Below are 72089 nucleotides of genomic sequence, written 5' to 3'. Positions count from 1 at the left end.
GGCCAGCAAAGCTGGAAACAGAGCTTGCTGTGAGGCAGGACTGTTGCTGGGGCTTCAGAGGCAAAGATCGCAGCCTGCCAAGGGGTGAGGTTGGTGCCGTTGTCAGTGGCCAGCATCGGAGTCTGCCGTGAGGCAAGACCAGTGCCTGGGCCTCAATGCTGGGATCACAGCCTGCTGAAGGGGGAGTTCAGTGCTGGGGTCAGCAAGGAAGGGATTGGTGCCTGCCATTTGGTGAGGCAATAGGTGGAGCTAGCGAGGCCGAGATAGGATCTAGCCTAAAGACAAGGCTGATGCTGGGGCCCCCGAGCTGGGATCGGAGCCTGCCATAAGACAAATCCAGTACTGGAGTCAGCGAGGCCGGGAGCAGAGTCTACCGGGTGGCCAGGCTGGTGCTGGGGCCTTCAAGAGTGGGAATGGACCTTGCAAAGCAGCGTACACAAAGAAATATCACAGAAAAAAAAATCAGATGCTCTCCCTAATATGGAAAACTAGGAAGAAATGGATAACAGGAGGGAATCTATGGAAGAAGGGCCCCTATGGAGGAGAAATTAAGGTTTTCAGTCAAAGGGAATGGGATGGGGGAAGATGGATTCTCTTTAAAGCACATGATGTATGTAAACAAATATATTAATGTTAAACACTACATCAAGCATGAGATTGAGGGAGGGGCAGGGAGTGGGATGGGGATTGGATAAAGGTTGATTGAATGATGTGTACTTGGATATCCTAACAAGTCTTGTATTCCAATGTGATGTTTGACTAAATTGCACCAACAAAAATATATTTTAAAAAACAAAAATTACATATTTTTTCTTTATTTGATTATTATTTTCATCAGTGGGACATACATGCACACACTGCCCAGTCAGCCCCCACCCGATCCCCACCCCATTCTCTCCCCATCCCTCCCTCCCATGCTTGGCTTAGTGGTTGACATCTAGTATTATAGTAATTTATCCTAAATTAAAAAATGATAATCTCACATAACAGTTTCATTTGTCTGGTACCAAGCTTTTGATGACTTAAAGATAACATTTCAATATTTCTTTTTGCTTTCTTTCTTACCAGAGAATATTTTTTTCTTTTTTTTCTTAGGTGAAACTATCATATATTTATATATTTATTTTTCAGAAAAAAAATCTATCCTAATATGGAATATGGACTCTAGATACCCAAAATAATATTGAAAAAGAACAAAGCTAGAAGATGTATATTTTCTGATTTCAAACCATATAAAGCTAGAATAATTGAAACAGTGTAGTACTATTCTAAAGGCAGATATATAAACCATTGGAGTTAAATAAAAGCCTAGAGCTAAATTCTTCCCTATATTGTCAAGTTATTTTTGACAAGGTTTCCATGAACATTTGGTGGTGAAAATAATAATCTTTTAAATAAATATTGTTGAAACATAATAATTACATGGAAAAGAATAAAGTTGGACCCTTACCTAATCCCATATACAAATATTAACTCAAAATAGATTAAAGACCTAAATATAAATCTTAAGACTATAAACTTTCAGAAGAAAATCTGGGTCATAAAACCTCACAACACTGAAATTGGCAGTGATTTCATGGATATGATTTCAATGGCACAGGCAAAAGAAGGGTAAAAAAACTCCCTAAAAATAAAAAAAATATATATTGTTTATCCAAAGGCAATGTAAGCAGAGTTAAAAGTTACTAATAGAATGGGATAAAATATTTCCAAATGCTATATCTGAAGGTATATTAATATTTCAACCAGAAATTCTAAAAATTAGCAACAAGAAAAGCAAACAATACAATTTAGAAATAGGTAAAAACAAACATAAATAATGAATCTCCAGAGATAACCAAACTTAGTTCTCTGTTGGATGGAAACCCTTGTTTCTCCGATTCTGGCGTGTAGTACCTATTTCTTCTTTGTAGTTAATCACTTTGAATATTTTCTCTAGTGCTGGTTTTGAAGACATAAATTCCTTCAGTTTCTGTTTGTCGTGGAAGCTTCTTATTTCTCCATCTAAATTGATAGAAAGTTTTGCTGGGTAGGAAATTTTTGGCTGGAAGTTGTTTTCTTTCAGAGTTTGGAATATGTTACTCCAAGCCCTTCTGGCTCTCATGACTTGGTTTGGGAAGCCTGGAGTGATTCTAATTGGTTTGCCTTTGAATGTCACTTGACTCTTTGTTTTTGTTGCCTTTAAGATTATCTGCTTGTCTTCCACATTGGTCACTTTGATAATGATGTGGCGTGGGGATCCTCTTCTCTGATCCTGTCTAAAGGGAGTTCTATAAGTTTCCTTGACCTGTGTATCGACCTCTTGCTCTATGTTTAGAAAATTTTCTGCTATTACTTCCTTGAAGAGATTGTTGATCCCTTTGGTTTCACCTTCTTTTCCCTCCTCTATTTCAATTATTCTTAGGTTAGCTCTAACCCCCATATTTTTTCTTTTTCTTTTTTTTCTTGTGGTACTGGGGTTCCTGGAAGCCCTGCTACCTCTGGGCTACACTCCCAGACCTATTTTTACATTTTTATTTGGAAACAGGGTCTCTTAAGCCAGTGCGCGCAGCTGGCTTCGAACCTGCGCGATCCTCCTTTCTCTGCCTCTCAAGCACGGGGATTACAGGCGTGGGCCACCACGCCCGGCTAACCCCCATATTTTTTCAATGTCAGATTCCTACTGTCAAATATTTTTTTCTAGATCAGAAACTATGCGTTCATTTTTAGATTGATCATCTTCTAGGAGCGAGATTCTATTCTCCAATTTGTCTAATCGGTTGTTTGTGCTTTTAATTGAGGCCTTTACTTCATTAATTGCATCCTTTATCTCTTTTTGGCTCTCCCTGAATTCTTTTCGAAACACCTCTATTATTTCTACAGTTATTTTCCTGATTTGATCTTCTAGAAATCTCTGAATTTCTGTTTTATCAGGTTCTGATGTTGTGGGGTTGTTGGCATTCATTTCTCCATTGTTATTCCTCTTTCCCATGATTTCAGAACTTTGTGTCTTCTCTGGGTTCTTCCCTGGGTCACTACGGCTTTACTTAAGGTGCTCTGAATCCCGAGTCTGTGGTATCTCAGTCACCACTACTCCTTTACTGGGTTGTATCGCAAAGTCTCAGACCCTGGGAATCAATTGAGGCTGCTTTAGACCATGGGGGGGTGCCAGGTTGCGCGTTCTCCTATGGTGTGATATCTCTGCCACCACCACTCCCCCACTGTGTCAAGTCCCTGGGAGTCATTACGGGGATTTCTCCTCTAGGGGCCACAATTTGACTCACTGTTTTTGATTAAACAGATGGAGCTGTCGTGGACTCGGTGAATTCGCTTCTGCTGCCGCCGGTGACAATATGGCACTGCTGTTATGCCCTCGGCCTTGAGGCAGGCCTATTTCTTTTCTGTTTTTGAGCTCTGCTCTGAGTCCCTGCAGGGTGTGCTGAGCCCAGATACTGGGAGCTTTAGATGCTCCCTGCGCCGAGAAATCTGCCGAATTCCTCCCAGCTGATCCGCAGTGGCTCACCTCGGCTCGCTCTCTGCCTCTCCTATCTGGAGCCTTGTGGGCTGTTGTGTGCGTTGGTCCAGTGACGTCCGTTGAGCTCGCCGCTGCCGCCGGCAGTAAGGTGCTGCTGCCGCATCCTCAAGCGTGAGGCCGGCATATCTCCTCTGTGGCTCTGAGCTTCTTTATCAGTTCCACTCCTCTCTGGAGCCTGGTGCTGCAAGGGAAAATAGTGCCCACTGCTTCGCGCCATGGCTCTGGCTGCAGCACTGTGATCTGGTTTCTGGTGTCTCGTTTTCCAGCCCTCTTTTACTCTGTATCTTGAAATTACATTTTTTGTTTCTCTGCTGATGGTGTTTACTGGCTATGAAAGGCGCTGATTTTGTGGTAATAGAGATTTTTTTGTTAGCGGGGCTCATAAGCCCCGCTTTTCTCTGTCGTCATCTTCCTGGAAGTCCTATTTTTATTTTTTATTTACTTTTTGGTACTGGTGATGGAGCCCAGGAGTATTCTACCTCAGAGCTACATTCCATGTTCTATTTTTTTATTCTTTTTCTACTTTTTAAATTTAATTTAATATTATTCTATTGTTTTGAAGTACTATCTATCAAAATTAATGGGGAAATAAGAAGCTTCCATGACAAACATAAACTGAAGGAATTTATGTCTTCAAAACCAGCAATAGAGAAAATACTCAAGGAGATTAACTACAAAGAATAAATAGGTACTACATGCCAGAACCAAAGAAACAAGATTTTCCATCCAGCAGACAACAAAGCAAAAAAGAATAAACAGTATATCAAACAAAAATAAAGTCTTAGTATGTTAGGAATTCAAAAATATCTCTCTATAATCACATTGAATGTAAATGGTCTCAACTCCCCAATAAAAAGACAAAAAGTGGCAAAATGGATTAAAAACCAGAATCCATCCATCTGCTGCTTACAAGAAACACAGCTTACAAGTAAAGATAGGAACAAACTCAAGGTAAAGGGCTGGAGCAAGGTAACCGATGCTAATGGAACTCGAAGCCAAGCAGGAATAGCAACTATGGTATCAGACAACTTAGACTTCAAACCAAATTTTATTAGAAGAGACCAAGAAGGTCATATTTTACTGGTAAAAGGAATAATCCACCAAGAGGAAATAACAGTAATCAACATCTATGCCCCAAATATAGGTGCAGCTATATTCATAAATCAAATTCTTTGTGACATGAAGTCACACATAAATCCCAATAAAATAATAATGGGAGACTTTAACACACCTCTCACAACACTAGACTGATCTTCCAGACAAAGTGTCAGTAAAGTTGCCTCAGAACTAAAGAACACCATTAACCAGATAGACCTGTTGGACACATATCCAATATTTCACCCAACTACAGCAGAGGTCACATTTTTCTCAGCTGCTCACAGAACCTTCTCCAAAATAGATCACATCCTGGGACACAAAATGAGCACTAGCAAATTTTAAAAAAATGTTACATACTTTCCTGTGTCATTTCAGATCGTAATGGAATGAAACTAGAAATCAACTATAAGAAGAACCAGAGAAACAACATAAACATGTGGAGATTGAACACCACACTTCTGAATAAAGAATGGGTCATAGAAAATATAAGAGGTGAAATGAAGAAATTTCTAGAAACAAATGAAAATAAAGATGCAACATATCAAAACCTCTGGGACACTTTGAAGGCAGTATTAAAAGGAAAATTTATAGCACTGAGTGCTCACAAAAGAAAAACAGAAAATCTTCAAATGAATAACCTAATGATACACATCAAAGCCCTTGAAAAGCAGGGACAATTGAACCCCAAAGCCAGTAGAAGACAGAAAATTATTAAAATTAGAGCAGAAAGTAACAAAATAGAGAATAAAAAAAATACAAAAAATCAACAAAACCAAAAGCTGGTTTCTTGAAAAAATTAAAAAGATAGATAAAACACTAGCCAGCCTAACTAAAAAAAGAGAGATAATCAACACAAATTATGAAGATAAGGGATGAAAAAGGAGAAATTACTACTGACAATGTAGAAATCCAGAGGATTATAAGAAACTACTTTGAAAAACTATACTCCAAAAAAATGGAAAATCTGGAGGAAATTGACAAATTCCTAGATAAATATAACCTTCCTAAACTAATTCAAGAAGATATAGAACACTTAAACTAATGAGTAACAAAGAGATTGAAAGAGCAATAAAGAGCTTACCATGAAAGAAAAGCCCAAGACCAGATGTTTTCCCAAGTGAATTCTATAAAACCTTTATAGAAGAGCTAACCCCAATACTCCTCAAATTATTTCATAAAATAGAAAAATCTTGGACTCTCCCAAATACATTCTATGAAGCCAACATCACACTAATACCCAAACCGAATAAAGACAGTTCAAGGAAGGAAAACTGTCGCAGACTAAACTCAGTCGGGTCGCTATTGTCCGCTCCAGGTCAAATCCTCAGAAAGATGGGGCAAAAGGCAGGTGAAGTTCTGCAGCCTCTTGTCTGCAGCGATTCTTTCCCTTTAGGGACTGAATTTCCTTTAGGTCCCTAAATGACGACGCTTTGGAAAGAACCTGAGGTGGACAAAGGCTTTTTGAGCCAATGACACTTTATTACAAGAACCCCGAAAAATTTATACCCTTCACCAGTAAAGTTAATAATAAGAGAAAAGGAAGTGAATGCAATCACTGTGAAACAATAGTGAATGACACGTAAACAAAGGTAAAAAAAACTAGTCCGGTTTTCAGCTGGCTTTTGGCTTTCAAGAGATTAACTCCGGATCTTCTCCCTGATCTTGCAGACAAGCAGTTCCAAAGGGCAATCTTCCAGAGGAAATGGGCACGCCCAAGGCTTGAAGGCTTCTTGGGGAATCTTCTTTAATTTTCTTGGAACTTTCCATCTTTTGTGCTCAGTCCATATAGCAAGTGTGGGGAGATGTGGTGATTCAGATGGATGTGATAGGGTTTCTTCAGGTGTTGGCATTTACCTCCTAAATCTGAAAGCTTAAGCAAACTCACAACACAGTTTGGCAGACAAAACACCACAAACAACACCATGAAGTTCTTGGATTTAATTGTCAGATGTATTTCCTTAACTGCTGAGCACTCTTCTTTAGACAACAAGCCTATTAGAAGCCTACTCATCTTTAATAATCCATTTCCCTGTCACAAACCCTCTGCAACCTGCTTTTAGCCTTCTAATTCCTTTCTTTCCCAGTTGGGACTTTCTTATCATAAGCTCTTTTTCATGCAGAAATGCTTTTCTTACTCTTACGGTATTTCCTTTCTTTCATACATATATATTTAGAACATCTGTCCTTTATTTTGTTATATTCATTCCTAACCATGCGGCCAGTCTCTCTGTCTCCAGGGATGTTCACACTGAGGTAAAAGTCAACAATCTTTTTCCTTGGGTCTATTGTATTTGGGCAGCTAAGTTGTTTATCAACTAAATTGCTTTAAGGTCACACACAAGGTTTTATCTTCTCTGTCTCTAGGCAGGATCTCAAGGATAAACAGTTACCTTAAACTGAGCTACCGGTTACCGGAGTTAAAGGCTTAACCTAAGTTAGTGATAGGAGTGAGGGTCAGAGACCATTTGTGATTGCTGCAGCTGGAATGCTTATCACAGCATCTGAGTTCTGGCCAGTTTTTTCATTACTATTGAGCAAAGCCAAGGGCGTTTAGACAAATTATTAGAGAATTTATTTTCATGGACTCAATCTCTTTCATAGTCCTGGTCTCACATCACCGGAGCAATTCGAGTTAAAAGGAATCATTACCAAGAAAATAATAGTCATGAAGGGTATCTAAAAGTGGGGGGTACTTTGGCCAGAGACGACACCTCCTTCTCGGGGCTTGTTGCTGATTAACTATGTGGAGTGGGGTCTCAACACATAGATGCCGAGGCAGCAGGCAGTCTCGGCAGAAAACTACAGGCCTATATATCTGATGAATTTGGATGGAAAACTATTAAACAAAATACTAGCAACACGCATTCAAAACCACATCAAGAAAATCATACACTATGACCAGGTAGGCTTTATCCCAGGGTTGCAAGGCTGGTTCAACATATGAAAATCAATTCATGTAATTCATCATATAAACAGAACCAAGGACAAAAATCACATAATCATTTCAAGAGATGCTGAAAAAGCATTTGACAAAATTCAACATCAATTTATGATAAAATCTGCAGAAAATTGGAATAGAAGGAACATATCTCAACATGATTAAGGCAATCTACAATAAGCCCACTGCCAACATCATATTAAATGGGAAAAACTTCAAGAATTCCCCCTAAAAACAGGAATGAGACAAGGATATCCATTATCACCACTTCTCTTCAATATAGTACTAGAGACTCTAGCCAGAAGAATAAGGCAATAAAGGAAATTAGAGGAGTACAAATAGGAAAAGAAGAACTCACACTTTCAGTATTCACAGATGACATGATACTATATTTATAAAATCCAACAAACTCATCAACAAAAGGCTTATAGAACAGATCAGCAAATTCAGCAATGTGTCTGGACACAAAATCAATCTTAAAAAATCAGAAGCTTTCCTGTGCACAAACCATAAATCCACTGAAAAAGAAATTCAGAAAACACTTCCATTCTGGATCTCCCACAAAAAAAATACAATACTTAGTAATAAACTTGACCAAGGAGATAAAAGATCTCTACAAAGAAAATTATAAAACACTGATAAAAGAAATCAAAGAAGACCTTAGAAGATGGAAGAATCTTCCATGTTCATGGATTCGTAGAATAAATATCATTAAAATGTCCATCCTCCCATAAGTGATCTACGGATTCAATGCAGTGCCCATTAAACTACCAAGATCATGCCTCACAGATATAGAAAAATCAGTCCTTAAATTTATTTGGAATAACAAAAAGCCAAGAATAGCCAAAGTAGTTCTCAGCAACGAAAAACTTGCAGGAGGAATCACAACACCTGAGTTTAAAATATACTACAAAGCAACTGTAATAAAATCAGCATGGTACTGGCACGAAAACAGACACATTGACCAGGGGAACAAAATAGAAGACCCAGAAACAAGTCCACTCACTTTCAGCCAATTGATTTTTTACAAAGGGGCCAAAAACATACACTGGAAAAAAGATAGCCTGTTCAACTAATGGTGTTGGCAAAACTGGTTAACCATATGCAGAAAAAATGGAAATCAATCCCACTTTTTCACCTTGCACAAGAGTCAATTCAAGATAGATCAAAGACCTGGAAATCAAACCAGAGACCTTGAAGGTCCATGAAGAGGGCATAGGTCAAACACTGCAAAACATAGGCACAGATAAATACTTTCTCAACAAGACCCCAAAGGCACAGCAAATTAAAAGGTGAATAAACATGTGGAATTGCATGAAACTAAATAGCTTCTGTTCAGCAAAGGGAACTCTCAATAATCTCAACTGAGAACCAACAGGATGGGACAAGATTTTTGCCACCTACACCTCTGATAGAGGACTAATATCTAGAATATACATCAAACTCAAGAAATTCAACACTAAGAGAACAAAGCATCCAATAACAAAATGGGCAAAAGAACTAAATAGACACTTCACAAAAGAAAAAATTCAAATGGCCAATAAATGCATGAAAAAATACTCAACATCATTGGCAGTCAGAGAGATGCAAATCAAATCTACACTGAGATTTCACCTAACTTCAACTAGGATGGCAATCATTCAAAACACAAACAACAAATGCTGGCACGGATGTGAATTGGGAACTTTAAAACATTGTTGATGTGATTGTAAATTAGTGCAACCACTTTGGAAATCCTCAGAAGAATGGGAACAAATTTACCATTTGATCCAGCAATACCACATCTGGGTATCTACCCAAAAGAAAAGAAACCAAACTACCAAACTAATGCATGTGTATCTATGTTCATAGCTGCACAATTCACCATAGCCAAACTATGGAACCAGCCAAGATATCCATCAACAGATGAATGGATTACAAAACTGTGGGATATGTACACAATGGAATTTTACTCAGCCATTAAAATTACTCAATTACATCATTTTTAGGGAAATGGATGGAACTGAAGGACATTATCCTAAGTGAGATTAGTCAGTCACAAAAAATAAGAAAGCAGATACTTTCCCTTTATATGTGAAAGCTAAGGAGAAATGGATCATAGGAGGAACTCTAGATGAAAAAGGAAATCCTGTGGAGCAGCAAAAAAGACAACCTAAATGAAGGAATGGGAGGGGGAAAGAAGAAAATTCTCTAAAACACACAATGTAATTAAACATACGAAGTCAACCCCTAAGCCAAGCAAGGGAAGAAGGGATGGGAAGGAAATGGTGTTGGAATTGGGTAGGGGTTAAATTGGTTATGTGTACATGTATGTACATACACTTTTTACCCCAATATGATGTATGGATATAATGCACCAATAAAATTAAAAAATAAAGAAAATAACTGTCACAAAAATGGAAAAAAGAACTTGTTTTTCTATGTCTGTGAATAATTACCTTAGTATTTTAATGAGTATTTTGTTGAATCTGTAGATCACTTTTGGAAGAATGTTCATTTTTATTATATTTATTCCGCCTATCCAAGAACATGAAGGATCTTTTCATGTCCTGATTTCTTCTTTATTTCATTTTAATGTTTTATAATTATCTTCATAATGGCCTTTTACCTCCTTGGTTAGGTTGGTTAGATTAAAAATCTAAGTATTTTATTTTTTGTAGGATATCCTGAGTATAATTTTTTCTGGATTTATTTTTTAGTGAAATTATAATTGACATAAAGGAAAATTTCTGTTTTGTACCAGCCCAATGTTTTATTCTTTATTTTAATGCAGAGTCTCACTAAATTGTGGAGGGCCTCACTAAGAAGCTGAGGCTGGCCACAAACCTGGATTCTTCTGTCTCACCCTCCCATGTACTGGGATTACAGGCATGCACCACCATACCTGGCTTAGCTTCTAATTTTTTAAAATTGATTTTGTATTCAGACACTTTGCAAAAACACTTCAAGAAAACTGTACACAATTACCAGGTAGAATTTTTTCCCAGGGATGCAAGTCTGGTTCAATAAAAAACAATCCATGCAACCAGAACCAAAGACAAAACAGAACCAAAGACAAAATTCACATGATCAATTAAATAGAATCTGAAAAAGTATTCAACAAAATACAACACACATTTATGCTAAAAGCACTGCAGAGAGTCAATATATAAGGAACACACCTCAAAATATTAAAGATAATATACATTAGTCCCATGGCTACCATCATATTAAATGTAAAAAAAATTGCTAGAATTTTTTGTAAAAACAGAAACAAGACAAAGTTGTCCATTATCACCATTTCTTTACAATAGAGTATTTGAGCTCTAACCAGAGCAAAATGATGTGAAGAAAATAAAAATAGTACAAATAGAAAAAGAACTAAAATATACCTCTTTGTAGATGACATGATACTATAATTAGAACCAACAAACTCAATAAAAGACTTATAGAACTGATCAACAAATTCAGCAAAGTGTCTTGATATTTTTTATATATCATAGAAATTCGTTCTTTTTTCTTTTGTACAGTACTAGGGATTAAAAAAATGTAAAACAATCAAATGTAGTTCAGCATAAACACTATATATTTCTTCAAGAATTTTGATATTAATAAAAACTTCACTATATCTATTGTTTGCAAATCACCATTACAATTTTTTAATTATTAAATACATTTTCTCATTTTTTTGCTTGCCAGAGGTTTGTCCTTTACATTGTTTTGGTTTATTTTAGTTTCTTAAAGCCAGTTTCTAATTACTTACTATGTACCAAGTATTGTACCATGTAGATTAGATATATAGCATGCCCATAAATATTAGCTTATATCAAGATGAAAAGTTTAAAGCCTATAATCAGTATGACAAATTATAGAATAAATGCTAAATTGGATATTGTCAAAGGATAAATGAGGAAACTCAATATTAACTCTAAGATTAGGGGAGGCTCACGAAAAGATTGAGTGACATATTGGAAGCAAAATGATCTTAGATGTGACTAATGTGTAAGTGATAAAAATATTGTAGAAATTCTAAGAAAGGGCTTCTTCATATGATTAAAAATGACTTAGATTATGAACAGAGTTGTGAATGGTAAAGATATTTTAGGTGGAAAGAACTGCAGATATACAGAATTAAAATTAAAACTAAAAATAATGTCTTTATATTTGAAAGAAAAATGCTTTTGAATATCTCTAAAATGAGTGAAAAAATGTATGTGTGTGCTGGATGAAAATCAGAACACTAAAGTAGTTAGGGGTCAAAAATATCAAAGTCCACTTTCTATCATAGTTATTCATTATACTTCTGCATGTACTATGCACTTTCTGACTTTTCCTTTTATGACTTGTCCTTTTTTGAAGTCTTTTATTCATTTACATAACTGGAGGGATTTTGCTAGTGCCTGAAGAAATCTGCTTATAAAATAATAAAACAAACTATTCCACAACCTTTAGTATAAGTGTTATTGGACATTGTATATACATTCCCAAATTACTTTTATGAGAAACGGTAGGTTTCCCTTTGGGCCCATCTAGTAGGCAGAACACCAATCAGAGAAGGACTGAGTCAAGGTCAAGATCACTGAAAAGGAAAAAGTTCAAGTGATAATATATCATGAATCTGAACGAAGAGATGGGCTTTGATTTACCTTTTTAGCTATTAGAATTTCCAAGCTTATGAAGTGGAAATATTTTCATTGTTTTTCAATTCACCTTCTGTATTGTTGCTTCCAAAATTGTAATGTGACTGGTTAAATTCTTTCCTTGCATTCTAGTATCTTAATAAAATAGCTAAGTGTTTTTACATTTCCAAATGCAAGTGTACCAGTTTTGCTGGGGAATGTCAGGTGGCTTTAAAAAGGTAGGCCACAAACAATGGATATAATAAAATAAACTTATACAGCCAGGCATGGTAGAGCAGGCTTGTAATCCCAGTGCTTGGGAGGCTGAGACAGGAGGATTGCACAGGTTCAAAGCCAGGCTAAAGTACTTAGTGAGGCTCTCAGCTAATTAGTGAGACCCTGTTTCAAAAAAAATATATATATAAAAATATGTTTGGGAGTATAGCTAGCAGGTGGAGGGGTTCCACCCTCAGAACCGCAAAAACAATGAATTTATACTAGGGAAAATCTGTGATCCAAACCACATAAGTCATTAAAAAACTGAAAAGTGCTAAAAAGCACTTGGTATATCATGTGACTATTTTAAGAATGTGGCCTACATGATGTCAGTGTAGGGTGCAATAATTTTCTAATTTTCTAGCAGTTTTTTTGTATTTATGAAGGCATACTTATGTTATATTTCAGTGTCTGTTTTATCTTTCATGATTGTCTTCCCATAGGTATGTCACTGGGTCCTCACTCATTTTTCAGTAAACTACACTGGTTATTTATGTTGGGAGGCTGTCTGTGATTTATTTTTCTCCCAGGGAGAGTTTATCATTACTGTTTTAATTAATTAATTAATTAATTATTGGCACTAGTGATTGAACCCAGCTGTCTGTATTCTACCTTGGAGCTATACCCTCAGACGTATTTTATGTTTTATATTTTGAAATATGGTCTCAGTAAATTACCATATACTGCTGTTCTCAAGTTTATAATTATCCTGTCTTAGCCTCCCAAGTACTGAGATTACAGGTGTAATCTCACCTTTGGTGAGATTACTTGGTTACCAAGTAATCTTGGTAACCAAGATTACTTGGTTACCATTGACCTTTAGTGCCCCCACTGTGTCATGTGCATCCCTACCTCATTGAAATTATCATATTAAAGTGCATCATGTTTGTTTACTTAATTACCTTCCCCAGCAATTAGCACATTCTTTGAAGAAGGAAATTTTGATGTTAATCTTGAAAGTTATTTTTTTTATTTTTATTGGTGCATTATATTTATATATTATATTGTGGTAAAAAAACTTGTGTGCACAAACATGTACATATCACTGATTTAACCCCTACACAATTCCCACCTCATTCCCTCCCCATCCCTCCTTCCCTTGCTTGGCTTAGTGGTTGACTTCGATATGTTTAAGTACATTGTGTGTTTTAGAGATTTTCCTCTTCCCCCCTCCTTTCTCCTCCTTTAGGTTGCCTTGTTTGCTTTTCTAGAGGATTTCCTTTTTCATCTAGAGTTCCTCCTATGACCTGTTTCTCCCTAACTCTCACAGATTAGGGAAAGCATCTGATATCTTATTTTTTGTGACTGACTAATCTCACTTAGCATAATGTCCTCCATTTCCCTGAAAATGATGTAATTGAGTTTTTTTTTAATGGATGCGTAAAATTCCATTGTGTATATATCCCACAGTTTTATAACCTTTCATCTGTCGATGGACATCTTGGTTGATTCCATAGTTTGGCTATGGCCCAGAATAGTATTTATCAAACAGTTTAGATGTATTGGTACTCTCTGTTCATTGGTCTGACTTCTACATAACTCTCATGTTTCCTTGTTTTCAATGCTAATAGAAAATTTTTTCTTGGCTTGAGGTAAAGACTCAGGTGGCCTTCTGGAACATTTCACTGATTTCTCTCTAATATGACCTTTATTCTTGTATTATAATTTTATTTTCTATTGAGGGCTTAGGTTTTAGTGAAATTATCTATATTCAAGTCACTTCACTGTTGAACGGCTCAACTTCCTTAATTACATTGTAGAAACATAAATTATTATTCTTCTTACCATAAGATTTTGGTATAACTTATAAAATTTAATTAAAATAACTGTTATTAGGTTTAAAAATAAAACAATGTAAAGTTGTGTGTGCTTATAAAAGAAAAAAACAAGTCAAAATTACCTTTATTTCTATGCAAAGCTAGAATAGTTTTTTTACAAGATTGATTTTTTTTATAATGAGATACAACTCACTGACACTAAGAGAGATGGTAGGCAGAATATTTTGTTACTTATATCTCTAAATGAAAGAATGCTGCCAGGCTGGACCACACAGGTAGTTGCACCTGGAGCTAGAAAATAGCAACCTAAAGTGGTAGATGGCAGGGTTAGCATGGCATGTAGGTTTGGTTAGGTTACTTGGGCTTACTGTGAATTGTCTAATTTGAATAAGTTCTCCAACTGCGGACATAGGAGCTATCTATTTGTCTGGTGACTCTTCTGGGAAAATCAGAGAATGCATAATATTCTAGAGTGTATGAGGTTAATGATGGTGAGGTTGGACTTCAGCTGTCTGCTCAAAAAAACTCTACTTATTGGCCTTCAGACAAGATCTCAAAACCAGTTCATTACTATGAGTGTGTGTGAGTGTGTGTGTGTGTGTGTGTGTGTGTGTGCATGTGTGTGTTTTACTGGGAATTGAATCCAGAGGAATTCTATCTACAAATTATATTCCAGCCTATTTTATTTTGAAACATTGTTTTACTAAGTTGCAGAAGGTTTTGCTAAGTAGCTGAAGCTGTCCTTGAACTTGAGGTCCTATTGTATCATCCTCAAGAATATCTGGGATTACAGACATGCACCCCTATGGTTGTGTAATTTATCAAACAAAAAAAGTATCAGGGCAATAGTTGCAAGTATCACAGAGTTCTGGACCACTTGCTCATGGAAATTATCCAATAGGTGGTTAAAAACCTTTTACCTGAGGATGTAATGATATGATATAAAAATATATTACATCTATGACAGAAACCATAATTGAGGCTATTACTTGATTGAGTTTGTGATAGTCCTCCATCTTCCAGAATCCATTTACTTTTTATGGTCCAGAAAGAGATGTAGTTGTGATAAGGGAGTCCTATCCTTACTTCTCTAAGACTTTTACTATGATACTAATTTCTACTATTCCTTCTAGAATGCGATAGTGTTTGGATGTACTGTTCAAGTAAGCAGCTGGAAGGATGTGATATTTTTTCAGAGACAGCCATTTGGTCATCCCCAGAGTGATAGCTCTTGACCTCCAAGCCAACCCACAGTGAGTTTTCTGCAAGTTCACAGATAAGTACTTTTAATTATATATTCAGGAACTAAGCATATATACATTCAGGAACTTAGACACAGAAGACTGTAGTATGTATTTAGGATACAACTTCACTTACGTTTTGGTCTCTAAAAGATCCCAGGCTATACGAGGATAAATGAAGATATTTTTGGTGTCTAAGTATCAATGTCAACTAGGATGTAATGTTTTAAATGTCTGGTAATACCCATTTGTCAGAGCACATGCAAGTGAATGTTCTAGGTCTCTCTGGAGAGATAGTGTGGGGTTCCTCACTTTTTCCCCTTACCAGAGTATTGTCAGGGTATTGTCTCAAGGGAACTTTGTTGCTTTTATCATCAGTGGATTCTGGATCACAGCATTGACTCTGATCCCCAAAGTGGGCCAGAAACTGTGATCTCTATTGGTAAGTTTCTTTAAGCCTCTTGATCATCTCTTTATTGTTAATTTTGGTTGCATATGTTAAGAAATGCCCTTGTTAACTATCCATTAATTTTACCTTTATAGACACTATATCATATTTTTCATCCTTATAATATTCCCTGGATCAGGTTCCTCTGTTTGACAAATCTGCTTTGTCATAATGCTCCTTATGGTGATTTACTACCTGGCTCCTACCATTTAATTGATGCTACCTTGACTCTATATTTCTGAGATTCTATTATTCACTTTGCTACCAGGAGATGGGAATCAATAATGTCATCCCCTCCTATCAACCATGGCCTAGAAAGTACAGCTAAATGAAGTGTACACACTATGGAAAATGTCAGTGTGACACTTTACCTTGCATAATTCCATTGACTTTACTGTGGGTGGAATCTGTCACTTGTTTCTAAGCAACAGAATATTACAAAAGTGATAGAATAGAATTTCCTTGATTAGGTCCCATTATATAAGGTACTGTTATATTAAAAATGGACAGAGAGTTTTGCCTGTTAGTTTTGAAGAAGAAAAGACCCATCCTGTAAAATGCCACATAACATAGTAGTAGAAGATAAGTATCTTAGTACCAGAAAGTTAATTCTGCCAACAATGACATCTCTTCCAAAAATGAATTTAGCCTTCTGATATATTGATTGTAGCCTTGTGAAAGATCTTGAAATAGGACATAATTTATTGCATACCTTGATTCCAGACTCATAGAAACTATAATTAATATTTGTTGTTTTAATTGTTTTAAACAATGAGTTTGTGGTAATTTGGTATACAGTAATATTAAAATAACACAAGTAACTACTGACTTCTTCAAAATTTCTTTTTTTACTTTATATTGCATTCCATATGTCTTTAGTACATTGATAATCCTCTGGACTTTTCTGCAAGAATGTTATGAGCTATTGAGTTTTCTGTCCTTTCACAGGAAATTTTCTCTATCACACCAACTTTTCTGAGCTTTTTTATTCATTTATCCAAGATATGTCATAACCGTTATCACTTGTAGGTACTTTTTCTAAATTTTTAAAGGGGGTCTTTTTTGTTGTTATCTTTTTGGACTGATGATTGATAGTCATCCAAATAGCTTGCTTTCACTGTCTGTACTTAACTCTTAAATCCTTACTCCTGAGAAATCTTTTTCATATTGATGAATTCATTACTTACTGTATGAACCACGTTGCAATTGAGTATCTTCATGGTTTAGCATCATATATATCCTCCTTTACAGTCCTATCACTCATTTTTATATACTCTCTTTCTTTTTGACAGCTCACCAAATACTGATGTGAAATAACCTGTTAATTTTTGATAGCTGAAGGAAAATTGATATTATGAAGGGTTTCTAAAATATCTTATAAGATATGTGCCCTGTTTACAGGAAAGGGGAGACTACTACTTTAACACAGATGATTGGGCCCCTTCCGTACCCACAATTGGGTAGAGCAGAATATGAAGAATCAGAAATTTTGAATATATAATCAGATACAGCCCCTTTCTCACATTCAAAGCTTCTTTCCTTTCATAATTTTGTGTTATAATTGACACAGATTTGATGATTCATGATTCTCAAGCGCCTCTACCTTTATAATTAAGTCTGTTGCCAGATCCTTTGATAGTTTCCCCTCAATATACAAGAGAAAAGTCTCTTTAAATGTGGCCCTGAAATCCCTCTAAATTCTTTTGTCTTGCCTTAAATTGGTGATCTGTTATCATGAGCCTTTGATTTATTCTTTCTTTAATACATGAATAATACCCACAAAGCCATTTGATTCCATATTTCTTATAATCACTACTCACCACACCCCTTACAAAAGCCGGGAATGATGTGCATGCAATTGGATTTCTTTCCATATTATTCACAAATACAGTTTTCTATATCCAAATCATGTAAATATTTTCTTAAAATCTCACTAGTATATCATGGCAGTGGCTATTCATACTCCAACAACTATCAAAAATGGGGTCCTCCTTTCTATGAATCTGACTGATGCAATGATCTACACCTAAAGTCCTATACATAAGACTACATGTCAATCATGTTTACCAGGGAAAAAAGTACGTGCACAGAGAAAGTATACTGGAGAGTGATCTTTAAAGCAGTATCCTCAGTGAATAAGAAAAACAGGATGAACAGAAGAAAAATGTATACTTTTATATGGTTTATATCAGGCTTCAGCCTGTTCAATAGTGACCTCCATAAGAATTGTTGGTAATTAAATCGAGGTCAATTTTTTTTCCCTCCAAACTGATAAATAATTAAATACAGGTGGCTTTTTTTATGAATGGTGTGAAATTTGGGGCAAATTGACTTCCTTAGATCAAGGGCAAGTCCAAGAGTGGGATTCAGCTGTGAAGCATTAAAAACCAACACTTCTGAAAATAAAAAAAAGAATGATTTTGTCCTGATGGGCATATCTGGATGGAGCTCTGTACAATGTACTCACTTTTAAATAGGTTTGTACCCTGTAATTATAGAACATTTCATATTTAAGGAGATTCTTTAAGCTCATTTTTTTCAATTGTTTGCTTTAAAACAGAATGAACCATTTAATGATATTTTTCACTCAATAAATATTTGTGGAATGCCTACAATGCAAGGCACGATCATAGGCACTGTGGATATATCCATAAACTCTTGGCATTTGAAAGGATAAAATCATCCCCTTCAGTCCCACCAGATGGAGCCTGGGAATTAGAATCATTCTTGACTTAGAATTTAGTCACAAACTCTAATTTAAATAGCTGCATCATTCTGTAGTTAAGAAAAGATGCATAAAGAAGCATATGGCTCAGCAATCATGTTGTTTCCCATTTTCAATTGATTCTAAAAAAATTGAAAGAGAAGTATTAAGGCAAAAAAGAGGAGGAATGAATACTTCTCTGTATAATATAGTGATTTGGCATCAGTGTGAGAAAGGCAGTCTTGCAAATTATGGGGCAGTTGATGAGACTCTACTATTTTTGAGAAATAATTATTCTTTTTCTTTCCCTTGTTTGGTCTTATTAAGGTAAATTTACATATAATACATTTCTCCACGTTTAAATGTGCAATTTGATGAGTTTTGATAGAATAATATAGTCATGTAACCAAAACCAAAATCAAGACAAGAAACATTTATATCATTCCTAAATTTGTTGGTATTCCTTTTCTACCTATCCTCTCTACACTGATCTATTTTGTCACTACAGATTTGATTCATTTATTATTTCAAATGAGAAAAATTATATAACAGTTAATCTTCTGTATCTTATTTCTTCCTCCTTTTATAGATTCACCAACAAATACTTAAATACAAATATTTATTGGAGTTTTTTTCATAAAAGTTCCATACACCCATCAGCTATAATGAAGGAATTGTGTTATATTCTCACAATAGAATATTACTCAGCAATAAAATGGAACACAATTAGGGTCTTCTCTGTTACATATATAAATCATGTGTTCCTTTTGAATTTGCACAGTAAGAGAAAAACACTCAGTGCTTTGAAACAGTTGTGAATCACAATGTATCAGATGCTGAGTAGCTAAGAAGTAACAAACAGCTGCTACCCTTAATTTTTCTATGACAGTGAGCACTTTGCTTTTTTATCAAAATCTTAATAGTTTATTTTCTTCAGAACTAATATATATTACTTTGTTAGTGTGACAAAATTAAGAAATATTAAGTTTGACAAATGTAAAATTCCACATATAAGTCTCAGGCAGAACATTGGTAACTATGTGGAAACTGTTAAGACTAACTTGAGAAAATTCACTTAGTTATTAGGTTTTTAAATGGCCACTGTTTTGGATTTCATAGTTTCCTATATGCAAAAGTAATTTATTTTTAAAATCTACTAAAATTTTATTACCATTCCATATGTATTTTGGAGGGTGGAGTTAGTGTTTGGTCTACTATTTCTCATATTTCAAGAGACCCACCTCAGAATTTTAAAATTAGTCTCACTGAATCTTTATATTCTATGTTTGAAGAATAGGTGAGAATGCCATGTCTTCCATGACTTGTCTCCTTCAGCACAGGAGAAATGTCCTTTTTTTTTTTTTTTTTTTTTTTTTTGGTGGTAATGGGGATGAAACCCTTCTACCTCCGGGCTATACTCCTAGACCTATTTTATGTTTTATTTGGAAAGAGGGTCACTTAAGCCAGCACAGCTGGCTTCGAACCTGTGTGATCCTCCTGTCTCCACCTCCCAAGCACAGAGATTGCAAGCATACACCACCACACCCATTGAGAGAAATGTCCTTTTAAGTAAATAATTATTCACAAGTGTTTCTATTACCTGTCATAAATTGAAATTTTAATATTCTTCTTTAGCTTTATAACTTTGTAAAATGTAGTACACTGATCTAGTCATGTCCCCTATACAGTAACAACACTGGGGAACAGTAACTTCTGATGGCTCACATCTAGGTTTTTCAATGAACACTGCATCCTCACTTAAATTTTTAGCCACCCCTCCATGATATAATATATGAATCATACTTATTTGATATGAATGTTTGAAGGCCCAATCTTTTTCTTGAGGGTAGAACAGCTATGTAAATTTGTATATACAAGATGCAGATAGTTCAGAAATATTTTTTATTGCTACTTTTGCAAAAGAATAGAAATTAGGTTCACTCTCTTCTAAGCCCTGTCTTTCCTATTTTCTTAAAATTATATATCCCTAAACCATTCTCAATAAAGCTACAAATAACCAACTCATAGATGGTTTTTAGGAGCTCAACACTAAGATTAATCTCTATCTGGTTCTAAATGTTTCTTCTTTTCATTACAAATATGCTTTATTTATTCTGATTTCTTACTTTGTAATCCCATGGCTATTATTTAATGACAACTCCATCCATCCTTTCAACTTAAAATACTTTTGTAGTTCATGCCCCATAACTACCCTCATGGGAGGTGGAAACTAAAGACAAAGAAACTCAATAATTACTACAGAGACACCTTTAAATACCTAGGCCAAACATGGGGAAAAACAATCAACCAAAGATGAGAGAATAGCCATGGACTGTGTTTGTGGACTGGCAAAAATTTTGGAAAAAGCAAGTTATAATCATCAACCTGTGACCTACTTCACAGACATCAAAATCACCAGCTACAGAATCATATAGCCCCATGATGAAACATAGAGGGAGAAGGATGGAAACATCCAAATCCTTGTTAATTCCAACCTTCAATCCTTTCTTTGTTTCTTTGTTTATTGCTATTTCTCTGTACTTGTAAATTTTTAAGGTTTTTTGTTTTGTTTTCTAACTCTTTTGTGAGATTTTTTCCTCTTTTATAATTCTCTATTTTCTGCTGTCTTTTTATTTCTTTCTCTTTTGTGGAGCAGTGGGTTGAGCCTATGACCCTAGTGAATGTTGATAATTTCCCTGGGTACAACCCCAACTCCAAGCAAGAGTCTCAGTAACCATTAGAGACAGCTCCTTTTTATATATCCTACCAAATATGCCTCCTTACCATGGTAGAAAACATAGCAGACAGGGGAGGAAGCTTGAACAAGAGCTTCTAAACAGCTTTCACATCTCTTCTAAGAAAGCCATCAAATCAAAAACAAACAAACAAACAAAACAAACAAAAACTGGGAAGGAAAACTCCAAAGCCATGAGAAAGGCAAATCTGTTCTAGTCTATTCCAACAAATAAGCTTTACTCATTAAGGTTAAGGAATTTTTTCTTTTCTGAAAAATTATATTTTTTGTGTTCAGAAAACAACATAAATAGAAAAGTATCCATCATTTTTCCATGAAGAGAATGGGCACGTTTGCTAACTTTGCATTTGAAAGAGATTTTCTCTTTTCTTACTGAGCCTAACAGAAGGGTATTTGGGGTTGAGTTCCTCCTGTTCTCATGTCTGTGCAGTTTGCTTTCTGGGACCATGTTCTTGTGATGCCTTTCTTTTCCATCCAAGTGTTTCTGCTCATCATTTTCTTTTTAATTTTAATTTTAATTTTTAAATTCATTTTTATTGGTGCATTGTAATCATATATCACATTGGAATACATGACTTGAGAGGATATACAAGCACACATCATCCAATTAGCCCTCATCCACTTCCCATCTCATTCCCTCCCCCTCCCTCGATCCCATGCTTGTTTGGTGATTAACTTTGATACATTTGTTTATGTACCTCCTGCATTTTAAGGAGGCTCCATCTTCCCCTATTCCATACCTTCTGATTGGTCACCTGAATTGCTTCGCTATAGAGTCCTTTCTATAACTCGACCTCTTCCTGTTGCCCCTTTCCTCCCAGTTATTGCCAATCAGGAGAAGCATCTGGTTTTTATTTTCTGTGCAAGCACCGATCCCACTCTTTACGGCCCCAGTAGTGGCTTGGATACCTGGTGGACTGATCCAGACCTCACTGGCTCAAGCAGCAGCATTTTACCATGGGAGGCCCCGATTCTGGCCTTGCTGGCCCCCATACTGGCCTAACCCCTCTGCTGGCTCTGATCCCGGTCTTGGTGTCCCCTGCCCTGGCCTAACTCCTCAGCAGGCTCCCATCCCAGCCTTGCTGGCCCCAGCACCAGCCTAACCCCTTGACAGTCTCCAATCCCTGCTGTGCTGGCCCTGGCACCAGCCTAATCCCGTGGGAGGCTCCAATCCCGACCTCGGAGGCCCAAGCACCAGCCTTGCCTCACAGTAGGCTCTGATCCCGGCCTCCCTGGACCCGGCACTGTCCTAAATACTCAGGAGGCTCCGATCCCAGCTTCAAAGGCCCCAGCACTGGCCTTGCCTCATGACAGGCTCCAATACCGGCCTCGCTGGCCCCAGCACCATACTAACCCCTCGGCAGGCTCTGATTCCGGCCTCAGAGGCCTCATAGTGGCCTTGCCTCATGGAAGGCCCTGATGCCAGCCGCTGGCCCCGACACCGGCCTAACCCCTCAGGAGGCTCTGATCCCGGCCTTGGAGGCCTCAGTAGTGGCCTTGCCTCACGGCGGCCATTGGCCCTGGCACTGGCATAACCCCTCGACAGTCTCCAATCAAGCCTCAGAGGCCCCAGCACCGTCCTTGCCTCAAGGCAGGCTCCGATCCTGGCCACACTGGTCCCTAACCAGGCCTAACTCCTCAGCAGGCTCCGATCCTGGCCTCGCTAGCCCTGGCACTGGCCTAAGCCCTCAGCAGGCTCCGATCCCGGCCTCAAAGGCTCCAGCACTGGCCTTGCCTCACAGCAGGCTCCAATCACGGACTCGCTGGCCCCAGCACTGGCCTAAACCTTCAGCAGGCTTCGATCTTGGCCTCAGAGGCTCCAGAACTGGCCTTGCCTCACAGCAGGCTCCAAACCCAGCTGTGCTGTCTCTGTCGCCCACCTCACGTCTCGGCAGGCTCCAGTCTGAGCACCCTCTTCACCCAGCCATTTGTCCCACGTTCTTGAGGGTGCGCAGTGGTAGCATTCTGCCTCTGATGTTATTAATTCAAAAGTTCCAGGTGTAATGCATCACATATCTGCCTCCCCTGAGTACTGGACACTGCCATTGCCACTGCCTCCACTATTTCAGATCTTTCCCAAGCTCTTTTTCCACTCTGAATGTTGTCCAGTGTTCCTAAGCATGCGCGACGGTAGCATTCAACGTTTGGTGTAATTTTTCCAAAAAAAAATAAGGTTGGTAGGATCTGATTTCTGCCTCTCCTGAATACAAGTCTCCATGGCCATTGTGGAGACTGCTTCCAACACTGCCTTTCTCCTAGGTCTCCGCTAACCTCTCTCCTTACAGGTGATGTCCAAGATTCTTAAGAATGTAGAGAAGAAGCAATCTTCCTTTGTGGGGAATTTTTCCAAAAGTTCCAGTTCATTTGGATAAGTTTTGTCTGCATCTCCAGTATCTTGGCATCCACCATGGCCTTCTTGACCCCTCTCCAATATTTTTCTTTTTTCCTTTTATTTTCCTTTTATTCTTTTAATAAGAGAAGACAGTGTGTGTGGTTTGATGAGGTTGTGGGATCAGGCACTCAGTAGCACTGTGACCCGGGCCCGGTTTCCCCAGGGGTCCAGCCTGCTCCACACGACTCCGTCTAGGGCCCAGAGTCCTGCAACCTGGAACCCAGATCTTCCAGGTGTCTGGCGTGCCCCGCCTTTCCCCCAACCAGAGCCCAGGGCCTTGCGACTGGGCCCCAGGTACTCCAGGGATCTGGCGTGCTCGGCATGATCCTGCCCATGGCCCAGAGTCCTGGGACCTGGGACCCAGCTCTTCTAGGCTCTGGCGTGCCCTTCCTGACCCCCACCCGGGTCCCAGGGCCTTAGGACTGGGCCCTGGTTTCTCCAGGGGTCTGGCGTGCTCTGTGCCATCCCGCCCGGGACCCAGAGTCTCTGCTCATCTTTTAAGGATCAACGGTTGGGAGCCTATGGACTTCTTCCTGACAAAAGCAGATAAGAAATTCTTAAGGTTACTTTTTTATTTTTTCTCTTTTCCTTTTCTTTCCCTCTTTTTTGTGTACATGCAAGAAATTGTGTTTGTTTTGTTGGTCACAATCCAAATGAACTTGTCTGCCAATTTCTTGTATTAAATCCATTTTGTATCACTATACTTAAGCATTCTACATCAACTACTAGAATTATTTATTTTCACTATCTCTACTCTTTACTATTAATCACCTAACTACACTCAAATCCATATTTTACTCAATTCTATTCTCTACATTACTTTATTCTTGCATTCTTTACTCTAGCTCCTACTTCCTAATAAACAATTGACATTGAAAACAACACAATTGACTTCCAGGAAGATGGCAACTGAGAAAAGCGGTGCTTAAGAGCCCCGCTAACAACCAATCTCTATTACCATAAAATCAGTGCCTTTCATAGCCAGAAAACACCATCACCATAGAAACAAAAAAATGTAACTACAAGGGACAGAGAAAAAGGGGCTGGAAAAACGGGACACCAGAAAGAAACCAGACTGCAGTGCTGCAGCCAGAGCCGTGGCGTGGAGCGCTGGGCACCATATTTTCTTGCAGCACCAGCCCCAGAGAGGAGGGGGACTAATAATGGAGCTCAGAGCCACAGAGGAGATATGCTGGGATTATGCCTAAAGACGCAGCAGCAGCGCCTTACTGCCGGTGGCAGCGGGGACTTCACCAGACAGCACCAGACCAATGCACAAAACAGCCCACCAGGCTCCAGAGAGAAGCATCGGACAGCGAGCCAAAGTGAGCCTCTTTGTATCAGCCGGGCGGAATTCGGCAGATTTCTTGGCGCAGGGAGCATCTAAAGCTCCCAGAGGCTGGGTTCAGCACACCCTGCAGGGACTCAGAGCGGAGCTCAAACCAGAGAAGAAATACGCCAGCCTCATGGCCGAGGGCGTGGCAGCGGCACCATATTGCCCCGGTGGCAGCAGCAGTGAATTCACCGAGTCCACTACAGCTCCTTTTGTGTACTCAACAACAGTGAGTCAAATTGCGGGCCCCAGAGAAAAAATCCCAGTACTGCACTCCCAGGGACTTGACCCAGTGGGGGAATGGCGGTGGCAGAGATATCATACCAGAGGAGAACGTCCAACCTGGAAACCCCCGTCTAAATCAGCCTCGATTGACTCCCTGGGTCTGAGACTCTGTGATACAACCCAGTAAAGGTGTAGTGGGGTTCGAAATACCACAGTCTCAAGATCCAGAGCACCTTAAGTGAAGTCATAGAGATCCAAGGGAAGAACCCAGAGAAGACACAAAGTTCTGAAATCATGGGAAAGAGGAATAACAATAGAGCAATGAATGCCCACAACCCCACAACATCAGAACCTGATAAAACAGAAATTCAGAGATTTCTAGAAGATCAAATCAGGAAAATAACTGTAGAAATAATAGAGGTGCTTCGAAAAGAGTGCAAAGAGAGCCAAAAAGGGATAAAGGATGCAATTAATGAAGAAAAGGCCTCAATTCAAAGTACAAACAACCGATTAGACCAATTGGAGAATAGAATCTCTCTCTTAGAAGATGAGTAATACAAAAATGAACGCATAGTTTCTAATCTAGAAAAAAAATATTTGACAGCAGGAATCTGACATTGAAGAAATATGCGCCCATTTTAAGAGAGCTAACCTAAGAATAATTTGAATAGATGAGGGAAAAGAAGGTGAAACCAAAGGGATCAACAATCTCTTCAAGGAAGTAATAGCAGAAATTTTCCCAAACATAGAGCAAGAGGTTGATACACAGGTCCAGAAAACGTATAGAACTCCCTTTAGACAAGATCGGAGAAGAGGATCCCTACGCCACATAATTGTCAAAATGACCAATGTGGAAGCCAAGCACAGAATCTTAAAGACAACAAAAACAAAGGGCCAAGTGACATTCAGAGACAAACCAATTAGAATCACTCCAGACTTCCCAAACCAAGTCATGAGATCCAGAAGGGCTTGTAGTAACATATTTCAAACTCTGAAAAAAAACAACTTCCAGCCAAAAATTTCCTACCCAGCAAAACTTTCTATCAAATTAGATGGAGAAATAAGAAGCTTCCATGACAAACAGAAACTGAAGGAATTTATGTCTTCAAAACCAGCACTAGAGAAAACACTCAAAGAGATTAACTACAAAGAAGATATAGGTAACATACACCAGAACCAGAGAAACAAGATTTTCCATCCAACAGACAACTAAGATTGGTTATCTGTGGAGATTCATTATTTATGTTAGTCTTTCACCTACCTCTAAATTGTATTGTTTGCTTTAATTGTTGTTAATTTTTAGGATTTCTAGTTGGAATATTAATATACCTTCAGATAAAGCATTTGGAAATATTTTATCCCATTCTATCAGTAACTTTTAACTCTGTCTAAATTGTCTTTGGATATACAATTTTTTTAGGGAGTTTGTATAACCTTCTGTTGCCTTTGCCATTGAAATCATATCCAAGAAATCACCGACAATTTCAGTGTTATGAGGTTTTATGACCCAGATTTTCTTCTAAAAGTTTATAATCTTAAGATTTCTATTTAGGCCTTTTATCTATTTTGAGTTAATATTTATAGATGGGATTAGGTAAGGGTCCAATTTTATTCTTCTTCATGTAAGTATTATTTTTCAACAATATTTAGTTAAAAGATTATTATTTCCTCCACCAAATGTTCGTGGAAACTTTGTCAAAAATAACTTGACAATATATGGAAGAATTTATCTCTAGGCATTTATTTAACTCCAATGTTTTCTATATCTGCCTTTAGAACAGTACTACACTGTTTCAATTATTGTAGCTTTATATGGTTTGAAATCAGAAAATATATATCTTCTAGCTTTGTTCTTTTTCGAGATCATTTTGGGTATCTAGAGTCCATATTCCATATTAGGATAGATTTTTTCTGAAAAATAAATATATAAATATATGATAGTTTCACCTAAAAAAAGAAAAAAATATTCTCTGGTAAGAAAGAAAGCAGAAAGAAATATTGAAATGTTATCTTTAAGTTATCAAAGGTTGGTATCAGACAAATGAAACTGTTATGTGAGATTATAATTTTAATTTTGAATAAATTGCTATAATACTAGATTTCAACTCTTAAGCCAAGCATTGGAAGAAGAGATGGGGAGGGAATGGGGTGGGGATCAGGTGGGGGCTGACTGGGCGATGTGTGCATGTATGTCTACAAAAGTTTTTTTTTTATCCCACTATGATGTATGAATACAGTGCACCAATAAAAGAAAAAGAAAACAACACAATTTTCCCTTGTATATACCAGCTGACTCCACTAAACCCCTACTTTTATGGTTGGACCAGATAGTTGAACCACCAAAAAGGATTTACAGACACGAAGATCATAGTAATCAGAGCTTACATTTCAAAACTCCAAACACCCCAGACATTGATGTTTAAAACACACATGGAACAAACTTCTCTGCTCATATCCCTGAGTATACTCTCTATTATGGAGGCAACAAACAGGTCCTCAGAACTTAAAACCTGGAACCAATCAGCATCACCATTGTAGTGGGAAGATGGAGCTCTGGAGGAACTGCACCCCTGTACTGATGATCTACAGGCAGAGCAACAGTGGAATGTTACAGGATGGAAAAGAGACTTCAGAGTTGACATTAAATAGTAATAAATACACAAAAGATATCTCAGTATACCTGTACAGTAGAATCTATTCGTTTTTAAAGCATTCTTTGAAGTAAATATCTGCTTGTAGAATAAGATACTATAAAGGGAGAGTTATTAGACATTGGAAATCTACAGAGTGAGATAGAGCTATCAGAAGCAATAAAGAGCTATCAGAAGCAATAAATATATAATTTTAATAAGGTTGAAATCATGAGAAACATATCAAAATATAAATTGGCCTCCACAATTTCTCAACAGTACCTGCCAACACAGAATTGCATATTGTTAGAAAAACAATTCAGAACTTTAACAGTAAAATTAATACATAATTTCTGAAAAGAGTTCAGAGAGAACATGAAAGAAATGAAGGGTCAAATAAACAAAAATCTGAAACCTAAACAGAAATAAAAAAGTAGCTCTGAAGGAGTTGAAGGATGCAGTGAATGGAGTGCAGAAATCAATACAAATCATCAACTGTAGACTAAACTACCTGAAAAACAAAAATTTCACTTTTAGATGACCACTTCAAAAATTAAAACATAGTATATAATTTAGAAAAAAAAAACAATTTGACATAATGGGCTTGACAATGAAGGGATGTGAGTCAATTTTAATTTAAAAAGAACAAATCTAATAGTAATAAACATAGAAGAGGAAATAAAAGCTGAAAACAAAGGAATACAAAATCTTTAAAAGTAGTAATATCAGAAAATAACCAAACAGAAAATGAGATTGAAACATAATTACAGGAAACATTGAGATCCCCCATTAGATGATATCAGACAAAAGTCCACCATGCAAAGTAATATAAGTTGACTAATGTAGAGGCCAAGGAGATAATCTTAAAGAAAATAAAAGACGAAGTAACATTTAGAGTCAAACCAATAGGAATCACTCCAGACTTCTTGCATCAAGTCATGAAAGCCAGACTTCTCAAACTTCTAAAAAAAATAAAACAACAACTTCCAAAGTAGGGCATGATGGTGCATGCTTTTAATTTTAGTACTTGAGAGACAGAGACAGGAGGATTGTGGGTTTGCAGCCAGCCTCAGCCACTTACTGAGAGCCTCTAGAACTTATTGAGACACCGCTTCAAAACCAAAGAGTTCAAAATATGGTTGGGGGTGTAGTTCAGAGATATAATGACCTTGAGTTCAATCCCTGATACAGAAAAAAATTGGAGCTAATATTACTCCACCAAGCAAAATTATCTTTCAAATTTGATGGGGAAATAAAAATATTTCATGACAAGCAAAACCTAAAAAATATGTCTCCCAAAACATCACTAGAAAAAATATTCAAAGAGATTTAATATTATAAGCACTAAAACCAGAGAAACAATGATTTCCATAAAGAAAACAAGTAATCAAAAAGCAAATAAGGACAAATACTACTGCAAACAGATTTATAACTCAAAATGTTAAACACTAAAAATCATTTCTCAATAATCACATTGAATATCAATGCCCTCAGTTCCACAATCCAAAGACAGAGGTGCCAAAATGGATTAAAATTATATTTTGTCTATATACTGTCTGCAAGAATGGCATCTTTTATATAAATATACTTACAAACTAAAAGTGAAGGCTAAAAGAAGGTAATTGATGCTAATTTAACTTGAAGACAACAGGAGTAGCAAGTCTGATATCAGGAAAATAGACTTCCAGCTAAATTTAACAGAGGACACAAAGCAGATATTTTTTTAACTGGTAATAGGAATAATCCAACAAAAATATAAAAGTGTATCCAACATTTAGGACCCTGATGCAGGCACAACCATTTCATACAATGAACTCTTTATGACATTCTCACATAGATCCCAATACAATATATTGGGAGACTTCAATATAACAATAACTGCCTAATGCTACAAATTCACATTTTACATAGAGGCAACTTTTATCATATAAGTACTATTAGGTAATATATTGATTTAACAAGCTTGTTTTAGTAGTTGTCTTAAATTTGAAAAAGGAAAAACTGTTCTGCCAAGGGGTTCAAAGAAATGAGCTCCATCTATAATGTTATTTTATTTTTAAAAAATACTTGAATCAAATGTTAGCATTTGTACATTTTCACTGTTGGCATACAGTAAAGATTATATATATATATATATATATATATATATATATATATATATATATATTCTGTGGATAAAATAGAACTAACTGAATATTTTTGATGCAATGAAAACAAAATAAATTTTAAACAGGAATATATTACTAAGATAAGGGTGACTGAAGTAAACAGTAGTAAAATAATCAATTTGGAGTGTGGGTTTATGTATACGCTTTTGTGTGTCTGCATGCGTGCTTATGAATGTTTATAGGTCTCATCTGGTATAGAAGAGGATGTTGGAAATGGTAGGAGACAAACAGAATGTACTTTATACTTTAAGATTCATAGGATACTTGAGAAGAATGCAAAAGACATTCAGTGTTAGGAAGTTCCTTAAAATAATGTATACATTTGTCCTTATCCAATTGGCTATTGTAGATAAAACATTATTTCTGAAGTAATAATGCAATAAAAATCATGTCAGGAAAAATCCCACTGATTGGAGATATGAGCTGGTATATCTCTGGTAAGCCTCCTCTACCTGACCTCATAAATAAAGAAAAGAGCACAACAGAACACCCCATTCATGAATCCCTTTACCTGCATATGTCCTTCAATAAGAAAGGATCAAAACAAACCATTCTTCATCTGATGCAAATTTCTATCATAAGAATCAGATTCAAGCAATTTGGGGATGTTCTTTTCACAGATACAACTCAATTTACCAGAGAGTTCATCTGTCATATGGCATTTTCTATAAAGTTACATTTCTTTCTGCCTATAAAATACTGTGAAGAATAATTTCACTCTAACATAGGATGTCTATCTGCTGTCTAACCACTGTGTCATCTCTTCTATGGAAATAAATAAAAAAAACAATGATACTTCATTCCCAGACCAAGAAAGTCATACCTACCAAATCTCTTCAATAGTTTAGGTTACTATTTTCCTAATAGTGTAAAGAAAAATAAAATTAGTGAAAGAATAAATATTCAGAATATATGATTCAAAAAGACTGAGATCCTACATAAAATGTATTATTCCGTAGTGATCCCTGTGGGTGAGTAAAATCTATTCAAAGATTAATTAAGGTATTATAAAAATGTACATGGAAGCTTCATCTTGGAACGACACCAGAAGTATGAGGATGTTCTGTTGAGAGGCCTGGTGTGATCTGCACATAGATCAAGTCAGGACAAAATGAGCTGTGAGAAGTTCTTAGTAAAGACTGAACCTCCTCAAAGACAGATAGGAGCAAATATCTCCTTGAGAGGCATGTGGAAGGCAAAGTTCTCATGCTCTGTTTACTTACTTAGAAATGTAACCATAAAGTTTAAAGATACCTCCAGCTTGAACTGATTATTTCTTGGTTTATGCTTCACTGCTTATGCTTTGTTAATTGTTCCAAGAATAAAATCTATGATAAGACTTGGGAGTTTTGCCTGAACGAGCTGTAGCCCTCCGCTCATTTTAAAGACTTCCTTGTCGCATCCCTCGACCAGCGATTAAGACGCAACACGAAGCTCTTCTTGCAAGCCATTTATTCAGGATACAAGTCGAAGAAAATGGCGGAATGGCGGAATGGCGGAATGGCAGAATGGCGGAATGGTGGAATGGCGGAATGTCGGAATGGCGGAATGGCAGAATGGCGGAAATCTGCCTTGCGCAGGGCATTATAAACATTAACTCTCCCAATCACTTCCTGCCACGTCTCACTCACTCATTGGCTCATGCTCGTCAGGCCACCACCACGTAATGCGTTACATAACTTTAGCCTCCAAATATGGAGTTGCTTCCTGCACAGCCATGTGTCAATAAAGCTCAGAGGTAGGAAGCCGGCGCCATCTTCTAGTTCAGAGGCAGGAAGCCAGCGCCATCTTCTAATGGTGGCTTGCCACAATTCCCCCTTTTTGTTTTTATAGGCAAAATGTAAGAGCAGAGGTTTGACCCCTATTAATCACTGGCACCTTTTTCTAGGGACGGGTACTTGGGTGCCTAACCCGTGTGCAGTCAAGCGTACTCTTCCTGAGGACCAAACTTGTGCCCTCAGCTGCAGTGCTTTGCCTTGCAACCTGAGCCACTATGCCTTAGCTGCCGCGAGCCAGGCTTGGGGTGATTGTCCCACCTCGATAGCCACACAGGCCTGTATAAACATGGCTGTATTATGATTAAAACTTTGGCGAAGACGAGCAATGCACCAGACACAAAACAACACAGCCACAACCAATAATCCCATCAAGGCCCCCAATCCAGCCCATTCCTTTAGATGATTCATGGCACGAGTTATCCAAGATTACAGTCCTTTGGCCAAACTAGTGTCCACACGAGTCGAGTTGACGGTGACCACGGCAGTGCATAATCTCTCTAGTTGGGTTTCAAATTCTTCCTCTCGACAGATTTTCATCCAGTCCTCAATATTTTTTTCCTTGTATGGTCAGATAGCAGCTCGGCATTCCTTTGTACACTGTTCAAAAACTAACTGTTTAATCAAAGGTATTGCCACCTCCACATTAGGACCTAAAATTCTACTTGTAGCTTCGAGGAGACGAGCTACAAAATCTGCGAACGGCTCGGTAGGTCCTTGTATAATTTTGGTTAGATTACCAGCAGATTCCCCTGAGCTTCTAAGGGATTTCCATGCTCTAATAGCACAAGAATTTATTTGATTATAAACTTCCAAAGGAAGCCGGGTTTGGTTTTGGGCATGTAGCCCTTGTCCCAAAATCATATCTCGATCCCATTGAGGATTTCCAGCAAGAGCATTAGCAGCAGCCTGATCAGAGGCATATTCTATGTTAAAGGCCTTCCATTCCAAAAATTGTCCAGGGGTGAGGCAGGCTCGTGTTAATCCATTCCAGTCCCCTGGTGTCATGCAGTTTCTAGCCAGAGCTTCCACTTGGGCTAACGTAAAGGAAGCTGTGACCTCATACATGTGAACTGATTCTGCTAATGCCTTAATGACCTTAAAATCAAGGGGTTCATAAAAACAAGCGCCCTGTGTATCTTGAAAAATAGGAAAGGCCAACAGGAGCTCAGTTTTAACACGTGACCAAACTTGAGGGCAAAAGGAATTATGAGATCCCTGAGTGGAGGATGGTAAGGATGGCGGTAGCTCAGGAGGAGGATAATCTTGTCCTTAGGGCATAGGAAAGTCCGGATCTAATTTAGGCAAATGGGATTTTTTCGAGGCTGAATGAATTGACATATATGCCATTTGTTTCTTTAACGAACTTTCAGACAAATTCGGATAGAGTGAGGAACGGACAGCTTCCTTTGCTTTACTAACTGCCCGTTTTGACTTCTGCTCTTCAGATTTCTGTTCTTTGAGTAATTCAAGGGCGGTTTGCCCTTCCTTAATAGCATCATGATGTTTTTGATCTTCTAAACAACCTCTGACCAATTTCCAAATAGGTAGAACACAGGAATTAAGGATTCCCTGTTGCTCGGCATATTCAAGATCTCGGCCAAGCTTTTCCCAACTAGGAACTGTCAGATTACTTGAGACAGCAAAAAATGGAGCGGCGCTGTCACAATCATTTAAACATTTTTCTAAAGTAGACTTTCTAATTTCTAAACTTCTAGAATGAAGTAGCTCCTGAAGAGCGAAAAAAATTGGATGAGATTTAAAATGAAATAGCTCCTGAAGAGCCAAAAAAATTGGATGAGATTGCAAAGCCCCCATCCCAAAACCAAGCTCAAAATGAAACTTAAAAATGGTCCGCTTTGATCGCGGCTCTACCTTCGCGTTCCCGCATCTGCTTTGATGGCAGTTCTACTTTCACTTTCCCGCGTCTGCTTTGATCGCAGCTCTACTTTCACTTTCCCGCGTCTGCTTTGATTTCAGCTCTACTTTCACTTTCCTGCGTCTGCTTTGATCGCAGCTCTACTTTCACTTTCCCGCGTCTGCTTTGATCACAGCTCTACTAGATTTTCTCTCCCCTTATCCACAGGTGAGAGCGGTTACCCGCATTTTTCGCGGACCCCCCAACTTACCAGGGGACTTACCAGTGCACCTTCCCTGACGACAGTAAGTTCTGAGCTTCACGTACGGGAGCTGATTTTTCCCCGTACGGGCCACCAGTTGTCGCGTCCCTCGACCAGCGATTAAGACGCAACACGAAGCTCTTCTTGCAAGCCGTTTATTCAGGATACAAGTTGAAGAAAATGGTGGAATGGCGGAATGGCGGAAATCTGCCTTGCGCAGGGCATTATAAACATTATCTCTCCCAATCACTTCCTGCCACGTCTCACTCACTCATTGGCTCATGCTCCTCAGGCCACCACCACATAATGCATTACAAAACTTTAGCCTCCAAATATGGAGTTGCTTCCTGCACAGCCATGTGTCAATCAAGCTCAGAGGCAGGAAGCCGGTGCCATCTTCTAGTTCAGAGGCAGGAAGCCAGCGCCATCTTCTAATGGCGGCTCACCACACTTCCTGCCTGCTGACTCTTCCTCAGTGACCCCATTCACCTGCAGACCACCAGCAATAGGCCTACATTAAAAAGAGAAAAATAACACTTTCACCTAAAAGTTGAAATACTTAAGACAGGTTTTCAATGGCCATGGGGTTATAAATCAAGGCCCATAAAATGTGATTCCAGGTCCAAAAGATTTGCTGCTAGTCCAAAAGGGGAAAATATAATTCCTTTCCCTCATCTTAATTATGAAGATATGATGATAATTAACACAGAATTAATTACACAATTTCAAATGCTGTACAAAAGACATTTTTCAATTTATGAAATTTAGACAGTGTACATGTTAAAAATAATGTAATATAACCACACAGGAAATAAACATGTAAGAAATGCCAAGTATGAGATGAGATGATGTCTTGGTGTTTTCCTGTAGTTTGTAGGTCCTTATGATCACGTAAAATGTACAAAATCATGTAACATCACAGAAGTACATTCATATACTTTCCCATTCTAAAATAAATTCCATTGCATACCCATTCAGTACTGTGCTAGCACATAATGCAATAGTATAGAATAGCATACTGATTATAAGAATTTATCAAAGATGTTATGTTATAGGTTAATAAAAATAATAATGACAGGCTATGATAATAACACCTCCTTGAATGAATAAAAATAAGAAATGGCATAATATTTATACTTCTAGTTAAAAAGAAATTTCAAAATGGGATAAAAATTGTCATTTATTGCAGTGCTGGAAAATATTAGAAATGGTAACTATATTTATTTTAAATATATTTTAATCTCTATGTTTTATTATTTTAATTCATATAAATATTGACAAAAATATGTTAAGAACTTGATTTATCTACCATAATATCATAATAATAACTTGAAAAGGGAGAAACAGAAGGTAAAATGCCATTAAAATTTTTGAGCTGACATGCATATGAGCACTAACCACATTAAAGCCTGGGCTTGAGTTTGTTTTAGGTGTGGAGAGCCAGGGAATCTCTGGCACAAATGTCCTCAACCAGGAGCCCATAAACACCTTCCAAGGCCCTGCTCATAGTGCAAAGGAAACCACTGGAAATCTGAGTTTCCCAAGGTCAAGAGGGACCTGTAGTCTCAGTTATAGGTTCCCAGTGATGGGTCCCAGAACCATTCCTCCAGGGTCCCACAACCTGGGTTAAGACTGAAGTGCCTTAGTCAATCCTTTTGGTGGGATCTCAGACTGTCCAGTTTCTTTTAGATACCAGGGCCAGGCTTACAGCTTCACCCTTCTATTCTGGCACAGGGTCGAAATATATAGCTATATTCAGGGGCATATCAGGCCAGCCCCAGGAATGTTTCTTTACTCAAGACTTAGCCTGCTCCTGGGGTGACCTCCACTTCTCCCATTCTTAATTATGCCAGAAATTCCAAACGCCTTTGTTCAAAGAGAGATATAATGTAAATTAAATACATTATGCATTGCCTTTAAAGTTTTTTTTTTTTCCTTTGGCAGAAAAAAAATGTCAAGACACTTGTGATGCTTACTTGATGTCTTAATTTTTGTAGTAAACTCTAATTCAATTATTAAGATGAATAAATGTAGAATGTGAGTAATGCTTTAAATTGGATTATAGAACTGAGTAACTGCAATATAATAAATATGAAGTTACAACATGAGGTGCAAGAAATTAAAGCAGATAAGTGTTTATAATTTATAAAGTGGTATAACAATACTATTTTATGTCTTCATCAAGTTATTTATAAATTAGACTTATAACAGGTCCCTCTACATCTAGTCATACCTCATTCTCTCAATTCATTCTCTATATTTCCAGCAAAGATTTCTTCTGAATGTGTACATGTGCTTTTATTTTTCCCTTGTTTAAAATACATTCAAAGGCTCCATGATGCCTAAAGAAAAAAATTCAAAAGGAATGTCAAGATTTAGTCATTGCTTACTTCTCCAGATGTACTTACCATATTATCCAACTGCTTTTTACTGAAATTGCACTGAGCTATTCAATTAATATTAAACTTGTTCAGATATTAATTTTCCTACAACAGTATAGTTTTATTTTATTGCTGCATTGTAATTATACTTCTTAATTAAGCTCAGGGTGGTAGAGGCATACATGAACATAGCACTTATTGACCCCACCCCCAGTTCCTACCCTATCCCCTTCCACTAACATCCTTCCTCTACTCATCATAGTAATTGACTTTGATAAATTTTGTTTATAATGTCCATTGATGTGTTTTACTTTTGCCTCCTCACATCTTTCTCAGGTAGGTGGACTTCTTCAGGCATCTAATATTTGTTCTTCTTTGCCTGGAGTAACTCCTATGTACTGTTTTCTCCCTAGATTTTGCATATTAGTGAGAACATCTGATTTTTGCTTTCTGTGTCTAACTAATATTATCTTCTCCAGTTTCATCCATTTCCTTGAAAATTACATAACTTTCTTCCTCTTTATGACTGAGTAGAATTTCATTGAATATATATCCCATAGTTCTGCAATCTATTCATCTATTAATGAACATCTTGGCTTATTCTATATTTTGAAAACTGAATTGTGCAGCTATCCACATAGATATGAATGCATTACCTTCATAGTATGATTTCCATTCTGTGGGGTAGATACAGAGTAGTGGTATTACTGGGTCATTTGGTAGGCTCTTTCCCATTTTTCTAAGGATCTTCCATATGGTTTTTCAAAGAGTTTGCACTAATTTCTAGACCCACTAGCAGTGTATTAGAGTTCCCATTTATCCACATTTTCAACACTATTTGTTGTTGTTTGTGGGAGGTTTTTTGTGTGTGGTGGTATTGGGGATGGAACCCTTCTACCTCCGGGCTATACTCCCAGACCTATTTTATATTTTATTTTAAAACAGGGTATCTTAAGCCAGCAAGGCTGTATTCAAACCTGCACTGTCTTCCTGTCTCTGCCTCCCAAGTGCGGGGATTTCAAGCATGCTCTACCCTGCCCGGCTGTTGTTTGTGTTTTAAAGATAATCATTCAAACTGGAGTTAGGTGACATTTCAGGGTAGTTTTGATTTACATCTCTCTTATTGCTAATGATCTTAATTTTTATATATTTATTGTACATTTGATTTCTTCTTGTGTGGAGTGTCTAGTTCCTTGGCAATTTTTGATTGGGTTATTTGTTTCTTAGTGGTGAGATTTTTTATTTTATGTATATTCTAGATATTAGTTCTATTTGAGGAATAGTTGGCAAAAATTTACTCTCTGTCAGCTTTTTGCTGAGGTTATTGATAGTTACCTTTGCTACAAAAATGCTCTTCAGAAGAAGTCAATCCCATGTATTGATTTACCTTTTTTTATTGGTACACTGTATTCATACATCATAATGGTATAAAAAAACTTTTGTAGATATATATGCACACATTGCCCAGTTAGCCCCAACCCGATCCCCACCCAATTTCCTCCCTACCCCTCCTTCCCATGCTTGGCTTAGTGTTTGACATCTAGTATTATAGCAATTTATCTAAAATTACCAATGATCATCTCACATACCAGTTTCATTTGTCTGATACCAAGATTTGGATGACTTAAAGATAACATTTCAATATTTCTTTTTGCTTTCTTTCTTACCAGAGAATATTTTTTTCTTTTTTTTTAGGTGAAACAATCACACATTTATTTATTTTTCAGAGAAAATCTATCCTAATATGGGATATGGACTCTAGATACACAAAACGATCTCAAAAAAGAACAAAGCTAGAAGATATATATTTTCTGATTTCAAACCATATAAAGCTACAATAATTGAAAGAGTGTAGTACTGTTCTAAAGGCAGATATAGAAACCATTGGAGTTAAATAAAAGCCTAGAGATAAATTCTTCCATATATAGTCAAGTTATTTTTGACAAGGTTTCCACAGACATTTGGTGGAAGAAATAATTATAGTTTAACTAAATATTGTTGAAAAATAATATTACATGAAGAAGAATAAAATTGGACCCTTACCTAACACCATATGCAAATATTAACTCAAAATAGATAAAAGATCTAAATATGAATCTTAAGACTATAAACTTTTAGAAGAAAATCTGGGTCATAAAAACTCATAACATTGAAATTGACAGTGTTTTCTTGGATATGATTTCAATGGCACAGGCAACAGAAGGGTAAACAAACTCCATAGGAAAAAAAATATTGTATATCCAAAGACAATGTAGACACAGTTAAAAGTTACTGATAGAATGGGATAAAATATTTCCAAATGCTATATCTGAAGATATATTAATATTCCAATAGAAATTCTAAAAATTAGCAACAATAAAAGCAAACAATACAATTTAGAAATAGGTAAAAGACTAACATAAATAATGAATCTCCAAAGATAGCCAATCTTACTTGTCTTTTGGATGGAAAATCTTTTTTCTCTGGTTCTGGTGTGTGTTACCTGTGTCTTCTTTGTAGTTAATTTCTTTGAGTATTTTCCCTAGTCCTGGTTTTGAAGACATAAATTCCTTCAGTTTCTGTTTGTTGTGGAAGCTTCTTATTTCTCCATCTAATTTGATAGAAAGTTTTGCTGGGTAGGAAATTTTTGGCTGGAAGTTGTTTTCTTTCAGAGTTTGGAATATGTTACTCCAAGCCCTTCTGGCTCTTATGACTTGGTTTGGGAAGTCTGGAGTGGTTCTAATTGGTTTGCCTCTGAATGTCACTTGGCCCTTTGTTTTTGTTGCCTTTAAGATTCTCTGCTTGGCTTCCACATTGGTCATTTTGACAATTATGTGGCGTGGGGATCCTCTTCCCCGATCCTGTCTAAAGGGAGTTCTATACGTTTTCTGGACCTGTGTATCAACCTCTTGCTCTATGTTTGGAAAATTTTCTGCTATTACTTCCTTGAAGAGATTGTTGATCCCTTTGGTTTTACCTTCTTTTCCCTCCTCTATTCCAATTATTCTTAGGTTAGCTCTCTTAAAATAGGCCCATATTTTTTCAATGCCAGATTCCTGCTGTCGAAATTTTTATCTAGATTAGAAACTATGCATTCATTTTTAGATTGATCATCTTCTAAGAGCTAGATTCTATTCTCCATGTGGTCTAATTGGTTGTTTGTACTTTGAATTGAGGACTTTACTTCATTAATTGCATCCTTTATCTCTTTTTGGCTCTCTTTGAATTCTTTTTGAAACACCTCTATTATTTCTACAGTTGCTTTCCTGATTTGATCTTCTAGAAATCTCTTAATTTCTGTTTTATCGGATTCTGATGTTGTGGGGTTGTGGGCATTCATTGCTCCATTGTTATTCCTCTTTCCCATGATTTCGGAAGTTTGTGCCTTCTCTGGGTTCTTCCCTTGGGTCACTACGACTTCACTTAAGGTGCTCTGGATCTCGAGTCTGTTGTATTTCAGTCCTCACTACTCCTTTACTAGGTTGTATCACAGAATCTCACACCCAGGGAGTCAATCGAGGCTGCTTTAGACCATGGGGGGTGCCAGGCTGGGCGTTCTCCTGCATGGAGTTGTGACTATAGTGTGATATCTCTGCCACTGCCACTCCCCCACTGGGTCAAGTCCCTGGGAGTCATTACTGGGATTTCTCCTCTAGGGTCCGCAATTTGACTCACTATTTTTGAGTGCGCCGATGTAGCTGTAGTGGACTTGGTGAATTTTCTGCTGCCGCCGGTGGCAATATGGTGCCGCTGCCACGCCTTCGGCCATGAGGCTGGCGTATTTCTTCTCTGTTTTTGAGCTCCGCTCTGAGTCCCTGCAGGTTGCGCTGAGCCCAGCCCCTGGGAGCTTTAGACACTCCCTGCACCGAAAAATCTGCAGAATTCCGCCTGGCTGATCCTCAGCGGCTGACCTCAGCTCGCTGTCCGCTTCTCCTCTCTGGAGCCTGGTGGGCTGTTGAGTTCGTTGGTGTGGTGACATCCAGTAAAGTCGGTGCTGCCGCCAGCACTATGGTGCTGCTGCTGCGTCTTTGGCTGTGAGGCTGATGCATCTCCTCTCTGGCTCTGAGCTCTATTCTGAGTTCGCCTCCTATATGGAGCCTGGTGCTGGAAGGAAAGATGGCGTCTGCGTGGCTCCGGCTGCAGCACTGCGGTCTGGTTTCTTTCTGGAGTCTCCTTTTTTCAGCCCTCTTTTTCTCTGTTCCTTGTATTTACCTTTTTTTTTTCTCTGCTGATGGTGATTTCTGGCTATTAAAGGCGCTGATCTTGTGATAATAGAGATTGGTTGTTAGCGGGGCTCGTAAGCCCCACTTTTCTCCCCACCTTTTAATTTTTTTTTACCTTTGGAGTCTTGTTGAGAAAGTTTTTATCTTTGCCTGTATATTGAAGTGTTGGTCCTCTGCCCCCTTCAAGGACCTGCAAGGTCTCATAAACCTAATCAAGGAAACAAAAAAAAAAGCTCTGTAAGGAAAATTAGAAAATAATGAAAAAGAAAATCTAAGAATACCTTAGGAAATATAAAGACCTTCCTTGCTCTTGTATATATAGAATATGCATCATCAAAATGGTCACTTTTGCAAAAGTGATCTACAGGTTCAATGCAATACCCATTCAATTACCAAATTCATTTCTCACAGACATAGAAAAATCAGTGCTTAAGTTCATTTGGAAGAACAAAAACAACAAAAAGAGAATAGACAATGCAGTTCTCAACAAGAACCATGCTGGAGGCATCACAGTACTTGACTTCAAACTATACTACAAAGCAATAGTAATAAAAACAGCATGTTATTGGCACAAAAACATACAAAAAGACAAAGAGCAGAATAGAAGACTAAGAAACAAGGAGACTCTGGGGGAAGATGGCGATGGAGGAAAGCGGCACTTACAAGTCCCGCTAACAATCCAAATCTACTACCACAAAACCAGCCCCTTTCAGAGCCAGAAAACACCACCAGCAAAGAAATAAAAATGGTAAATACAAGGGACAGAGAAAAAGGGCTGGAAAATCAAGACACCGGGAAAAAAAACCAGCCCAAAGTGCCGCACCCACGCGGCGCGGAGCGGCCAGAGCCGCAGCGCAGATTAGGGGGAGCCGCGGAGCAGAGCAGCCAGAGCAGCCAGAGCGGCCAGAGCCGCAGCGCAGATTGTGGGGAGCTGCGGAGCGGAGTGGCCTGAGCAGCCGGAGCAGCCAGAGCCGCGTCGCAGAACCGCCTGAGTGGCCGGAGTGGCCACACCCGCGGTGCAGAGCAGCTGAAGCCGCGGTTCAGAGCAGCTGAGCAGAGCGGCCAGAGCAGTCAAGCAGAGCGGCCAGAAGAGCCAGAGCAGCCACAACCACAGCGCGGATTGGCTGGAGTGGCGTCGCAGAGTGGCCAGAGCCGCGGAGTGGAGCGGCTGGAGCAGCCGCAGCAGAGCAGCCAGAACAGCTGAGCGGAGCATCCAGAGCAGCCAAGCAGAGCGGCCAGAGCAGCCGGAGCAGCCAGAACTGCAACGCGGAAGAGTCGGAGTGGCCAGAGCTGTGGTGTGGAGCAGCCAGAGCCGCGGCGCAGAGTGGCCGGAGCGGCGCGGCCTACATCTCCCCTAGCAGCACCAGGCTCCAGAGAGGAGGGAGACTCAAAACAGAGATCAAATCCAGAGAGGAGGTACTCTGGCCTCGCGGCCTAGGATGCAGAAGCTGCATCTTACTGCTGGCGGCAGCGGTGAGTTCACCGGACGGCCCTAGTCCAACCCACTCAACCAGTCACCAGGAGCCTGAGAGGAGGGGTAGACAGTGAGCCGAGGTGAGCAGGTGCTAAACAGCCAGGCGGCAGTCAGCAGTTTTGTTGGTGCAGGGAACATCTAAAGCTCCCAAGGGCCGGGTACAGCACAACTGGCAAGGACTCAGAGCAGAGTTCAAAACCAGAGAAGAAATACGCCGCATCATGGCCAAGGGCGTGGCAGTGGTGTCATATTGCCAGCGGCGGCGGCAGCGAATCCACCGAGTTCACTACAGCTCCATCAGCGCACTCAACAACCGTGAGTCAAATTGCGGCCCCTAGGGGAGAAATCCCAGTACTGCACTCCCAGGAACTTGCACAGAGTCTCCCTGGGTTGGAGATTTTAGCAGTGCAACCCAGTGGAGGAGTGGCAGCGGCAGAGATATCATACCATAGTCACAACTCCCCACTGGAGAACGCCCAACTTGTCACCCCCCATGGTCTAAGCAGCCTTGATTGACTCCCTGGGTCTGAGACTTTGTGATACAACCCAGTAAAGGAGTAGTGGTGACTGAGATACCACAGACACGAGATCCAGAGCATCTTAAGTGAACTCGTAGTGACTCAGGGAAGAACCCAGAGAAGGCACAAACTTCCAAAATCATGGGAAAGAGAAATAACAATGGAGCAGTGAATGCCAACAACCCCACAACATCAGAATCTGATAACACAGAAAACCAAAGATCTCTAGAAGATCAAATTAGGAAAATAACTTTAGAAATAATAGAGGACTTTCGAAAAGAATTTAGAGAGAGTCAAAAAGAGATAAAGGATGCAATTAATGAAGTAAAGGCTTCAATTCAAAGTATAAACAACAGATTAGACCACATGGAGAATAGAATCTCGCTTCTTGAAGATGATCATTCTAAAAATGAACGCATAGTTTCTAATTTAGAAAAAAAACCCAACAGCAGGAATCTGACATTAAAGAAATATGGGCCCAATATTTCCCCACGCCACATAATTGTCAAAATGACTAATGTGGAAGCCAAGGAGAGAATCTTAAAGGCAACAAAAACAAAAGGCCACGTGACATTCAGAGGCAAACCAATTAGAATCACTCCAGACTTCCCAAACCAAGTTATGAAAGCCAGAAGGGCTTGGAGTAATATATTCCAAACTTTGAAAGAAAACAACTTCCAGCCAAAAATTTCCTACCCAGCAAAACTATCCATCAAATTAGATGGGGAAATAAGAAGCTTCCATGACAAACAGCAAATGAAGGAATTTATGTCTTCAAAACCAGCGCTAGAGAAAATACTCAAGGAGATTAACTGCAAAGAGGAAATGGGTAATACACGCCAGAACCAAAGAAACAAGAATTCCCATCCAGCAGACAACTAAGCCAAGAAGAATAAACAGTATCTCAAACAGAAATAAGATCTTAACATGTTGGGAATTAAAAATTATCTCTCTATAATCACACTGAATGTAAACGGCCTCAACTCCCCAATAAAAAGACATAAAGTGGCAAAATGGATTAAAAGCCAGAATCCATCCATCTGCTGCTTACAAGAAACACACCTTACAAGTAAAGATAGGAACAAACTGAAGGTAAAGGGCTGGAGCAAAGTAATCCATGCTAATGGTACTCGAAGACAAGCAGGAGTAGCAACTATGATATCAGACAAGTTATACTTCAAACCCAAACTTATTAGAAGAGACAAAGAAGGTCACATTTTACTGGTAAAAGGAATAGTCCAGCAAGAGGAAATAACAATAATCAACATCTATGCCCCAAACATAGGGGCAGCTACTTTCATAAATCAAACTCTTTGTGACATGAAGCCACACATAAATCCCAACACAATAATACTGGGAGACTTCAACAGACCTCTCACAATACTAGACCAATTTTCCAGACAAAGGGTCAGTAAAGATGTCTCAGAACTAAAGAACACCATTAACCAAATGGACCTGTTGGACACATATAGAATATTTGACCCAACTACAGCAGAGTTTACATTTTTCTCAGCTGCTCATGGAACCTTCTCCAAAATACATCACATCCTGGGACACAAAATGAGCACTAGCAAATTTAAAAAATGTTACATACTTCCCTGTGTCATTTCAGACCATAATGGAATGAAACTAGAAATAAACTATAAGAAGACCCAGAGAAACAACATAAACATGTGGAGACTGAACACACTTTTGAATGAAGAATGGGTCATAGAAGATGTAAGAGGTGAAATCAAGAAATTTCTAGAAACAAATGAAAATAAAGAAACAACATATCAAAACCTCTGGGACACTTGGAAGGCAGTATTAAGAGGAAAATTTATAGCACTGAGTGCTCACATAAGAAAAACAGAAAATCTTCAAATAAATAGCCTTATGACACACCTCAAAGCCATTGAAAAGCAGGAACAATTGAACCCCAAAGCCAGCAGAAGACGGGGAATTATTAAAATTAGAGCAGAAATTAACGAAATAGAGAATAAAAAAACAATACAGAAAATCAACAAAACCAAAAGCTGGTTTCTTGAAAAAATTAACAAGATTGATAAACCACTAACCAACCTAACTAAAAAAAAAGAGAGAATCAACCCAAATTATGAAGATAAGGGATGAAAAAGGAGACATTACTACTGACAGCATAGAAATCCAGAGGATTATCAGAAATTACTTTGAAAAACTATACTCCAACAAAATGGAAAATCTGGAGGAAATCGACAACTTCCTAGATAAATACAACCTTCCTAAACTGAGTCAGGAAGATATAGAACACTTAAACCAACCAATAACAATCAAAGAGATTTTAATAGCAATAAAGAGCTTACCATCAAAGAAAAGCCCAGGACCAGATGGTTTCCCAAGTGAATTCTATAAAACCTTTATTGGAGAACTAATCCCAATACTACTCAAACTATTTCGGGAAATAGAAAAAACCGGGACTCTCCCAAATACATTCTATGAAGCCAACATCACACTAATACCCAAACCGAATAAAGACAGTTCAAGGAAGGAAAACTACAGGCCTATATCTCTGATGAACTTGGATGCAAACTATTAAACAAAATACTAGCAACACACATTCAAAACCACATCAAGAAAATTATTCACCATGACTAGGTAGGGTTCATCCCAGGGATGCAAGGCTGGTTCAATATAAGAAAATCAATCCATGTAATTCATCATATAAACAGAATCAAAGACAAAAACCACATGATCATCTCACTAGATGCTGAAAAAGCATTTGATAAAATTTAACATCCATTTATGATAAAAACACTACAGAGAATTGGAATAGAAGGAACATATCTCAACATTATTAAGGCAATCTACAATAAGCCCACTGCCAACATCATATTAAATGGGGAAAAACTTCAAGAATTTCCCCTAAAAACTGGAACGAGACAAGGATGTCCACTATCACCACTTGTCGTCAATATAGTACTAGAGACTCTAACCAGAGCAATTAGGCAAGAAAAGGAAATCAAAGGAGTACAAATAGGAAAAGAAGAACTTAAGCTTTCGCTATTTGCAGATGACATGATGCTATATTTAGAAAACCCAACAAACTCAACCAAAAGGCTTATAGAACTGATCAACAAATTCAGCAAGGTATCTGGATACAAAATCAATCTTAAAAAATCAGAAGCTTTCCTGTACACCAACCATAAATCCACTGAAAAAGAAATTCAGAAAACACTTCCACTCAGGATCTCCCACAAAAAAAATAAAATACCTAGGAATAAACTTGACCAAGGAGGTAAAAGATCTCTACAAAGAAAATTATAAAACACTGAAAAAAGAAATCGAAGAAGATCTTAGAAGATGGAAAGATCTTCCATGTTCATGGATTGGCAGAATAAATATCATTAAAATGGCCATCCTCCCAAATGTGATATACAGATTTAATGCAATGCCCATTAAACTACCAAGATCATTCCTCACAGACATAGAAAAATCAGTCCTTAAATTTATCTGGAATAAGAAAAAGCCCAGAATAGCCAAGGTGGTTCTCAGCAACAAAAAACACGCAGGAGGAATCACAATACCTGACTTTAAACTATACTACAAAGCCATTGTAATAAAAACAGCATGGTACTGGCAAAAGAACAGATATATAGACCAATGGAGCAGAATAGAAGACCCAGAAACAAGTCCACACACTTTCAGCCAATTGATTTTTGACAAAGAGGCCAAAAACATAACACTGGAAAAAAGATAGCCTCTTCAACAAATGGTGTTGGCAAAACTGGTTAACCATATGCAGAAAATTGGATATTAATCCCACTTTTTCACCCTGTACAAAAGTCAACTCATGATGGATCAAAGACTTGGAAATTAAACCAGAGACTTTGAAGCTCCTTGAAAAGGGCATAGGTCCAACACTACAACACATACGCACAGACAAACATTTCCTCAACAAGACCCCAAAGGCACAACAAATTAAAAGGAGAATCAATACATGGGATTGCATGAAACTGAAGAGCTTCTGTTCAGCAAAGGAAACTATCAAGAATCTCAATCGAGAGCCAACAGAATGGGAGAATATTTTTGCCACCTACACCACTGATAGAGGACTAATATCTAGAATGTAGAGAACTCAAGAAACTCAACACTAAGAAAACAAAGCATCCAATAACAAAATGTGCAAATGAACTAAATAGACACTTCACAAAAGAAGAAATTCAAATGGCCAATAAATGCATGAAAAAATGCTCAACATCACTGGCAATCAGAGGGATGCAAATCAAAACTACCCTGAGATTTTATCTAACTCCAACTAGAATGGCCATCATTCAAAACACAAACAACCACAGATGCTGGCGAGGATGTGGAGAAGTGGGAACTCTAAGACATTGTTGGTGGGATTGCAAATTAGTGCAACCACTTTGGAAAACAGTATGGAGAATCCTCAGAAGAATGGGAACAAATCTACCATTTGATCCAGCAATACCACTGTTGGGTATCTACCCAAAAGAAAAGAAACCAAATACCAAACTAATGCATGTGTATCTATGTTCATAGCCGCACAATTCACCATAGCCAAACTATGGAACCAGCCAAGATGTCCATCATCAGATGAATGGATTACAAAACTATGGGATATGTACACAATGGAATTTTACTCAGCCATCAAAAAAAACCTCAATTACATCATTTTCAGGGAAATGGATGGAACTGGAGGACATTATGCTAAGTGAGATTAGTCAGGCACAAAAAATAAGAAATCAGATGCTTTCCCTAATATGTGAGAGTTAGGGAGAAAAGAGAAGCAAACAAGTCAACCTAAAGGAGGAGAAATGAGGAGGGAAGAGGAAAATATCTAAAGTTCACAATGTACTTAAACATATCGAAGTCAATCACTAAGCCAAGCAAGGGAGGGAGGGGTGGGGAGGGAATGGGGTGGGATGTGGGTAGGGGTTAAATCAGCGATGAGTACATGTTTGTAAACACAAGTTTTTTACCCCAATAAGTTGTATGAATATAATGCACCAATAAAAAAATAAAAAAATAAAAAATAAAAAAGAAACAATTCTGCACAATTACAGCCAATTGATTTTTTGACAAATGGGCCAAAAACTTACTCTGAAAGAAAGATAGCCTCTTAAACAAAAGATGCTGGGAAAACTGGTTAACCATATGAAGAAAAAATAAAAATAAACCCCAATTTCTCATCCTACACAAAAGTCAAATCAAGATAATCAAAGGCGTGGAAATCAGACCAGGAACATTCCTATACATTTGGTGATATTGGTAGTGATATCTTCATATCTGGACATACCATTACTTAAAATTTTTTCCTCCTCAGTACCCTTGGTGTCTTTTTTTTGGCGGTTCTGAGGATAGAACATAGGGGTATTGTACCTCTGATATATACCCCAAGTCCTATTTTTTTAGTATGTATTTATTTATTTATTTATTTATTTATTTATTTATTGCGGGTCTGGGGATGTAACCCAGGGGCATTCGACCTCCAAGCTACACGACCTGCCCCATTTTTTTTATTCTTTATTTTGAAACCGGGTCTCACTGAGTTGCAGTGGGCCTCACTAAGTAGCTGAGGCTGTCCACGAACCACGATCCTCCGGGTCTCAGCCTCCTGAATGCTGGGATTACAAGCGTGAGCCACCAGGCCCAGCTCTTTTTTATTTTTGAGAAAGGGTCTCACTGAGTTGTGAAGGGCCTCACTAACTAGCTGAGGCTGTCCGCAAATGGCAATCCTCCAGTCTCCACCTCCTGAATGCTGGGATTACAAACATGAGCCATCACGCCTGGCCATTAGTGTCTTTAAATTGGGGCAGGTATATAAATTGGCTATCGGCACTGTATGATTATTTTCCATCTCCTTATATTTGTTCATTCAAATATATTTAATAATGTTTTTAAAACTGATATATTATTTATACTATTTAAATGATTTTTAAAGTCTGTCTATAATATATCGATTTTTAGAAAATAGAAATGGTATGTTTTGTATGTATAAAAGCATTTTACTCTTTATACTAGTAAAATCTGATCCAGAGCATAAAAATTCTTTTTTAAATTTTATTGTCAATCCTCACGTTTTCCAGCATTTTTATATCAGAGTTCTGAAATAGCTGCTTATTTTTATGTTTCACATATTTATCTTATTTGTAAATAAACTTCAAGGTGAAATTGTCTTTGAGAATTTCTGATTCTCAAGGTAGCTTGTGAGCATTTGTTTTATAATTTTTTGCATATTTACTTTTAACTTGTAAATTTTAACTTGTATTAATTTTTCCACATGTATTGATTGAGCATCTTGTGTAGTTCACACAACATTCTGTATGCTCATTATGGATTAGTAAATAATATAGATCAGATCCTTATTTCCATTATTCTTGAATTCTAATGTGCAGAGTGAGACAATATTATAAATAAAAAATATTACCTGATGTCAATAAGCGATATGCACGAAGTTCAAGAAAGGTGATGTAATAGCAAGTCACTTGATCAATTTAGACTTGTGAACAAACAATGTCACTGAAAAATTACCTTAAAGCTGAGATCTTATATTTGCCTGTTTCTCAGTCTATATCTCATGATTTTTTTTCCACTTAGAAAAAAATTCCTTCTTTTATGTTTGGAAAATTCAAACCAACTACTAAAGTTCCATACAGATTATGATACTGTCTCCATTTCAAGTTTAAGAATTCTCCCAACTTTTTACTTGTCTTTTGTTCTTCAAATTTTTTGTCTGTGGTACTGGGGATGGAACCTAAGATCATGCTACCTCTGCAATGTACATTCAGCACTATTTTCCATTCTTTATCTTGAAACAGGGTCTACTTGAGTTACAAGGGCTTACCTAAGTAGCTGAGGCTGTTTGCAAACCACAATTCTCCTGTCTCGGCCTCCCAAATGCTGGGATTACAAGCGTTTGCCACCACACATGACAAATTTTTGATATTTTTAATTCATAATTTTCTTTATATTCTGAGATTTTCATTTGCTAGGGTAACAGTAGTGGACTTCTCATTTCCTTGCATTTGTTTCACTTTGTTTTATTTTGTATTGTTTGCATATTTTTTTCTTTCTCTGTACACATGCCTATTTATATATAGTAGTTTGTCAGTTTTTATGTTCACCACTTTGGGTTCCCCATTCAGAATTAAGTCTCAGATTTCATCCTTTCATGCCACATAAGCCAATTTGTGGCTTTATTCTATTTCTAGTTCTGGAAGTTTCTTAATTTTTGTGTGCCACAACTCAAGTAAGAGGTTACAGATTTATTTAATCTGTGTTTGCAGTTCATGGTCCCACCTCAGCCTATGCTTCTAGGGTAAAATCAATTTTCTTGGATATTTGCTATACTCCCACTATGGCATGCATCTTATTCAGAGGTCAAGCCACAGGGTGGACATCTTTTGAGTCTTGAAAATGATTCATTGGCTCAGGTAATTGAAAGATAAATAGTCATATTTCACTTCAAAACAACTGAGTGAGAGCTGCAACTCAACATGCAACACTCAATCTACTCTCCATTCAGAGTTCCTACACCTACTACTGTGTCACTGTTCTTGCCTTTTGATCCTCACTACTATGTCTAAGTTCTATGTCCTAAGGAATGACTGAAGATATAATACCATGAAATTAGTTTATCTCTCTCAGATGTTCTGAAAGCAAGTCTTGCCTTCTGCATTAGAACCTGATGCTTCATTAACAAGTAGTCTATCATAAACTGTGACTCTAACTTAAAAGCAAAAATAGAGCTGCTTTGTTTTTCTAAAAAAAATTTTAACATTTTTAAATTTTTTATGTGGAACATATTGAAAATGGCATACATTCAAACTGTGCTTGGCACCCTCCCCACCTTCCCCTCCCTACTCCCAACAATGACTTACCAGGTTAATCATGTTATATTTATATTTTTTACAGAAATTTAGATGTAAATCCTTCACTACCTCAGGCTTCTCCTATCATTCCATTCTATCTTTGATGAGGTTTCTCCTCTATTGTCTAGAGTCCCTCTGGTATTCCTAATAATTCCTAGTTTGAACATATTAGAGTCCCATCTCTTTCTGTGCTTGGCTGATATCATTTAATATAATGTTCTCCAGGTCTTTCCATCTTCTCATGAATAACAAAATTTTGTTCTTTTTTATAGCTGAATAGAATCCCATCGTGTGTATTTCCTATAATTTTGCAATCTATTCATCTGTTGATACAGACCTAGGTTGCTTCCATATTTTGGCTATTACAAATTGTGCTGCTATGAACATGGGTATGCATATGTTGTTGTAGTTCCCTGGTTTCAACCCCTTTGGAAAGATATCCAGGAGTGGTAAAGCTGGATCATAGGGTGGATCATAGGTGGATCTCCATACCAGCTGAACTAGTTTGTACTCCCACCAAAAGAGTAAAAGAGTTCCTCTTTCCCCACATCCTCACCAGCATTTGTTGTCATTTGAGTTATTTATGCTTGGCACTCTGAATGGGGTTAGATGGAATCTCAGCATTGTTTTGATTTGCATCTCCCTGATGGCTAGTGATGTTGAACATCTTTTCATGTATCTATTGGCTATTTGTGTCTCTTCTTTTGTGAAGTGTTTATTGAGTTCAGTGGCCCATTTATTGATTGGGTTATTTGTTTTACTAGTGTAGAGGCTTTTGAGCTCTTTTTATATTCTGAATATTAGCCCTCTAACTGAGTGGTGGCTGGTAAAGATCATCTCCCACTCTATAGGCTTTCTCTTTAGGTACTTGATGGTTTCCTTTGATGAGAAAAAATTTTTTAATTTGATGCCATTCCACTTGTTAATTCTTGCTTTAATTTCCTGTGCTTTGGAGGTCTTATTAAGAAAGTTACTGCCTGTGCCTATATGTTGGAGTGTTAAGCTTATGCCCTCCTCTAATAACTTCACAGTCTCTGGTCTAATTTCTAAATCTTAGATCCATCGCAAGTTGATTCCTGTGCATGGTGAGAGGTAAGGATTTATTTTTTATTATTTATTTCTTTTAATTGGTGCATTGTAATCATATATCACATTGGACGACAAGACTTGAGAGGATATACAAGCACACATCATCCAATTAGCCCTCATCCAGCCCCCATCCTATTCCCTCCCCCTCCTTCGAACCCATGCTTGTTTAGTGATTAACTTTGATACATTTGTTTATGTACCTCCTGCTTTTAAAGAGGCTCCATCCTCCCCTATTCCATACCCTCTGATTGGTCACCTTAGTTGCTTCACTATAGGGCCCTTTCTATTGCTCAACCTCTTCCTGTTGCCCCTTTCCTACTAGTTCTTGCTGATTAGGGGAAGCATCTGATTTTTATTTTCTGCGATATTTCTCTGTGCATGCCGCATTGCAAGTACCAATCCCACTTTTGACGGCCCCAGTAGTGGCCTGGCTACCCGGTGGAATGATCCAGACCTCTCTGGCTCAAGCAGCAGCCTTGACTCATGGGAGGCCCCTATTCTGGTCTCACTGGCCCCAACACCAGCCTAACCCCTCAGCTGGCTCCTATCCTGGCCTCAGAGGCCCCAGTAGTGGCCTTGCCTCATGGAAGGCTCCGATCCCGGCCTCGCTGACCCCAGCACCAGCCTAACCCCTCGGCAGGCTCTGATCCCAGCATCGGAGGCCCCAGTAGTGGCCTTGCCTCATGGCAGGCTCCTATGCCAGCCATTGGCCCCGGTACCGGCCTAACCCCTTTGCAGGCTCTTATCCTGACCTCGGCCTTGGGGGCCCCAGTACAGGCCTTGTCTCACAGCAGGCTCCGATGCTGGCTGATGGCCCCAGCATCAACCTAACCCCTTGGCAGGCTCCGATCCCAGCCTCGGAAACCCCAGTAGCGGCCTTGCCTCACAGCAGGCTCTGATGCCGGCCATTGGCCCCAGAACCAGCATAAACCCTCGGCGGGCTCTGATCATGGCCTCAGAGTCCCCAGCACCAGCCTTGCCTCACGAAAGGCTCCGATGATGGCCTCGCTGGCCCCAGCACCTGCCTAACCCCTCGGCTGGCTCCAATCCTGGCCTCGGAGGCCTCATTAGCAGCCTTGCCTCACGGAAGGCTCCGACGCCAGCCGCTGGCCCTGGCACTGGCCTAACCACTCCTCAGGCTCCGATCCCGGCCTCAGAGGCCTCAGCACCGACCTTGCCTCATGGTGAGCTCCGATCCCGGCCATGCTGGCCCTGTCACAGGCCTAACCCCTCAGCTGGCTCCAATCCCTGCGTCGGAGGCCCAAGCACCTGCCTTGCCTCACAGCAGGCTCCAATGCTGGCCATTGGCCCTGGCACCAGCCTAACCCCTCAGCAGTCTCTTATCCTGGCCTCAGAGGCCCCAACGCCAGCCTTGCTTCATGGCAGATTCCGATGCCGGCCTCGCTGGCCCCAGCACCTGCCTAACCCCTCAGCAGGCCCCGATCCTGGCCTCAGAGGCCTCAGTAGTGGCCTTGCCTCACAGAAGGCTCCGATGTGGGCCGCTGGCCCCAGCACCAGCCTAACCCCTTGGCAGTCTCCAATCCCAGCCACAGAGGCCCCAGTATCGGCCTTGCCTCACAGCAGGCTCCAATGCCGGCCATTGGTCCAGGCACTGGCCTAAACCCTTGGCAGGCTCTTATCCTGGCCTTGAAGGCCCCATCACCGGCCTTGCCTCATGGCAAACTCCAATGCCAGCCTTGCTGGCCCCAGCACTGGCATAACCCCTCAGCAGGCTCCTATCCTGGCCTCAGAGGCCTCAGTAGTGGTCTTGCCTCACGGAAGGCTCCAATCCCGGCCACTGGCCCTGGCACCTAATCCCTCAGCAATTCAATTTTGACTTTGGGTTTATCGTGTATTGCCTTAATGATCTTGAAATATGTTCCTTCTATTCCAATTTTCTGTAGTGTTTTTAACATAAATGCGTGTTGGATTTTGTCTAATGCTTTTTTCAGCATCTATTAATATTATCATGTGTGTTTTTGTTCGCAGTTCTATTTATATGGTCAATAACCTGTATTGATTTGCATATGTTGAACCAGCCTTGCTTTTATGGGATGAAATCAACTTGGTCAGGATGTATAATTTTCTTAATATAGCTTTGAATCCGTATAGCTACAATTTTGTTTAGAATTTTTGCATATATGTTCATCAAAGATATTGGTCTGTACTTTTCCTTTTTTGAGGTATCTTTATTTGGTTTGGGGATTAATGTGATACTGGCCTCATAGAAGAAATTTGGGAGAATCCCATGTCTTTCAATTTCCCATAACAGTTTGTGAAGTATTGGGATTAGTTCTTCCCTGAAGGATTTCTAGAATTTGGCTGGAAACCTGTCTGGGCCTGGGGTTTTCTTTGATGGTAGATTTTTTTTATTGCTGTTTCTATTTTTTTTTCTTCTTATTGGTTGGTTTAGATGTGTTATGTCCTCTTGGTTCAGTTTAGGTAGGTTATATGTGCTTAGAAATCTGTTTAGTTTTTCCATGTTTTCCAGTCTATTGGAGTATAAGTTTTCAAAAGAGTTTCTGAAAATCCTTTAAATTTCCTCACTGTCTGTGGTGATGTCTCCTTTTCCTTTCTGATTTAAATAATTTGAATTTATTTTCTCTCTATTTTGGTTAGTTTGGCCCGGGTTTTGTCAATTTTATTAATCTTTTCAAAGAAACAGCTTTTTGTTTTGTTGATTCTTTGAATTGTTTTTTTATTGTTGTTGTTCTCTATTTCTTTTATTTATGCTCTTATTTTAATAATTTCCTGCCTTCTGCTGGCTTTGGGATTAGACTGTAGCCATCTTTCTAGGTCTTTGAGATGTATCATTAGGTTGTTTACTTGGCGACTCTCTGTTCTTCTTATGTGGGCAATTTGTGCTATAAACTTTCCTCTTAACACTGCCTTCAAAGTGTCCCATAAATTTTTGTGAGTTGTTGCTCATTTTAATTTAATTCCAGAAATTTATTTATTTCTTCCCTAATTTATGATCTTACCCACTCATCATTCAATAGTGTATCATTCAATCTCCATCCATTTAAATAATTTATTTTGGGTTTTCTCTTGATGATTTCTAGTTTCATTACATTATGATATGAAAAGATATAGGGAATTATATTGCATCTTTTTAATTTGTTATTGTTTGCTTTGTGGCCCAGGGTGTGATCAATTTTGAAGAAGGTTCTATGGGCTGCTGAAAAGAAAGTGCATTTTTTGTTCCTGGTTGAAATATTCTATATATTTTTATTAGGTCCATTTGGTTTTTACTTTAACTCTGAAGAGTCTTTACTCATCTTTTGCCTTGAAGATCAATCTAGTGATGTGAGAGGTGTTTTGAAGTCTCCCAATATTATTGTATTTGGATCTATTTTAGATCTGATGTCCAGGACAGTTTGTTTTACAAATGTGGCTACACCCACATTTGGGGCATAAACATTTACTACCATCATATCTTCTTGGTGGACTGTTCCTTTTAACAAAAGGTAGTGTTCTGCTTTGTCTCTTCTAATGTGTTTTAGCTTAAAGTCTGTTTTGTTGGATATCAGTCTTGGTACCCCTGCCTGTTTTTGGTCTCTATTAGGATGTTGTATCTTTTTATGTCCTTTCACTTTCAGCCTGTTAATGTCTTTGGCTGTTAGGTGAGTTTCTTGCAAATAGCATAAATTTGGATTATGTTTTTTAATCCACATTGCCAGTCTATGCCTTTTGATTGTTAAGTCCTTTGACATTCAGAGTTATTATTGAAATATGATTTTTGTCTCCTGTCAATTTGTCTTCTGTCTTCTGTTAGATATCTTTTTATTTCTTATTTATGTAGATGCTTTGTTGTTCACCTTTATTTCTTCTCTGGTTCTGAAGTCTGCTTCTTTTTTCTTCTTTATGGTTTATTTCTTTAAGTATTTTCTCTAGTGTTGGCTTTAAATTAATGATTTTTTGAGGTTCTGTTTATCTTGAAACACTTGTTTTTCCATCAATTTTGAATAATAGTTTTGCCGTATATAGAAGATTTGTTTGGAAGATGTTTTCTTCCAGGGTCAGGATCACATCATACCATTCTCTCCTGGCATTCATGACTTGGGTTGTATAGTCTTGGGTGATTCTTACTGTTTTGCCTCTATATGTCACCCGTCCTTTTGTTCTCACTGCTTTTAAGAGTTTTTTCCTTGGCTTTTATATTGGTCATTTTGATTATTACATGGCATGGGTAGGTTCTTCTTTGAGCTTGTCTTAATGGTGTTTTGTATATCTCCTGAACTTGAAGATCCAAGTCTCTTTCCATGATTGGAAAATTCTCTGAAATTATTTCTTTGAAGAGATTATGGATGTCCTTGGTCTGTACCTCTCTTCCTTCTTCAATGGCTTTTATCCATATGCTAGTACACTTCATGTTGTCCCATAATTGTTGGATATTTAGGTTTTGTTTCTGTAATGACTACTGTATGCTGTTGAGTGTGTTTTAGTTTTGAAAGGCCTGTCTTCTTTTTTTTTTTTTTTTTTTGGTGATACTGGGGATGGAATCCAGAGGCTTTCTACCTCCTGGCTATACTCCCAGACCTATTTTTTATATTTTATTTGGAAACAGGTCTCACTAAGTTTCTGAGAGCCTCACTAAGTAGCTGAGGCTGGCTTTAAACCTGTGCAATCCTCCTGTATCAGCCTCCCAAGTGCAGGGATTACAACCATGTGCCACCATGCCCAGCTTGAATGAACTGTCTTTTAACAGAGATATTCTACTTTCTGTTTCATTTAGTCTTCCAAATTTTTTTTCTTTTGTTTTCATTTCATTTATTGACTCTTTCATTTCATTCTAGACCTCTTTATGATTCTTTCTTATTGTTTCTACTTCCTCTTTCATTTCCTGTAGACTTGTTTTAAAGCTTTTCATCATATTGTAGATCAAGATTCGAAACTCCCCTTTTTGCATTTCTTGTAGGTCAGTATTCGTGATTTCTGTTGTCTCCTCACTATTGCTAATTCTCACATTTTCAAGGTTCTCAGGCTTGTTTTTCTGATGTCTTCTCATTGTGTGTGGTATTATGTTTAATCCAACCTTAATAGTAGAAATTTAGAAGTGACTGCAGGTAAGCAGTGCTTTTTCCAATGGTGGTGGTTGGGTATTGGGTAAGGATCTGGGGTGAAGGGTACAGGATTTGGGTAAGGTTGGGAATATGATTAAGTATGTATGGATTTAAGTAAAATAAGGTATTATCTGAATGAGAATGAGAGAAGGTTAGATAGTAGGACTCTTGTAGTTAGAGTATTTAAGTATGGAGATGTGAAATACCTAGAGTATTAAATATGGAGATACAGTATAGGAAAATAAAGTCTTGAGAGAAGAGAGTAGATAGGCTGGTATGAGAAAGTTTGTAAAAGAAATGAGGAGGGGGAAGAAGCAATCAAACATGAATAAAGTAACTAGACAAGATGTGAAAGCTAACAATTATACTGCGTGAACAACAAAAACAACAAAATAAAAAGAAAAAAAGGAATAGGAAAGAGAGAATGGAAAAAGAAAAGAAAGGACAAAAATGCAATAGACTAAGAAGAACTAGCTATCATTTGAGAAAACAAAGCAAAACAAACAACCAAAACAGCAAATCAAAACCTGAATAAAAAAAAGTGAGAAAAAAAAAAAAAAACAAGGCCCAAAATAGGAAAAAAAAATACAAGCAAGCAAGAAATAAAAATGCCCTAATTTACAAACATGTGGATGGGCCCATATAATATTTGTATATCTGATCATTGGTAGATTCTGGAGTATATTCCAATGTTTCTTATTTGTTCTGTACCCTTTTGTCAGCTCTTGACCCAGTCTCTGAGTGATCTCTTCTCTAGCCTGTGACTGCTTTGTGAAGAGGGCATCTAAAAAGACTTGGGATGCCTTCCTGTGACTTTGTGTCACTGTAGTTTCTAACTGGATCCCTTTTCTGAGCAGACCCTATTACCTGTGTGTGATCTGGGCCACTGCAAAGCTCACTGTGTTGCTGTATCTGAAAGTTTTCCTATGCTTACAGGTTTCCTCCCCCAGGTCTCTGAAAGGCTGTAGCACTCTGAGTGCTGCCGTTAGTGAGCACACGGGATTTTGGCTCAGTCACCGCTCAGCACCTAATATATTGGATGTCTGGTCACTTTCAAGTGCTTGGATTATTTACCTGGATTCTTGAGACTGCTGCACTGAAAGTTGGCGGTTCAGGCCCACAACCTACGACCCTGATGTCACAGGTTGCCTGTCCTCAGCAGGTCAGTCATATGCACTCCAGCTTTTTGCAGTGGATCCCACAGTTAAGAGTAATTGGTTTCCTTCTTCTGTGGTTGCTATTTCTGTTATAGATCTTGAGCTGTATTTATTTTGCTCATCTAGACACTGCCTTCTCAGTAGTTGAATTTTATTTTTGTTTCAGCTACCATGATATGCTTTATTCCTTGGTTGCCATGTTCTTCCCCTCTAAAGTCTTTTTCTAAAATTTTAATGACTGATCAGTGTCAATCACATTTTCTCTAACATAATTCTATATTATCATTTTGATCTCAGATTCCAGGGTGAGGAATTTGATGAGAAATTGGAATCAAGTTTCCTTTTATTTTACAACTTTTATTTAGAGAAAATACATAAGTTAGATAACATCTGGTTTCCCAAAGTCTGCAAAGTGGCTATCAGGACTTCTTCTCTTGCCAAAATGTGTGCTTAATAGTACTTGAGTCTAAACTTAAAAGGCCACTCTCTACTGTTAGAGAATTTCTAGCATCTGTGTAAATGCAAATGACTTTCTTGTCAGTTCTCTGATGTGTATTTAGGAGGCTTATCTGGTATGTGTTCCGGTTTACAGCAAAAATTAAAGCCTCTTTTAGAACTCACAAAGGGGCAGCTAAAGCCACATGTACATTTTAGAGTCCAAGTGACTTTGAGCAGTTCATCACACTCTACAGTTTTTTTTTTTTACTTCAGATGCCTATTTTTGCTGTAGCTTATTTCGTCTAACCTAAATAAGATTCAAAAGTCTTTTTTTTTTAATTTTGTTGGTGCATTGTAGTCATACATCTTAATGGAGTAAAAGATGGTAGAGGCATACACACACATATCTCTCTATTAGCTCTTCCCTAATTCCCACCTCATTCCCTCCTTATGTTTGGATTAGTGATTGATTTTGATATGTTTATGAATATACATAATGTACATTAGGGAATTTCTCTCTTTACCCCTCACATCCCTCTCAATTAGGTCACCTTATTTGTTCATTAATATTTTCTCCTTTTTCTATAGTTTCTTCTATTACCTTTTTTCTGCAGTGAATATACTTTCATTTTAAAGAAGTTGTAAATATAATATAGAACCATAAGCATGAAAATACATATACCATTTATTCTTACACATTGTTCTAAGAATCACAGTGTAGTTAATTCAATAAGAAAAATCTATATTTACAGGAAATTATGTAGAAATAAATGAAAAATATACTTATGTTCATGACTCTTCTACAGATCATCATGCCAAAGGAGTGCAATAATTTATGTAGCACTTCATTAAACTAAGTGCTGCCATAGCCTTCTCTCATATGAAAAATTATCAGAAACTTCTTAGTGGCCACAATATTTTACCTATGCCATCTCAATTAACAATCATAACCTATAGCTAAAATGAACCTTCTTTAATTCTAGTAGCTGAAATAAGGTAGGTTGTGATGATGGACACACATTCTTTGAAATTAAAAAAAAATTCTACCAATGACACAAGTTTAAATCTCAGTGTAAAAACCCAGGCATAGAAGATATTCCTTATATACTGGAGTGAATATAGGTTTAGAGATCCAATCATTCCATTTAGAAAGAGGAGTTTATTTTAGTCACTACTGACACCCAAACTGATCAGGGTAGTTGAGATATTCTGAAAGATTATACCAAGACACAGGGATGGTAGCTGTGATAATTAATTAGCCTTTTGTGTTTGTCATGGAAGTACTCACAATGGGTTAGCTATTCCTTCATAAGCTCTACCATCTTTCTATGATGTTGATTACTTACTTTTCCATAATAACTGGTGTACTGTCCACCTATCAACTATAAGCTTCCTTTATTTTCCTTAATAACTGGTATTCTGTCCATCTATCAACTACAAGCTATAGAGATTTTATCTCTATTTTTCTATATCTCTAACTTCACACTCCATTCCCTAAATAAAAGCACCCTCTCCTGTCAGACTACTTAGTTAAATTTTCTCCAATGGTTTAAGATTGTGTAAACAAAATCTAGGAAAATCAATGTCTTTGAAATGATGTTTCTGTCCAGAGGGAAACACACCACATTCTGTGTGCATATGTATTTCTATCACTCAGAATCTCATTATAATGTATAAGTATAATCTACCAATAAAATTATACAAGAAAAAAGAAATAACATTATTCCTGTGTTTATTTTTCTAGCTCACTTCCCAAACTCAACAAACCTCCACAAAGAAAAGGCAAAAGGGCCCAAGATTCTCTAATTTACTGCTTTTTCATAGCTATTACCATGTGCCTGACATACTTATGTTCTAGATTATGTTTTAAATGTTTAATTTAATTTGTTGATATATTAGCAATTGTCATGAGTACCAGTGAGATACATAATTATATTATAGAAGAGTAAAGTAAATACTTGATAAGATGAAAAACTTGTCCATAGTCACATTGTTAGCAAGTGGTGAAACCATAGAATTCAATATCAGGCAGTTTGGCTTCACAATCAATGTCCTTAACCACGGAAATATGGCAGTAATATAAGCACATACATGGTGACATGTTTGAGAGAATTAAATATAACTACATAAAGAAAAGTTCCTGGGGCATTGTCAATAAAAGTTACTATTACTATTCTTACATGTGGGGATGGATATAAGGATGGGGACAATCCACACAGAAATAAATATGTTACTATACTATATAGTTTTTGAAAGGATACTCTAGTATAATGGTAGAGAAGGAAGTATTTTTCTCTAACTCATGTTAATTTATTAGTTGGAATGAACCCTGTAATAAAAGATACATTAATAGGAGACAAGGAGAGGTTTATTATCACATATGTTTCTTATATACATAGAAGACCCTTGGAATAAGTCATTTTACCAGAGGTAGATTTGACATAAAGTCTAACTTTTTATTTAATGATTGATTATTTATGTATTTATTTTTTGGTGGTAATTGGGTTCCTGGAAACCCATCTACCTCTGCACTACACTCCCAGATCTATTTTTTTTTGGAAAGGGGGTCTCTTAAGCCACCACAGCTGTCTTTGAACCTGTATGATCCTCCTGTCTCTGCCTCCTAAGCATGGGAATGACAAGCGTGCACCACCAGGCCCAGCAGTCTAATGTTTTCAAAGAACAGCAAACATTTATAGAAGTGACATGACAAAGGATGTACATTTTGACAAAGGATTAGCACTTTGCAGAAAAGCAAATATGTGGAAGATGAAGTTTAGCTAGTAAATTTGTTCTGTAGATTCTTCTAGTGCCATCACTGGGCACGTAGGTACTAAAATTGCTTTCAATAGTTATGTTTGTTTTGTTATGATATGATCATTGGACTGAGGGACATTGTACCTTGGATCTATACGTCCAGCTCTGTTTTATTTTTATTTATTTATTTATTTATTTATTTATTTATTTATTTATTTTAAATTTGAAACACAGTCTTGCTAACTTCTGAGGCTGGCTTCAAGTTTGTGATACTTCTCTCAGCCTTCCAATTCCAGGGATTAAGACATTTAAGTACCTAATGTTTGTTCTCATGGGTGAAAGAGTGATGTGGAATAGTTTTATATTTATAAATATATCTTTAATTTTGTGACAAGCTTCTAGGAAATTTGAATGACATCAGTGAGCATTTCTGAATCTACTTTTTCTTACTTGCCTTCAGTACAAAAATACTCATGTTAAATACAGATAATTTGGTCTTAAAATTTTATAAGCTTTTCTTGTTCTGTAGTAACTGTTGCTAACTGATTAACACAGTTAGCTGGATTTACTCAGATTGTTTCTTTTCCTTGGTAGTACATGGACACTGATATTACCTGATTTTGTATGACCAAATTTATATTAAAAGTTAAAGGATTAATTTTCATTATTCAAATAAGAAAAATAAGCTTCTTTTTATAGAACATGTTTCTTTGAAACTTATAAGTGAAGTTATTTTTTCTCTCAGATAAGTGTTCAAACCTTTTACAAGCTAAAAAATTCACACAAAACAAAACAACACAATATTTTCTGCTAATTTTTCTACCAATTAATGTCTTTTTCTAAGACCTAAAAATATCTTTTAAATATAAACATTAAGGAAGAAAGCATAGAAACCCTATTTCCAAGTTTTTCTTAGAGGGAAGGAATCTAACTTGTGGGTGCTTCGCTCTAAGTTGCAAAGCTATTTGTTCATATATATTTGGTCTTTGGATTCAGACAGCCACTTGGGACTACACCACTTCTTAGTATAAGCTGATTTTATAAATATCCATTTATAATATACAAATCCTGTGAATTCATTTACTCTATAAAACCTCGACTGATACATAGATAATTAAGGGAATCCCCTCAAAATGTTCATCTCTTTAATTCCTTATCCAGTTTTTTAGAAGACTTGTCCATATATTCCTGGAACAGTATTTCTATTGGGAGTTATTCAAATTTGCTCTCTGAGATATTTCCTCATGTACTGTACAGAATTACTTCCACATCAATAATACTACCCACTCTAACAACAAATAGAATATTCCCCTTCATTTATAGTCTATACTTTAATTATACATATATTTAAATACAGACTAATTTCTCTTTTCTTTCTATCTAGTTTTGCCACTAAATTTTTACAAATTTGTGAGGAAATATCTTTTCTTTCATTTCACTGAGAATGATGACATTTCCTTTCTTTCTCTTTATTGCTTTTCCTGTTCTGAATGTAAATGTTTGATTCATTAATTCATAAATCTTTAAGCAAACAATCTTAGCATTAAAATTGTTAAACAGGCCCCGGGCTGGACCGTGTGTAGCATGCCAGACCCCTGGAGAAACCGAGCCCAGTAAGACCCTGGGTCCTGGGCAGGGGTCACACAGGGCATGCCGGAACCCCAGAACAGCCAGGGCTGGGTCGCGGGACTGTGGGCCCCGGGCCCAACCGTGCATAGCACTCCAGAACCCTGGAGAAACAAAGCCTAGTAAGACCCTAGGTCCCGGGCAGGGGTTGTGTGGAGCATGTCAGCTGGGGCCCAGGTCGCGGGACTCTGGGCCCTGGGCTGAATCATGCGGAGCATGATAGACCCCTGGAGAGACCGGGCCCTGTAAGAACCAGGGTCCCGGGCAGGGGTCGCACGGAGTACTCCAGAACATCGGAACACCCTGGGCAGGGGTCATGGGACTCTTGGTCCCAGGCCGGACCACACGTAGCATGCCAGACCCCTGGAGAAACTGAGCCCAGTAAGACCCTGGGTCCCAGGCAGGGGTTGGGCGTGGAACACCGGACCCCAGGTCACAGGGCTCTGGGCCCCAACTGTAGTAGTGTGGAGCATGCTGGACCCAAGGGGAAACCAGGCTGGGTCACAGTGCTACTGAGTGCCTGATTTCACTACCTCCTCAAACCACACATACTGTCTTCTCTTATTAAAAAAAAGGAAAAGAAAAAAGAAAAAAGAAAAATATCGGAGAGGGGTTAAGAAGGCTGTGGTGGATGCCAGGATACTGGGGATGCAGACAAAACTTATCTAAATGAACTGTAACTTATGGAAAAATTCCCCGTGAAAGAGGACTGCTGCTTCTCTATATTGCTAAGAATCTTGGACATCATCAGTAAGGAGAGAGTTTAGCGGAGACCAAGGAGAAAGGTGGTGTTGAAAGTGTTCTCCACGATGGCGGTGGAGACTTGTATTCAGGAGAAGCAGAAATCAGACTCTACTAACCTTATTTTTTGGAGAAATTACACCAAATGTCAAATGCTACCATCACACATGCTTAGGAACACTGGAAAACATTAAGAGTGGAAAAAGAGCTTGGGAAAGATTTGAAATGGTGGAGAGAGTGGCAATGGCACTGGCCAGTACTCAGGGGAGGCAGAGATCTGATGCATTACACCTGGAAACTTTGAAGTAATAACTCCAGAGACAGAATGCTACCACCATGCACCTTCGAGAACGTGGGACAATTGGTTGGGCCAATGGCTGACATCGGAGCCTGCCATGAGGCAAGGCCACTACTGGGGCCTCCGAGGCCAAGATCGAAGATTGCCGAGGGGTTAGGGCAATGCTGGAGTCATTGAGGCTGGGATCTGAGCCTGTCATGAGGCAAGGCCAGTGCTGGGGCCTTCAAGGCGGGGATCAGAGCCTGTTGAGGTGTTAGGCTGGTGCCGGGGCCAATGGTCGGCATCAGAGCCTGCTGTGAGGCAAGGCCACTACTGGGGCCTCCGAGGCTGGGATCAGAGCCTGCTAAGGGGTTAGCCCGATGCTGGGGCCAGAGGCCAGCATTGTAGCCTGCCATGAGACAAGGCCGGTTCTTAGGCCTCTGAGGCTGGGATAAGAGCCTGCCGAGGGGTTAGGCCGGTGCCGGGCCCAATGACCAGCATGAGTCTGCCCTGAGGCAAGGCCGGTGCTGGGGCCTCCAAGTCCCGAATCAGAGCCTGCCAAGGGGTTAGGCCAGTGCCAGGGCCAGCATAAACAGGATTGGAGCTCACAGTGAGGCAAGGTTGGTGCTGGGGCCTCCAAGGCCAGGATAAGAGCCTGCCAAGGGGTTAGGCCAGTGCCAGGGCCTGCTGTGAGGCAAGGCCGGTGCTGGGGCCTCTGAGCCCAGGATCAGAGCCTGCCGAGTGGTTAGGAAGTTCCTGGGGCCAGCAGCCGGCATCTCGGAGCCTTCCATAAGGCAAGGCTGCTACTGAGGCCTCCGAGGTCGGATTGGAGCCTGCCAAGGCATTAGACTGGTGCTGGGGCCAGCGAGGTTGTCATCCGAGCCTGCCGTGAGGCGAGGCCGGTGCTGGGGCCTCCAAGGCTGGGATCAGAGCCTGCCGAGGGGTTAGGCCGGTGCCGGGGCCAACGTAGCTGGGATCGGAGCCTGCCATGAGGCAAGGCCGGTGCTGGGGCCTCCGAGGCCGGGATCAGAGCCTGCCATGAGGCTAGGCCAGTGCTGGGGCCTCCGAGGCCAGGATCGGAACCTGCCAAGGGGTTAGGCCGGTGCTGGGGCCAATGGCCAGCATCGGAGCCTGCCATGAGGCAAGGCCACTACTGGGGCCTCTGAGGCCAGGATCAGAGCCAGCTGAGGGGTTAGGCTAGTGTCGGGGCCAGCAAGACCAGAATCGAGGCCTCCCATGAGGCAAGGCCGCTGCTTGAGCCAGCAAGGTCTGGATCAGTCCACTGGGTAGCCTGGCCACTACTGGGGCCATCAAGAGTGGGATCGGTATTTGCAAAGCGGCATGCACAGAGAAATATCGCAAAAAATAAAAATCAGATGCTTTCCCTAATCAGCAAAAACTAGGAGGAAAGGGGCAACAGGAAGAGGTCAAGCTATAGAAAGGGCCCTTTAGTGAAGCAACTAGGGTGACCAATCAGAGGGTTTGGAATAGGGGAGGATGAAGCCTCTTTAAAAGCAGGAGGTACATAAACAAATGTATCAAAGTTAATCACCAAACAAGCATGGGATCGAGGGGGGGGAATGGGATGGGGGCTGGATGATGGCTAATTGGATGATGCGTGCCTGTATATCCTCTCAAGTCTTGTATTCCAATGTGATATATGATTACAATGCACCAATAAAAAAAGAAATCTAAAAAACAATTGTTAAACACGGAATTTTTATATTTTACACTTTTTTCAGAAAGGTATTTTATAAATCTCTTAATACATTTGTGAAATGACTAAGTCAATATTTATTAATTAGTAGCATGTCAAATTTATTTTTTGAAAATGTTATACATTTAAACTGTGCTTGGTGCCCTCTCTAGCCCCCAGTTTTCCGTTCCCCCTCTCAACACTGATCGTCCAGGTTAACCATGCTATATTGATACTTTCATTCTACCTTTGTTGAGATTTCCCCTCCATTATCTGGAGAACCTCTGATATCCCCAATGCTCCCTAGTTTGGCATTTTATAGAAAACATATGTCTCTTCTCTTTCTGTGCTTGGCTGACTTGATTGACATAATGTTTTCCAGATCTTTCCATCTTCTTGTAAATGGCATTATTTTCTTCTTCTTTATAGCTGAGTAGAATGACATTGTGATTATTTCCCATAATTTTGCAATCCGTTCATATTTTGATGGTGACCTAGGTTGGTTCTATAGGTTGGCTATTACGGATTGTGCTGCTATGAACATAGGCATGCATATGTTACTGTAGTTCTCTGATTTCAACCCCTTTTGGAAAAATACCCAGGAGTGGTAGAGCTGGATCATATGGTGGATCTATGCCCAGTTTTCTACGGAATCTTTACACCAATCTCCATAGCGGCTGAACTAGTTTGCACTACCACCAACAGTGTAAAAGTTCCTCTTTTACCACATCCTCACCAGCATTTGTTTTTATTTGATTTATTTATGCTTGCCACTCTAATTGGGTTTAGATGGAATCTCAGCATTGTTTTGATTTGCATCTCCCTGAAAGCTAATGATGTAGAACTTCCTTTTATATATCTATTGGCCATTTGTATCTCTTTTGTGAAGCATCTATTCAGTTCATTTGGCCATTTCATGATTTCGTTGTTTATTTTGCTAGTGTAGAGTCTTTTGAACTCTTTGTATATTCTGAATATTAGCCCTCTATCAGAGTGGTGGCTGGTAAAGATATTCTCCCATTCTGAATACTTTCTCTTTAGGTTCTTGATGTTTTCTCTTGATGAGAGAGAGAAAAAAAAAAACCATTTAATTTGATGCTATCCCACTTGTTTACTCTTGCTTTGATTTCCTGTGCTTTGGAGGTCTTGTAGAAAAAGTTACTGCCTGTGGCTTTATGTTGGATTGTTGAGCCTATGCTCTTTTCTAATAATGTCATAGTCTTTGGTCTAATTTATAAGTCTTTGATCCATCTCAAGTTAATTCCTGTGCATGGTGAGAGGTAAGGATTTAGCTCCATCTTTCTAAAATAGGTAGCCAATTATCCCAGCACCATTTGTTGAAAAGGCTTTTTCTCCAGCATATGTGTTTGGCGCCTTTGTCAAACAACAATTGACTATAGGTGTGTGGATTTATTTCTCTATCTTTTATTCTGTTCCACTTGTCAGTCTGCCTGTTGTGCCAATACCATGCTGTTTTTACTAATGTTGCTCTATAGTATACTTTGAAGTCCAGGATTGTGATGCCTCCTGCCTGGTTTTTATTGCTGAGGATGGCTTTTGCTATTCTGGTTCTTTTTTTCTTCATATAAAATTCATAACTGGCGCCGGGCGTGGTGGCGCACGCTTGTAATCCCCGCGCTTGGGAGGCGGAGACAGGAGGATCGCGCAGGTACTAGGCCAGCCGCGCTGGCGTAAGAGACCCTGTTTCAAAAATATAAAATAGATCTGGGAGTGTATCCCGGAGGTAGAAGGGCTTCCAGGAACCCCAGTACCACCAAAATAAATAAATAAATAAATAAATAAATAAATAAATAAATAAATAAATAAAATTCATAACTGATTTTTCTAGGTCTATGAGGAATGTTTTTGGTATTTTAATGGAAATTGCATTGAACCTATAGATCACTTTTGGAAGAATGGCCATTTTGATGATGTTTTTCTGCCTATCCATGAGCACAGGAGATCTTTCCATTTTCCAAGGTCTTCTTCTACTTCTTTCTTTATTGTTTTATTGTTTTCTTTGTAGAGGACTTTTACATCTTTGTTTAGGTTTATTCCTAGGTATTTTATTTTGAGGTTATAGTAAATGGAATCATTTTATTTTCCTTCCTTGTAGATTTATTGCTGTGATAAAGAAAATCCAATAATTCCATTAGGTCGATTTTGTATTCTGCAACTTTAAAGAATTGTTTTATCAGCTCGAGAATTCTGGTTGAGTTTTTTGGGTCTTCTAGAGAAAGATCATGTCATCTGCAAATAAGCTAGTTTTAAGTCTCTTCCTTTTTTAATTTCTTTGATTTTCTTATCTTGTCTTATTGCTGCACTAAGAATATAGAGGACAGTATTGAAAAGGAGTGGTGATAATGTACATCCTTATCTTGTTCCTGATTTTGGAGGAAGTTCTTGCAATTTTTCACCATTCGATATGATATTGGCTTTGGGTTTATTATATATTCCCTTAATGCTGTTGAAATACATTCAATTTATTCAAATTTTGTGCAGTGTTTTTTTTAAAATTAATTAGTTTTGAATTTTGTCGAATGCTTTTTCAGCATCTATTGATATGATCATGTGGTTTTTGTTCTCAGTTCTATGTATGTGGTCAATAATGCATATTGATTTGCATATGTTGAATCAGTCTTGCTTTCCTGGGATGAAACCATCTTGCTTGTGGTGTACAATTCTCTTGATATGGTTGTGAATACATAGAGCTAGTACTTTGTTTAGAATTTTTGCATCTATGTTCATGAAGTATATTGGTCTGTAATTTTCCTTTCATGAGGTATCTTTATTTGGTTTGGGGAAAATGTGATACTGGCCTCGTAGAAGGAATTTGGGAGAATTCCATCTCTTTCAGTTTCCCAGAACAAGTTGTGAAGTATTGGTATTAGTTCTTCAATGAATGTTTTGTAGAATTTAACTGGAAACCTATTAGGGCCTAGTGTTTTCTTTGATGGCAGAATATTTATTGCTGTTTCTTTTTCTTTGTTTGCTATTGGTTGGTTTAGGCTTCCTATGTCCTCTTGGTTCAGTTTAGATAGGTGGTATATGCTTAGAAGTCTATTGATTTACTTTATGTTTTCCAGTATGTTGGAGTATAAATTCTCGAAATAGTCTCTGATAATCCTTTTAATTTCCTCACTGTCTGTGGTGATGTCTTCTTTTTCATTTCTGAATTTAATGATTTGAGTTGATTCTCTCTCTCTCTCTCTTTTTTTTTTTTTTTTTTGGTGGTACTGGGGTTCCTGGAAGCCCTTCTACCTCGGGGCTACACTCCCAGACCTATTTTTACATTTTCATTTTGGAAACAGGGTCTCCTAAGCCAGCGCACTGCTGGCTTCGAACCTGCGCGATCCTCCTGTCTCCGCCTCCCAAGCACGGGGATTACAAGCGTGCGCCACCACGCCCAGCATGAGTTGATTCTCTTATGTGGGCTCTCAATACTATAAACTTTTCTCTTAACACTGCCTTCAAAGTATCTCATAGATTTTAGTAAGTTGCTTCTCTATTTTCATTTATTTCCAGAAATTTCTTTATTTTCCCCTAATTTCTGATCTTACCCATTCATCTTTCAATAGTGTATCATTCAATTACCATACAATTAAATATTATCTTTTGAGTTTCCTGTTGTTGATTTCTACTTTCATTCCATTATTCTGAAAAGATACATAAGATTATATTATAGCTTTTACATTTTCTGGTACTTTCTTTGAGGCCCAGGATGTGATCTATTTTGGAGAAGATTCTACTGGCTGCTGAAAAGAATGTGTATTTTGTAGTTCCTTGTTGAAATATTCTGTATATGTCTATTAGGTCCATTTGGTTTATAGTTTTCTTTATTTCTACAAAGACTTTACTCATCTTTTGCCTTGAAGATCAATCCATTGGTGTGAGAGGTATGTTGAAGTTTCCCAAAATTATTTTATTTGGGTCTATTTGAGACTTGATGTCCAAGAGGGTTTCTTTTACAAATGTGGTTGCACTCACATTTGTAGCATAAACATTGATTATCATTATATCTTCTTGGTGGATTGATCCTTTTATATAAGAAAGTGCCCTGCTTTGTCTCTTCTGATGTGTTTTAGTGTAAAATCTTTTATTTTTGCATATCAGCATTGCTACCCCTGCCTGTTTTTGGACTCCATTAGGATGGTATATCTTTTTCCATCCTTTTACTTTGATTTTGTGAATGTCTTTGGCTGTAAGATGGAGTTTCTTACAAACAACATATATTTGGATTATGTTTTTTAATCCACATTGCCTGCCTATGTCTTTTAATTGGTGAGTTAAGCTCTTTGACATTCAAAAATATTATTTTAATATGATTTTTGTTTCCTGTCATTTTGTGTTCTGTCTTCTGTTTGGTATTCTCTTTTTTATTTTTAATTGTTCTAATGATCAACTTCATCTCCTCTCTGATTCTGAAGTCTTTTTTTCTTCTTTATGGTTTATTTCTTTAAGTATTTTCTCTAGTGTTGGCTTTGAATTCATGATTCTTTTGAGGTTCTGTTTATCTTGAAACACTTGTTTTTCCATCAATTTTGAATAATAGTTTTGCTGGAATTAGATTTGTTTGGAAGATGTTTTCCTCCAGGGTCTGCTTCACATCATACCAGTCTCTCCTGGCATTCATAATGTGGGTTGTATAGTCTGGGGTGATTCTTATTATTTTTCCCCTATATGTCACCCGTGTATTTGTTCTCACTGCTTTTAAGAATCTTTCCTTGGCCTCTGTGTTGGTCATTTTGACTATTACATGGTGTGGGGAGGTCCTTCTTTGATCTTGTCTTAATGGGGTTCTGTATGTTTCCTGGACACGTATATCCATATCCCTTTCCGTGTTTGGAAAATTCTCTGAAATTATTTCCCTTTCTTTCTTTCTTTCTTTCTTTCTTTCTTTCTTTCTTTCTTTCTTTCTTTCTTTTTTTTGTGGTACTGGCGTTCCTGGAAGCCCTTCTACCTCCGGGCTACACTCCGAGACCTATTTTATTTTTTGGAAACAGGGTCTTCTAAGCCAGAACAGCTGGCTTCACACTGTGCGATCCTCCTGTCTCCGCCTCCCAAGCACGGGGGTTACAAGTGTGCGCCACCACATCCAGCTGAAATTGTTTCTTTGAAGAGATTACGAATGCCTTTAGTCTGTACCTCTATCCCTTCTTCAATGCCTTTTATCCATAAGTTAGGATGCTTCATATTGTCCCATATTTGTTGGATGTTTAGGTTTTGTTGCTGCAATTACTTCTGTATGCTGTTGACTTTGCTTTTGGTTTTGAATGAACTCTCTTCTAACAGTGATATTTTGTTTTCCATTTAATTTATTTGTCCAGAATTAATTCTATTGCTATCTTCGTTTCATTTATTGACTGTTATATTTCATTCTAGACCGCTTACTGATTCTTTCTTAGTGTTTCTTTTTCATCTTTTATTTGCTGTTGACTTGTTCTAAAGATTGTCATCATATTGTCAATCAGGATTTGGAATTCCCCTTCTTGCATTTCTTTTGTCTGTATTCATCATTTCCTTTGTCTCTTCACTGTTTCTAGTTTTCATATTTTCAAGGTTCTCAGGCCTGTTTTTCTGTTATCTTCCCATCATTTTTGGGTATTATGTTTAGTTCCTTCTTAGCAGTAGAAATTTAGAAGTGTTCAGCAGGTAAACAGTACTCTTTTATTGGTGAGGGTTGGGTGATGGCGGAGTTGTTCTTAGCAGTAGAAATTTAGAAGTGTTCAGCAGGTAAACAGTACTCTTTTATTGGTGAGGGTTGGGTGATGGCGGAGTTGCTGGGATGATGGGTTCAGGATTAATGTAAGGTAGATACTATGATTAGGTTGAGTAAGAATTTAAGTATAATAAGGTAGTATCTGGTTGAGAATGGGAGAAGTTTATATCGTAGGACTCTTGTTAGTTTGTAGAATATTTTAGTATAGAGATGTGAAATATATTGAATATTAAACAAAGACATACAGTAAAGTGACAAAGAGAAAGTTTTGAGAGAACAGAGTAGATAGGCTAGAGTGAAGAAGTTTGTTAAAGGAGTGGGAGAAGGAAGAGACAAAGAAATATGAATAAAGTAATAAAAAGATACAAATGTAACAATTATATATCAAAGACAAACAAACAAAAAGAAACAAAAGAGAACAAAATGATTAGGAAAGAGATAAAAAGGACAAAAATAAAATAAAATAAAAAGAACTAGCAACCATGTGAGACAACAAAGTAAAACAACTAAACAAAAAACCAAATAAAAGGAAAAAATAAAAAATAACCCCCACAAAACAAAACAAAACAAAACCAGTAAACAAAAATTAAAATAAAACAGTCCTACTAATTTACAAATATGGGGCAGGCTGGTATAATATCTGAATGTCTGATCACTGTGGTAGTTTTTGGAGTATATTACAATATCTCTTATTTGTTCTGTAAGTTATTGTCATCTTCTGAACCACCCTCTAAGTGTTTGGGCCTCTTTCTTGCCTCTGATAACTTTTTGTTTAAGTTTCAGGGCATTGGGAGTCACTTTTAGTGAATTCTATGCATGCCCCAGGTTCGTGAATTCTAGCCTAGTCAGAACCTTCGCACTCAGTAGTGCTTCTTTGCCCAGGGATGGAGAGCATCTAATGTGGTCTTGGAGTGACCACTTGTTGCCCTTTGCAGGTATCACGCCTTAAGCACCTTTCTTGTGTCTCTGGACATCCTAATTGTACTATCCCGCATGGTCCCGTGGCACAGAATGGGTGCACACAATTATTGCCATGTCCTGTGACACACACTTGGTGCACACCAGGTCCTGTGGCTCCTCTGTATGTACACTGTTACCTGGCTCCCCA

The sequence above is a fragment of the Muscardinus avellanarius genome, assembly GCF_963383645.1.
Source record: "Muscardinus avellanarius genome assembly, chromosome: X".
NCBI classification, from domain to species: Eukaryota; Metazoa; Chordata; class Mammalia; order Rodentia; family Gliridae; genus Muscardinus; species Muscardinus avellanarius.
This window is presented reverse-complemented; position numbering follows the sequence as displayed.